At 43.9% G+C, this 71,523-nt stretch overlaps 2 protein-coding genes and 2 pseudogenes across 6 annotated transcripts in view; 2 read left to right on the top strand and 2 right to left on the bottom strand.

Moving 5' to 3' along the window:
• Positions 1–17,918: 17,918 nt before the first annotated feature.
• On the bottom strand, positions 17,919–28,749 carry LOC143679998 (CD48 antigen-like). 2 transcript variants are annotated; one of them, XM_077156546.1, is made up of 7 exons: positions 28,627–28,749; positions 28,162–28,240; positions 22,333–22,713; positions 21,608–21,904; positions 19,604–19,741; positions 19,321–19,411; positions 17,919–19,040 (listed from the first exon to the last, which is right to left on the bottom strand). In XM_077156546.1, exons 1-6 carry the CDS (start codon positions 28,714–28,716, stop codon positions 19,353–19,355), a joined length of 1,044 nt encoding a protein of 347 aa, XP_077012661.1. In that variant the 5' UTR covers positions 28,717–28,749; the 3' UTR covers positions 17,919–19,040; positions 19,321–19,352. The 2 variants fall into 2 exon arrangements, with proteins under 2 accessions (XP_077012661.1, XP_077012660.1); XM_077156545.1 differs by lacking the exons at positions 17,919–19,040; positions 19,321–19,411 and having other exon boundaries at positions 19,422–21,904.
• Positions 28,750–30,593: 1,844 nt separating this feature from the next.
• LOC143680144 (fructose-2,6-bisphosphatase TIGAR pseudogene) lies at positions 30,594–31,361 on the top strand (annotated as a pseudogene).
• Positions 31,362–62,328: 30,967 nt separating this feature from the next.
• LOC143680145 (fructose-2,6-bisphosphatase TIGAR pseudogene) lies at positions 62,329–63,093 on the bottom strand (annotated as a pseudogene).
• A 1,885-nt stretch (positions 63,094–64,978) lies between these two features.
• LOC143679999 (SLAM family member 8-like) overlaps positions 64,979–71,523 on the top strand; it is a 17,411-nt gene continuing 10,866 nt past the window's right edge. For 2 of the 4 annotated variants that reach the window (XM_077156547.1, XM_077156548.1), the window contains exons 1-2: positions 64,981–65,085; positions 65,472–65,550. In XM_077156547.1, the coding sequence (XP_077012662.1) occupies positions 64,996–65,085; positions 65,472–65,550 (169 nt within the window). In that variant the 5' untranslated portion in view covers positions 64,981–64,995. Of the gene's footprint in view, positions 65,086–65,166; positions 65,342–65,471; positions 65,551–71,523 lie in introns of those variants that run through there. The other 2 variants (XM_077156549.1, XM_077156550.1) reach the window with 2 other exon arrangements.

Here is a 71,523-nt window from a genome sequence, read left to right on the forward strand (position 1 = left end):
CAAGGAAGAGCACTTCCCTTTCTTTCCCTGCCCTTGGGGAGCAAAGATTTTTCTGCACACAAAGCTCTGGATCAACTGTATGTTATTAACCACTTCTGTTAAAGCTTCCAAAACAGTTTAATGGGCCTATACTCAGGATGTTGGTCCCCTTGGAATCTAGGAATTAGGAGAGCAATGAGCTCCCCCTATTCCAGAAAGAGAAACCGGCAACCAGACTGACCAAGCTGATAAAACTGTCCAGTCTGTGCTTGGGACAGAAATGTTAATGAAGTGCTAGGGGCAGGGCTGCCGTCTTTGGTTGGACGAAGAGAGAAAATAACTGTAATAATTTAGTCAATACAGCATATTTGGTTTAGAGCTCTGAGGAGACCAGAAATTGCACCTTTCGTTGGTGACAAGGCTGGAAGCCCAGGGCCTGGGCAGTCTTCGCTGCATTAAGGGAACCCTGTGATCAGGAAGGGGAAGCCCCTTCTGCCTCATTTGTAGAGAACTGGGGAGAGCCTGGAGTCGGCAGGGGAGTGGGATGGAGGCAGACAAAGAAGCCAGCTCGTGCGGTTGGAGGTGGTCGCAGACTGGTGTGCCTGGCCTTGAACCCAGAGCAGACCCGCAGCCTCTGCCCCTGTCCTGCCGAAAAAGAAGACGACCTACCATGTGGTGTCTAAACTAGATGAAGTTCCTCTGTCTGGGCCTCTTGAGCTTCCCCACTGAAAGGGGTAGGGGAGTGGACACTCCCCAGTCAGGGTTTGGGGCTCAGCCCCAAGCAGATCATCACAAAGGAGAGGTTGCTTGAAAGTCTCAGGATTAAACTTAAAACTTAAAACTTCTGGTGAATTTTACATTTCAATTCAGTGTTGGTTTTCATTTTTAACTGTTGAAAGTATTTACTAAGAGGACTGTGGGAAGATAGCAGAATAGGAAGCTCCAGGAATTCGTTCCTCCACCAGAACAACTACTAAACAGGCAGGAGATGTCTGAGTCAACTATTTTGAAACTCCGGAGTCTAGCAGAACACTGCGCAGCATCCAACGAAGAGCATGAGGAAGAGGCTGGTACATTGCAGCAAATACCCATCACATGCGCTCTCTACCCCATACCTACTGTCACCCACCCCCAACCTCAGGCAGACAGCAGTGAGGCACTTAACCCCAGCCCCTGGCACAGCTTGGGGGTTCCAGTGTGGGATAGCAAGATCTACTTCTCCAAGACCCAGGAGTGTACAGTGCAACTGCTGATTGCTGCTTTCGATTAGCTACTGCAGATCACTTGGCATCAGCTCTAAGAGTGACCACTGCTCCAAACCACTCTGGGCAAAAATGGCAGAGAAGACTCAAAGAGAATAGACTTCCTCAAAACAACTCAAAGTAGTTAAAGGTCTGTCTGCACTTACTGGGCAAATGCCAAATCAAGAAAACACAGCTTATAAGAGCCAAAGGAGAAGTTGCTGGCACCCTTCCTGAACCCTCCCTCAACCCCTTCTCAAGGCAATGTGGAGCTGGCCAGTCCTCCCTCTGTGGGCCCCTGGCTGTCTTCTGGCTGGGAAAGACTGACCTGGGAAGCTCCTCTCCAGCTCAGCAGCCCCCTCCCAGAGTTTTCCCTCCAGGCAAAAGCAGCCTGAGACAAAAGCAGTGTAAGAAACTACTGAATCAGATGATCTGGGGCAAAGGCTCACCTGCCTTAAGTCCAGCAGTGGACTACCTAGGAGTGGGATAAGGTCTGTTTCTTGGGGAGAAAAGAGGACACTCAAATTCCTGTAAACAAGGGAATACCTGAGGGGCAAGCACAACCCCAGGACAAGACACAGGTCTGGAAAAGTCAGGGGGGACCTGCACTTTGTATTTGCCCTGGTCTGATCTTCTTGATAGGAGGGCTGAACTCTGAAAGAGAACATCAGCCAATGCAGAGCCAATATCTAAAGTCTGAGATGGATTTTTTTATTTTTTTGTATTGGTTTTGTTAGTTCCAGGTAATCAAGAAAATCTCTGTCATATCACTAGTTGGATACAAACTCAAGAAACATACAGCTCAAATACGAAATCCATTTTATAGTTAACATTTTAAAATATTAAATGTTCAGTGTACCTCAAAAAATTAGAAGACAAATAAAGAAACAGTAATGAAGGCCCAACTTAAAGAAAGGGATAAAAATCAAGAAAACACGAATGAAGATGAGAAGACTGTGGATATACAGGACAAAAACTATTAAAAATTATCTTCAATATGGTCAAAGAGATGAAGAAAAATACAGGGAAAGAACTAAAGGATATCAGGAAAATGATGATGGAATGATGAGATGTTCCAGATGTGGTACCAATGCTTCAATATATCCTCTGGTACCTGGTTATACAGCTATCGATCTGACAGATGCTTTTTTCTCAATAGCTATTAGTAAGGACCACCAGAAGCAGTTTGCTTTCAGCTGGAAGGTCAGCAATATACTTTCACTGTCCTACCTCAGGGGTATATCAACTCTCTAGCCCTATGTCATAATCTTCTCCGCAGTGGCCTTCATCATTTCTCCCTCCCACAAGACATCACACTGGTCCATTATATTGATGATATCATGTTGATTGGACCTAATGAGCAAGAAGTAGCAACTACTCTAGATTTACTGGTAAGGCATTTGCATGTCAGAGGATGGGAGATAAATCCAACAAAAATACAGGAGCTTTCAACCTCAGTGAAATTTCTAGGTGTCCAGTGGTGTGGGACATGTCAAGATATCCCTTCTAAGGTGAAGGATAAGTTGCTGCATCTGGCCTCTCCTACAACCAAAAAAGAGGCACAATGCCTAGTTGGTCTCTTTGGATTTTGGCAACAACATATTCCTCATTTGGGTGTGCTACTCCAGCGCATTTATCGAGTGAACAGAAAAGCTGCTAATTTTGAGTGGGGACCTGAACAAGAGGAGGCTCTGCGGCAGGTTCAGGCTGCTGTACAAGCTGCTCTGCCACTTGGGCCATATGATCCAGCAGATCCAATGGTGCTGGAAGTGTTAGTGGCAAATAGAGAAGCTGTCTGGAACATTTGGCAGGCCCCTATTGGAGAATCACAACGCAGACCCTTAGGATTTTGGAGCAAAGCCTTACCATCTGCTGCAGATAGCTACTCTCCTTTTGAGAAACAGCTTTTGGCCTGCTATTGGGCCTTAGTTGAGACTGAATGCTTAACCATGGGCCACCAAGTTACTATGAGACCTGAGTTGCCTATCATGAGCTGGGTGTTGTCTGACCCAACAAGCCATAAAGTTGGGTGTGTGCAGCAGCACTCTATCATAAAAAGGAAATGTTATATACGAGTTAGGGCCAGAGCAGGTCCTGAAGGCACAAGTAAGTTACATGAAGAAGTGGCCCAAATGCCCATGGTCTCCACTCCTGCCACATTATCTTCTCTTTCCCAACCAGAGCTATGGCCTCTTGGGGAGTTCCTTAAAAATGAATTGACTGAGGAAGAGAAAACTCGGGCCTGGTTTACAGATGGTTCAGCATGATATGCAGGTACCACCCGAAAGTGGACAGCTGCAGCACTACACCCCTTTCTGGGGTGTCCTTGAAGGACAGTGGGCAGAACTTCAAGCAGTGCACCTGATGTTCATTTTGCTTGGAAGGAAAACTGGCCAGAGGTGCGTTTGTATACTGACTCATGGGCTGTTGCTAAAGGTTTGGCTGGATGGTCAGGGACTTGGAAAGATCATAATTGGAAAATTGTTGACAAAGAGGTCTGGGGAAGAAGTATGTGGATAGACCTTTCTGAGTGGGCTGAAAACATGAAGATATTTGTGTCCCATGTGAATGCACACCAGAGGGTGACTTCAGCAGAAGAAGGTTTTAATAATCAAGTGGATAAGATGACCTGTTTTGTGGATACCAGTCAGCCTCTTTCCCCAGCAACTCCTGTCATTGCCCAATGGGCTCATGAAAAAAGTGGTCATGGTGGTAGGGATGGAGGTTATTCACGGGCTGAGCAACATGGACTTCCACTCACCAAGGCTGACTTGGCTACAGCCACTGCTGAGTGCCCAATCTGCCAGCAGCAGAGACCTACACTCAGCCCCCAGTATGGCACCATTCCCCGAGGTGACAAGCCAGCTACACAGTGGCAGGTTGATTACATTGGACCATTCCCTTCATGGAAAGGGCAGTGATTTGTTCTAACTGGAAAAGACACATACTCTGGATAAGGGTTTGTTTTCCCTGCACGCAATGCTTCTGCCAAAACTGCCATCCGTGGGCTTACAGAATGCCTTATCCATCATCATGGTATTCCACACATCATTGCTTCTGATCAAGGAACACACTTCACAGCCAATGAAGTGCGGGAATGGGCACATGCTCATGGAATTCCTTGGTCCTACCATGTTCCCCATCATCCAGAAGTAGCTGGATTGATAGAATGGTGGAATGGCCTTTTGAAAACTCAATTACGGTGCCAACTAGGTGGCAATACCTTGAAAGGCTGGGGTAATGTTCTCCAGGAAGCTGTGTATGCTCTGAATCATTGTCTGGTGTATGGTGCTGTTTCTCCCATAGCCAGGATCCATGGGTCCAGGAACCAAGGGGTGGAAATGGGAGTGGTTCCACTCGCTATTACCCCTAGTGATCCACTAGGAAAATTTTTGCTTCCTGTCCCTGCACCCCTGAGCTCTGCTGGTCTACAGGTTTTAGTTCCAAAATGGGGAGTGCTTCTACCAGGAGAAACAACAATGATTCCATTGAGCTGGAATCTAAGACTGCCACCTGGTCACTTTGGGCTACTTAAGTTACTGGATCAACAAGCCAAGAAGGGGATTACATTATTGCCTGGGGTGATTGACCCTGACTATCGGCGGGGGGAAGTAGGACTGCAACTCCAAAATGGAGGTAAAGAAGAGTTTTCTTGGAATGTAGGAGATCCCCTTGGGCGTCCTTTAGTACTACCATGCCCTGTGATTAAAATTAATGGAAAACTGCAAAAACCCAATCCAGGCAGGACTACCAATGGCTCTGAAACTTCAGGAATGAAGGTTTGGGTCACCCCACCAGGCAAAGAACCACGGCCAGCTAAAGTGTTTGCTGAGGGTAAAGGGAATATGGAATGGGTAGTGGAAGAAGGTAGTGATAAATATGAACTTCGACCACATGATCAGCTATAGAAACGAGGACTGTAATGCTGTTTTGTTCATGTTATACTATTTAAGTTGTAAGATATCAAGTGTAATAATGAATATTACTCAAGGATTTGCACCTTATCCTGGAGAGATTTAATGCTTTTCCAGTTATATGCAGGACATTTGAGTATTGTTTGGTGAAAGAAAAAATGGGTGTTTTTATTGTTTTTAATTTAGAAATTAGGTATGGTTTAAGGTGGTATGTATAGCTGCCAAGTTCACAAGGGTTGCATGTCATGGTCAGGTTCATGTGTCAACTTGTCCAGGTGGTGGTACCTGTTTGTCTGGTTTGGCAAGTGCTGGCCTTTGTGTTGCGATGAGGACATTTCATAGAATTAGATCATGATCATGTCAGCTGCATCCACAGCTGATTCCACTTGTAATCAGGCAAAGGGGAGTGTCTTCTGCAATGAGTGATGCTTAATCTAATCACTGGAAGCCTTTTAAAGAGGATTCAGAAGAGACAGGCTCTCTTCCTGCTTTGGCTGGTGAGCTTCTCCTGTGGAGTTCGTCCAGACCCTCCATCGGAATTGTCAGCTTCACAGCCTGCCCTATGGAGTTTGGACTCTGCGTTTCCCTGGTCACGTGAGACACTTTAATAAATTTTATATTTGTGAGTGTTCCCTGTTGATTCTGTTTCTCTAGAGAACCCTAACTAATACAACATGTTTTTGTAGCTCTAAGAGCTCTTGCTGCCTTCCCTCTCTTTTTAGGTTTTGTTTCAACTTTCTCCCAGCTGTAGCTCACCATCCAGCTTCAGAGGCAGATCCTCCCGGAGAAGCTTCAAGGCTGAGATTTCATCTTTGTTCCATGGTTCTGTTTTCCAGGAAGCTGGGATTCCTGGCAGGCTAGGTCCTTTAGTCCCTTGCTAGCCAGAAATCATTGCTCTGGGAAACCACTCAAATTACCTGCTTCCCCTTTCCAAGGATGACTCAGCAAATGAAATTCCAGGAACTGCTTAGGGTCATGGTGAGAACAGACAACAGTCCTGGAGGGTATGACCTGATGGGAGGGCAGGGAGAGGGTGGAGGGACCCCTTGGGTTGCTTCGCACTGGTGGCGGTGGCAAGGGTGGGGATGGCAGGGCGGGATGCGGCTAGGGTAAGCACTGGGATGGGAGAGAGGAAACCGGGTCCCAGGTCTGGTTCTGCCTGGTTCTACCCAGGCAAGTTCACTTCCCCCATGAGCCTGAGCCTCTGCCACGTGAGGGGCTGGACCAGAGCACCTCTGCCCCTCCCAGCCAGGACAGTCTGTGATTCCTTGCCTCCACCCTGACACAAGTCTCCTGTGGCTACTTTAGGACCTCTGCTCTGTCCCTTTCATCCTATTCTTTCCCATTCTTGTGGCTTGACAAGGACAAGCTGTTGAGCCTGTTTGGGGTAACTCCAAAGGGGAGACCCCCTGTACACACCGTGTCCCACCTTCCTCGGCCCCCTGAGGGAAAGAAGGAATCCCTCTCTTCAAGCCTGGCCCTTGGCGTGGAGCCATGCCCTCTGTTTACCCTACCTCTGCTCCTGGGGCTTAGCGCCAGTGCCATCAGCCATCTACTCAGGACTCACCTTCTGCCTTACAGTGTCTGCGGAAACTGGGCGAGCAGACCGGACCCAGGAAATCATGTTACAGCTGTGCCCTTTAGCAGAGCTAAACTATGACCCACCTTCGCTGGAGCTTTTCAGTGCCTGTCTCTTGAAGCTGGCCCTCAGCTGGGTCTAGCTTCTTTCTCACGGACTCTCAGGCATGGCTCCTCTCTTAGACGCTGGAATTACCAGTGAAAACCCCTTAGGAAGGTGCCATGTTGGAGGCTGAAATACCAGTTCTCTGGAAGTCCACCTGTCATGTTCTCCCCTGCACCCCCGTTGGAATAAGCAGCTGTTTCTTTGACTCCCAGGTTAAATAGAGGAATTATGGTCAGTATTTCTGTTAGATAGATAGATAGATGATAGATAGATAGATAGATAGATAGATAGATGATAGATAACATTAGATTTGTAATGAATGTGATAACTGGCTATAGTTTTTAAAGGATACTTTAAAGAAAGAAAGGTAAAATCAGGACTGGAACAAATTTAAAATGAACATATGCCAAACTTCTTATTTCACTCACCAATTAACAAGGGAATCATAGAATGATAAAACCAGTTCAAGGGGAAATTCAAAGAACACACACACAGGATAACAGGCATGCTGAAAAGAATTTACAAACAGTTGCAAAACTAGCCAATATTCACAAAACAATAATTACTTGTATTCCACCAGATAAAATTTACTTGGATTTAAAGAAAAGAATAATTTGTATTATCAGTAATGCAAATCAGTGAAATTACATAAATGTAAAATAGCTGAAGCACTGCAAGGCACTGGCGCCCACGGAAATGGATAACCAGAAATGGTGCTCTCGACGACATTCTCAGTAATATATTTTGCTCATTTCAAAGTCTTGCACAATTTTTCCAAATAGAGTGAATGGAGAGTCACTCTTTCGGTATTTAAAATCCTTTGAAAATTATTTCAAGGGTGAGATGAAGTGGCAAAGAAGATGTGCCAGTTTGAATCTGTTGTGTATACCAGAAAGCCAAGTTCTTTATTCCTATTCCATATTGCTGGGAAAAGAAAGCAACCCTCATTATTGTAGAAGTCCTTATTGCTGTGTAACAGATGACTCCACATCTTAGTTTAGGCTTAAAACAATAATATTCATTATTTCACAGCTCCTGCTGGTCAGGAATCCAGTGTGGTTTAGTTGGGGCCTCTGGCTCAAGGTCTCTCAAAGTCCACAGTCAAGGTATTGGCCAAGGCTGACGTCACCCCAGGCTCGGTGGGGAAGGATCTGCTTTCAGACTCACCCACATGGTTTTTGGCACAACGCAGCTCCTCCTGGACTCTCCGGTTCCTCGTGGGCTATTGGCTGGAGGCTGCCCTCAGTTCCTCCCCCTGTGGGCTTCTCCATAGGACAGTTGCCCAGCGGGAGCTAGAGAGAGTGAAGGAGAGAAAGGGTGACTGAGAGCACAAGCAGGATGCCAGTCACCGTCCTTTATGGTCCCATTTGCAGTGACCCCATCACTGTGGCTGTATTCCACTCATTGAAGCAGGTCACCAGGTAGAGCCACACTCCAGAGGAGTCCCTCAGGGTTGTGACTTCAAGGAGGCACCCATCATTGGGAGCCATTTAGGGGTTGCCTGCTTCAGCCATGCAGTTGGTGTGGACCATGAACTGTGTTAGGTGCCGAAAGGGTGTTGGGATATTTTATCTCATTTAATTCATACTGTCACGAGGCCCATAAAAAAGTGGAGTCAGCCAGCTTGAGTAATCTGTTCAAGATCACACTCTCCTGGTATCAGGATTTGATTCCAGATTTGCTGCAAATTCATTGTGCTAGGCTGCTTTCCCAGAATCAAAGGTGTATATCAGATGGATTAATTTAAAAAGTGGGTTCTGTGGTTCTCTCATTTGCTCTTGATGAGTGAATACTCATGTTTCCTATTTCCAATGCCCTAGGTGTCTGGAGCACTGGGACCAAAAGCTCTGGAGCTCTGGGTTCTGGCACATGGAATTCTGAAGGCCACTGTTGTCTGAGGCGGATCCGGGGAGGTTCTGTCTTGTTTCATGTGATACCAAAGCCCGGAGCTGAGCCGGAGGAAGTCTCGTGGGCCTACGGTCCTGAGTCAGGCTACAGGGAGATGCTGCGTGTCAGAGAGGGGCAGACTTCCAACCTGGGTCAGTCTCCAGGACAAGGACAAGCAGAGGCTCCACGTGCCCCATGTGGCGTCCCTGAGGATTGAGAAACTGACCCTCACGGACAGTGGGCAATACCGGGCTCGAAGTACCTTCACTGGAGGAAGCGGATTCCCCCAGGTGTCCATCTCACTGTGTGTGGTAAGGGTGCCACACTGCTCCTCTACTGGCTCCTCAGTGCAGACGGCGTGCTCACACACATGAACATGCACACAAACACACAGATTTCGCCTTGCTGCAATATCCTGTCTTTCCTGCAAGAAGCTGAGTATTCTTGGTCTTCCTCTTTGCATTTCTTCTCTGTCAAATCCTATTAACATCACCTAACACAGAAATGGCTGACAGGACTTCTGGCAGTGATGGAAATGCTCTGTCTATGCTGACCAATGCACTCACCACTAGCTCATGTGGTTAATGAGGAATGAATTTTTACTTTTTAATCTCTTTATTTTATTTAACTTTAATTTTTAATTCTACTGGATTTAAATTAATTTAAATTTAAACAACCACTGATCATCCCACCTCAACATCACTGAATAGAATTGGCTTCAATTTTTTCTTGAGATCTATGGGGCCCCATACCTCCCCTTAAAGCCAAACCTCATTCTTGGGATCTTCCTACATGGAAAAACGATTCAGAAATCACAAGCATAAGAGAAAAGCAATGGCCAAACTCATGCATTTCCCTTTGAACCCACAAGTAAACTGCAGCAGCTAGAAAACACCCTGCAAACCAACGAAATTACTAATCCCTGCTTTGGGGTAAAATGAGAAGAAAGGCAGGAGATGTTGCAAGAACTCACTTCCCATCTAGTTAGATGATTAAGCCACTCTCTGTCATTAATATGGCAAACTTTTATTCATTTTTTCCTTGTAACTTTTTTATAGCATTCTTTTACAGCAAAAATATTATAATTTTTTTGTGTGTGCATATTACTAAACCCCTACCTTTGTTATTTCCTGGTTTTGGAAAATATGCTTAGAAAGGTATTCCCCCCTCATTATTATAAAAATATTAATGTATTTTTCTTCTACATTTTCAATTCTTTTATTTTGTGATAGAAATTTTCATTCTAAGGGGTCTTAACTATAAACTCAAAACATTCATTCCTGTGCTCCATCCCCAGAAATTCTTATTCATTAGATTAGGGTGGGACCTGACCGCAAGTGTTTGGAAATTACTGTATAAAAGATTGAGATGCTCATTCATGAATAAGAGCTTTTATCCATCTGGAATATATAATTGCACAAGTTGTGAAAATAATACAGATTTTGATGTAATTGATTGTTCAAATGGAAATGAGGTATATAGAGAGGAAGTAAGAGGCTCTTCAGGTAACTGACAACCCTTGTCTGGAATAAGGTAGCTGGAGGTAACCAGGCTTCCTGCTTCCATCGCTGATGCTGGGTCACTTCCTGCTCCAGTGACTTTTGGATGCTCATAATCCTACTGTGTCCCTTAGTGTAATACTCGGTGAGGTCCGCTCCAGACAGGCAAGGACTCCCGAGGCTATGACTCCTTAGGTTTACTCACACGGCCACTTCCCCAGAGGGCAAGTCTGCAGATAATTTTTGAAATATTATCTGCTTATAACTACATATATTTACCATCAATACTTATTTAAACTTACCGTCTTTTATCTATTTCTTTGCTCAAAATTTCTCCGTCCTACTCTCTTCTGCCTTCTCTTTCTTTAAAATGTTTTGTTCTTGCATTATGGGCTTCTTTATCTCTTTGAACAGTTTACACATAGCTCTCTGAAATTCCCTTGCAGATATCTGTTAAGTGATCCCAAAATGCCTTCTATTTGTGACTCTTCCTCTCTGTTGTCTCCCTCTATGGTAGGTAGTTTCATGTGTCACCTTGGCCAGGTGATGAAGCCCTGCTGTTTGTTCTATTGCTGTGGACTCAAATCATCAGTAGTGGGATTCATCTATGGCTGATTACATTTGTGATTGGCTAAGGGGAGTGCCTTCCACCATGAGTGAGTTTTCATTTAATTAGCTGGAGCCTTAAAAGGGAGGGGTCAGAAGAGAGCTCAGCAGCTCAGCACACCTCATCTCAGCACTCGCAGCTCAGCCCAGATGTTTGGAGATGCAGAAAGGAATTGCCCCAGGGAAGGTCATTGGAACCCAGAAGCCAGGAAGGAAGGCTGGCAGACATCCCCATGTGCCTTACCATTGACAGAGAACCTGGGATGAAAGCTAGCTGCCTTTCCTCTGAAGAACTATACATATTTAACTAAATAAATCCCCTTATTAAAAGCCAATCCATCTCTCGTGGGTTGCAGTCTAGCAGCTTTAGCAAACTAAAACCTAGTCTCTTATTTCCTTTTCTGACATGTTGGTAGTAATTATTTTCTACAGGAATCCACACTTATGCCCTGAGCTGTGATAAGTGTCCTTATGTGTTTACCTCTGCTAGTGTCCTATAGGTGTCACCTATTTTTAAGGTAGTTTCTGGGCTCGGGGTCCCAACATGTAGTGAAAACTCACACCCACGCTCATACACAGGGAAGGTTAGGACTCCAATTTCTCACAGATTCCACCCATGGTACAGGGCAGGCAGCAGCCTATAACCTCCCAAGCTGGTTTCTCAGGCAAGAAGACAAAAACTTTCTAACCTTATAATCACCCCAGGCCCTTATCTAGCTTCGTTCAGTACCCCAACAAGCACAGGGCCACAGCCAAGATGTCCTCCCCACTTAGGTACATATAACATTGATCTCTATAGTGTAGAGCTGGCTCTGATAACTCCTTGGCCCAACAGAACTTCAGACTCCATGTGCTGGTTTGAAAGGATGTATGTCCCCTAGAAAAGCCATGTTTTAATCTAAATCCCATTTTGTAAAGGCAGAATAATCCCTGTTCAGTACTGTATGTAATTAGCTTATCTCCCTGGAGATGTAACCCAATCAAGAGTGGTTGTTACGATGGATTAGGGGAGATGTGTCTCCACCCATTTGGGTGGGTCTTGATTTGTTTTCTGGAGTCCTATAAAAGAGGAAACATTTTGGAGAATAAGAGATTCAGAGAGAGCAGAGCAGAACGACATAGCCACGAGAGGCAGAGTCCACCTGCCAGCGACCTTTGGAGATGAAGAAGGAAAATGTCTCCCAGGGAGCTTCATGAAACAGGAAGCCAGGAGAAGAAGCTAGCAGATGACACCGTGTTTGCCATGTGCCCTTCTAGATGGGACAGGAACCCTGACCATGTTCAACCATACGCTTTTCCAGATGAGAGAGAAACTGTGACTGTGTTTGCCATGTGCCTTCTCACTTGAGAGAGAAGCCCTGAACTTCATCAGCTTTCTTGAACCAAGGTATCTTTCCCTGGATGCCTTAGATTAGACATTTCTACAGACTTGTTTTAATTGGGACCTTTTCTCAGCCTTGGAACTATAAACTAGCAACTGATTAAATTCCCCTTTTTAAAAGCCATTCTATTTCTGTTTCTGGTATATTGAATTCCGGCAGCTAGCAAACTAGAACACCCCACTTATCATTGTGGCTCTGAGTTCCCTCCTGTTTCTGTAATAAGGAGGTTTCCTGAACCTCAGTTATATATTTTAAATATATTTTTTTATCAAGCATTGCTATTTGGTCAGAATGTGAAGTGAGGCTTCCTGAATCAGTGCAAGTGCCTTCTTGTCTGGAAGCTTCCAAATAATTTTTTTCATTCCTATAATCCTTGTTGCCCAAAGCCTCCAGTACTTGGGGATGAGTCAGCCAGTGCTTCAGGCAGAAGCTAGAATCCAGCTGAGAATGTGAAACTCAGTGTTCATTGCTTGACTTCTAAAATAGTCAAAAGTCCTGTTTTGTTGATAGAAAAATAAACAACTGTGTGTTCCAAAAACAAAGATTGTAGACTCAGAGAATAGAGTTCCTTCAACAACTCACAAATTTAAAAGATGCCAGGTAGACATGAGAATCATTTTGCACCAAATGACTTTTTTCCCAATTCCTGGAGTTAAGTAAGCATGAAAGAAGTGTGTTAACACTGAGACTTTGACGAAGATTTGGAAGAACTTTGATCCCGCCGTTCCGTGAAGCCTCAACATAGCAGGTTCTGGGTCCTGAGTGGGGGTTAGCCAGGGGGCAGAGGCTCCAGCAAGGTTGAGAGGGAGTGCAAATTAGAGGGGCTCTGGGTCTGCTTACAATTTATTTGGGAGGCACACCTCCTCCCCAGGAGTCCTGTCAAGTAGAAAGTGAGGTGTAGAGTGTTGAGGCAGAAAGGCGGCCATTAGATGTGCCACAGTTCTCTCAACCTGTGCAGGCTGTTGGGAAGATTTAGTAGCACTTATGGGCTGTTCCTTAGGGGAAACAAAGCACTGGAAGGGGCCACGGTCAGAGCAAGAAGGGCTGAGAGTGCCCTACAGCAGACTGTGGCCGGAACCATGGACATAGTTGCCCACGCTTGTCCAAGACAAGCAGAACGCATCACATCAACGGCAGGTGCTGCCGAGGCAGAGAGTAATACCCAAAGACCAGGATGAAATTCCCTGGTATTGACCCACGGGGTCTATAGAGAATAGCAAAAAGATGGGAAGACACCCTTCCACTCCATGAGGACGTGGGGGAGAGAAGATGAGCAAAGAGGATGGAAGGTTGGAGATGGCAGGAAAGGACTTCCCCGACTAGAACGGTTGTCCTTATCAAGCAGTTAGGTTCTCTGGGCTTGATAGTGCTTAAGCAGCTCTTTCTCTCCCATTTTCATATGTCCTCTGGAGACCCCTCCTCTCCCATGCTGCGGATCTCTTACCTGCCTTGTCATAGGTAATGTACGTTCAGAACAGCCACTTACCTCTTTCTTTTTGGCTCCTGATTCTTGGGTGATCCACTTCCACATAGACTCTCTCTCAGGGTTTTCTTGTCCCTCCAGATGACCCTGTTGACAAAGTTTTTTTAAAAAGGTTCCCCCGGGCAGGCCGTGGTGGCTCAGCAGCAGAGTTCTCGCCTACCATGCCAAGACCCGGATTCAATTCCCAGACCCTGCCCATGTGAAAAAATAAAGGTCTTCCAACTACTTCATGGAAAAAATGTACATGTGAGGTATCATTAGCAATGCAATTTCTTCCCTGTCGCCCCTACTCAGTTACCATAGTCTGTTTAACGAGTATCTCCGCTTTTGGGTTTCTCATGTGTGAGTAAGAATCTGAATTCAGAACCACTACATCCCTAAGCTGCAGAGCACACACGTCAAGCTCTCAGAATGGTCCCACTGAGTCCCTTTCACCAGTCTTAAAGAGAGGGCAGGCACCCATGGGGGCAGGGAATGCTCACAGAACTGCTCTCTCCAAATGAATTTCTTTCCCTTAATCCCCAAATCCGAGCTTTTTCATATTTTCAGTATGGGTGAAGGCTTAAGAGTTGCAAGACCAGTTTTCAGAACCTCCTTTGCAATCCTGCACATACAAGATATTTGCCCAAGAGGTCTGATTATGTCTTCAGGTGCTATGGGAGTTGTGAAGGATCTGATGATGCGTGCTGAGGGCAGGCTGAGATGAATCAGTTGTAGGGTGGTGCAGCCAGGAAGTACGGGCAGTAGAGAGACTTGAGACACTCTGGCTGCCTTCTCTTCTCTAAAACTAGGATTCTGTATCACTTTCCACTTTTATAACTTTAGGTACACTGTTTCACCTCTCTAAGTCTGTTCTTTGGCTGAGAAATGCCCTGCCTTCCCAACCAGGTACTCTAAAACTAAATGAAATAACGGATGAGTACTGTGCTTTACAAATGCAATAATAATTTTTTTGTCCCCTGCTATCCCAGAGCCTGTCCCCTACCCCCAGATCCTGGCCAAACCACCATCCATCACCACAAGCTGGTGCAATGTCACCCTGGAGTGCACAGTCACGGGGGTACAGAGGACTTGAACATGACTAGGGAGGGTAAGAGCCTCCCCAGAGGCTGGAGCTGAGAGGGACATGGGGACCTGTCACCAACACCTCCACTCTATCTGTGAGCCTGCCCCTGAGCCAGCCCACGGCCAGCATCACCTGTGTGATCAGCAACTCCGTGGACCAGAAAAATGCCACCTTAGACCTGAAGGAAGTCTGCTGGACTCAAAAAAGTGTCCAGCAAGGTAAGTATACCAACCTCTGGGAGACCCTCCTTTCCTGGGGAGAGGGTGGTATTTGCCCTCCCTAGGTAATGTGAGATCCCAAACTCCCCAGCACCGAGGACAAAGCCAGGTGGGGAGACCCAGAGACAGCAAAGGTTGGCATGTGCCCCAGAGTACTAATGGGAGATGGAAGAAAGAGTATTCAGGCTTTTCGGAAGAGAAAAAACAGTCATGCCAGGGACAGATGTTTATGTCTGCTTTGCTCTGAATCCCATTTGAAGGGCCACTGAGTGCGTGACGGATCATGTTTGCAATGAGTGACCTCAAGAGAGAAACTAGTATCCGAGAAGGAAGCTTTGGGGAAGCAGCTTTTGACTCATAATATTAGAGGAGAAGTTTCTATAATCAGTGTTATCCAAAAAAATGGAATAGACTGTTTAGACTGCTTTGGGTCATGGTGAGTCCCGGTTGCGGGCACAGTGTAAGCACAGGCACAGCCATCTGTAGGGGCTGTTAGAAAGCACAGGATAGGGTGGGACTCCGTGGTGAGTTTTCTTCCAACATGGACTCTCTTAGACTCTAGGAAACTCTCTTTGGCAATATGGCATAGGGTCACTCTGAGCCCCCAAATCCTGGTTTCCCCAGAGCTCTAAAGTGGGCTGAAGTCCTGTCACGGAGCCTGCCTCTACAGGAGCATGGCCAGCCCCACCATTCCATCACCCTGCCCCGTTTCTGACCCAACAGGGACTAGAACCATGTTCTTACTTACATTACCATGGATGATGCTGACAAAAAGGCTTCTCCTTCTCGGGCTCCTTGGAAAGCTAGGAATCAACCGACCAAGAAAAAGTTTCCAGCAAAAAAAGAAGGGAAAACGAGAGGTGCCCAAGCAGCCTTGATGACCAAACTGTGACTTCATTTTTTCTTAGTGCTTTGTTAGATTTTCCTAATCATACATGAACTTTTCTATTTCCTACTAAGTTTTGATACATGTTTGTTAGCACAGAAATGATCTATTCTGCAAAGGTTTAAAGGAATTCACTGATAATAGGATTGGCCCTTGAAGGAGAAAATAAGTATGTTTCTCAATAATTTCTGTGTTGGTTTCTTGAGGATTAGACATTCACATATAAATTGATTTTAGTAGTTTATATTTTTCCAGAAATTGTCATGAAGTTTTTTTAGTGAATAGACTTTAATTACACATTACATTCTGTTAGAGTTTTTGTGTATGGGCTTTTAAATTTTATTTTATTTTACTCTTCTTAAATATGAAAGGATCTTGCTGAAAGGCCAAGAGATAAGTTGGATAAAAATTCTAACTGTAGGAGCTCTGGGCCTCCTTGGCCCAATTCGCAGCTTTTCTCTTTGGACCTGTTGGCGAGAGCAGTTTGGAGACTCAGCTCCTTCCTCCACACACTCTACTAAGACTTGAAAATGAGGGAAATATGGGTCTTTTTAAATTCACAGCAGAGGTATGTGATATCAATAAATAGAGATTCCAGCTAAAAGCCAAGGCAAAACTTACACCTTTATCTGTCAAAATAGCAGGAGAACCTGCTCCCCAGGCATGTCAATCCTTCTGTGGAAAAAGGAGCACTCAAACTCTCAAAGGCAGGTGTGAAGCCACACTAGAAGCACATGCTTACCTGTCCTGATTCCTGCTCACCAGGCAGCCCCACTGATACCTGAGCTTCTCCCCAGGTGGTCTGGCTTTAGGAAGAGGTTGTCCTGGCCAGGCTAACAGGGGTACCTAGTCCATTGACAAGTGTTCTTCTCACTGTAAATTAATAAATATGCCTTCTGGCTTTGTCTAACAGTCTTATGACATTTGCTGTCAAGATTGTGCATCAACTGCTCCTTTTATCTACCTTGTCAACAGACGAGTAAAACGTATGGAATAAAGATAAATAATAGGCGGAACAAATGTTAAAATAAATTTAGGTTGAAATGCTAGTGATGAATGAAAGGGAGGGGTAAGGGGTATGGTATGTACGCATTTTTTTCTGTTGTCCTTTTATTTCTTTTTCTGAATTGATGCAAATGTTCTAAGAAATGATCATGATGATGAATATGCAACTATGTGATGATATTGTGAATTACTGATTATATATGTAGAATGGAATGATGATAAGAATGTTTGCATTTGTTTGTTGTTATATTTTTAAAAAAATTTAAAAATTAATAAAAAAAAAGACTGTGTATCACCAAGTCAAAGCCAATTCTGGGCAATGGATGCGGTGGAGCGTCTGAGCTCTGAGGGTCAGATTCTGAAACATGGTGAATACATCAAAATGATGCCCATCTCTGAGGCTGCAGCATTCTTTCATTTCTTCACTCAACCAGAATTTACTGGGCTCTGCCTCAAGGACACACCAAGGACTCCCTTAGGAGACAAACTGTCAAACTCTCCTTCCCCACTTGAATTTTATGAAGAGTCCATACAGACCAAAAGTTTCAGTACTCAATCCCGTACAGGCGTCAGAATCAACTAAGTTTTTTAAAAAATACAATGCCCAGAGTGAGTATGGGGACCAAGCATCTGTGGTTTTCAAAGGTCTGTGGGTGATCTAAGGGACAGCAGGGTAGGCAGCAGTTCACGGAGTTGTCCATTTAACCAGGTAAGACCCAAGTGTTCACTTGCCTTTTCTACATGAACAGATCGAGATATTTAGGAATGATTTTGCGAAAGACCCTGAACTCAATAGAATACAATAGAAAGTGAAAGAGGGAACATGAGAATAAATACTTTAACTGGTTCCCAAGATAATAAGCTTCCTGTTTGGCATATATATGGCTTTATCTTCCTGAAACAGAGCTATGATCCTGTCACTGCCCTGCTCAAAATAATAACAGATACTTTTTTTTCCCCTGGTAAGAGTTATAAAAAAATCTGATGACACAGAAGAAGAAATAGACCCAGAAGATAATCACAGTTAATTATTTGGCATATCAGCTTATAAACTCATATTCTGACACGTGGATAGAGCATAATTTATTTAACTGGTATAATGTCGTGGGCAAGAGCATGAGTTTTATAATCCAACTTCAAGGTGTGAATCCTACATCTGCCACTCGGGCAGATTCACTAACTTATCAGTGTTGTACTTTCTGGAAATAATAGCTACTACTAGGATTTACAGCTTTCTCATTGAATCCTCATTTTTTATTCCCCACTACGTGCCCCTCTCCCAGGCAGGGGAATAGCTGAGGTTGGTTTTCTAAGAAGTCAGCCCACAACTTTGGGCTCCCTAGGTCATTCTCTGGGAATCAGAACATAAAGGAATGGCCTGGTATACTACAAATTCCTCTTTCCACTCCATAGGAAAGTAGGTTTGGGGTTCACGGCTGAGGCTTAGATCCAGGTTAGAACAGGAGGCAAAGAAAGGAGGCTGTAGTCTAGAGCTGTAATGTGCACTATACACCCTCCCCCCCGCCCAACACACACTGACACACACTGTGCACCAGCCCCATGGGGAGCCCACACAAGGTCTGCAGACGAAGCCTCAGTCCAATCCCTTTATGGACTCCCACCCACCTGTGCTGCTTTCATCGATCCCTGCACAGCCTACAGCACCCATGTGCTAAGTCTATCCTCCGTGGCACGGCCAACATCTCCACGCAGTCCCTGTGCCCGGGCTCGGGTTCTCAGTCACACACCAGGGACACGGATGGAAGAGGCAGTGGGAATTTGCCCCCTGCACACGCAGCCACAGGTCCTCTTTAGGGAAGTTTCTGGAGGACATGGTTTCGGGACCCATGTCAATGGCAGAGGAAGAGAACTCAGCCAACAAGGGTGAGGATCCTGAGTGTGCGAGCAGCTTGGGGAAGGCTGGAAGCAAAAGGAGGCGAACTGAAGAAGGAACAGGGCTGCGTGTGCCAGGGAGCTGAGGTCACGGGGTCAGGGGAGACAGACCATGGGCAGCTGGAGCCGGGCCAGAGCCGAAAGAGACAGATGTCTACAGGGCATCAGGCTCTGTGTGGAGGTGCCAGATTCTCCTGCTTTCTCCGATCAAATCATGTACGTGGCCTGGCCTGGGTTATGGATCTCACTGTAGACAGTAGTGGTAGGCTCTTCTCCCAGATGTTGCTCACCGAACCTCTAGGAAAGCAAGACAGAGGGTTCCTGAAGCAGCTGAGGGACAGCGTGGCACCAGGAGATCCACATAGAACCAATGGCTGCAGCCATGCACTCCCAAAGTGCCCAGCACCGTGCTGGCCCCAACTGCAAATTCCCTTCGTGATTCCCTGTGATTATCCAGAAAGAGGTGAGGAGGCAGTGGAGCCAGAAATGGAAGATGCTCGAGTTCGGGAATTCTAGTGCCAGACAGTGAGTGGTACAGGACTGCCCAGGCTGGCCACCCAGCGCTCCTGGCTCTCACCTTGTCCTTGCCCTCCGGAGACCCCTGCCGGCTCAGCTCTGCATAGTGGATGCCACCACCATTATCCTTTCGTCCATGTGCAAACCTGCACCTGAGACACAGAGTTTCTGTAACTGAGGAAACCTGCCTCCCTCCCCCACTGCCATGAACTCCAAGGCCACGACCTCACCCACCACCCCCTCTGCAGGGCCCACTCCCTGTGCAGCACGAGGCGGGAGAAAGGGGACCGAGGGTCTGGTGGGAGACGGAGGTGTCTGGGCCCAGAAGGAGACGGGCAACCTGCCTCTTCCAGGCTCCAGCTTCTTCTTCTTCCTTCGTGTCTTCCAGAGGCACAGTCCAGCACCCAGGGTCAACAGCACAGCCCCAAAGACTCTAAAGAGGCTTCCCATGTGGCTAGCAGTGGTCAGTCCATGCGACTCTGCTTTTCTCACACACGGAGTGAACAGAGGTTAGGGCGAGAGAGAATCTGAGATGTCAGGGGAGACTGAGAAAAAGCAGGCGGGAAAGTCAGGAGGGGCCTGGCGCAGAGACTACGGAAGAGTCCAACATGGCAGGTGACCAGGCTCCACGGTGTCAGGGACACTGAGATGAACAAGATACGGCCCACGTCCTCAAGGGTCCGTCACCCAGGAGGGGAGACGGACACACCAAAAAGACCATCTGTCAGAGAGAAGACTCACCTCTACAAGAGAGGCTTCTACCCTGCGCAGAGTACTTACGGAGGGCTTCCCGGAGGAAGTGACATAGAGGCTGAGTCTTTTTTTTTCCTTTCTTTCTTTCCTATTTTCTTCTGTAATATTTTATTGATAAACAACACACAACACAAACATTCTTAACATTCAAGCATTCCACACACGGTGTACAATCAATGGCTCACAATATCATCACACAGTTGTATATTCATCACCATGATCATTTTTTAGAACATTTGCATCACACTAGAAAAAGAAATAAAAAGAAAAAAGAATAAACCCTTACATACCATACCCCTTACCGTTTCCTCTCATTGACCACTAGTATTTCCATCTACCCAAAATATTTTATCTATATTCCCCCTTTTTTTCTATACCCCTTACCCTTTCCTTTCACTGATCACTAGTATTTCAATCTCTTCAATCTGTTTTCACATTTGTTCCCCTATTATTTATTTATTTTTAATCCATATGTTTTACTCATCTGTCCATACCGTAGATAAAAGGAGCATCAGACACAAGGTTTTCACAGTCACACAGTCACAATGTGAAAGCTGTATCATTATATATTCATGACATAGAAGCTGAGTCTTACAGGAGGGAACAGGAATTTTTGAGATACTCAGGGTGAATGAAGCATTCCAGGAGTGAGGAACCCCATGTTCAGGAAATAGCTGCTTCAAAGCACCAGCCCCCTGGGGTTGTCAGCAGCCCATTGCAGGCGGGGGAGGGGGCAGGCAGTGGGCAGGGGCAGGGCAGGCTGGAGTCTGTGTCCAGAGGGTGTTGTGTGTGATGCTGTGTGATAACCTTCATCTGAGATTCCGGAAAGGAGGCGGGCAAGGCAGAGGCAGGAAGTAGGGTTTTAGATGATGCTCTGACACCATCAGATCACTCCCGCAGCAAGTGAAGGATGGATAGCAGAGGGTGTGCTCACACACAAAGACACAATCTCATCCCTTCAGTCAATGAAACACTAAAGAAACTTTGGTCACAAGCTGGGCTTGACATAGGAATACAAAAGAGACCAGGGTCTGGTCCCTGTCCCTGAGCTGATCCAGTCTGCAGGAGGAGACAAGGGATCACATCATCAGGACTCAGGTCAGGAGTGGTAGAGGGAGGCCCAGCAGGGCCCGAGGCCCCGAGATGAGGCACAATGGACGGCTCCCTAAAGGTGCCCAGACCTGAGGGCAGGGCCAGCTGCACCCTTCGCAGGCCCTGGTGCAAAATGAAAAGGGCAGAGAAGCCTCTAAACCCCGACCCTGGCAGGAAGTCACTGACAGACAGACTGACGTAGCCCACACAGACAAATGGCACAATCGGGTTTGCTTTTCAAAATGTGCACTCTGGGCACACATGGAGGGCAGACGGGGTGGGGGCAGGATGCAAGGTAGGGAGAGCTGCTGGAAAGGGCAGACGGGACAGATCTGAGAGACATTTAAAAGCAGAAATGATCTGGACATGCCGCCCAGAGCCCTGCATGAGGTCACCAGGTGGGAGGTGGTACGTAATGAACATGATGGGAGAAAAATCCTGGACCCCCTGGAACTGTCCTCTCTGAGCTCTGACTCCCCTCACCCCTGGCAGGTCACACTCACCATGGATACAGACGTCCTGCAGAGCTAAGCTGGCATTTTTCTGGTCCACGGAGTTGCTGATCACACAGGTGATGCTGGCATTGGGCTGGCTGAGGGGCAGGCTCACAGATAGAGTGGAGGTGTTGCTGACAGGTCCCCATGTCCCTCTCAGCTCCACCCCTCCAGGGAGGTCCTTGCCCTCCCAGGTCACATTCAAGTCCTCTGTGGCCCCCGTGACTGGGCACTCCAGGGTCACATTGCACCAGTTTGCGGTGATGGACAGTGGCTTGGCCTGCATCTGGGGTTGGGGGACAGGCTCTGGGGTAGCAGGGGACAAAAGAATGAGCAATGTCTCATGCATGTGGGACCTAGCACACATCACACCTTCACATCCAGTGTCCCACTGAGACCCCAGAAACCTATAAGGAAAACAGAGCCATTTTACAGATAAAGAAACTATGTCTTAGAAATGTAAGAAATGTGCCCAAAGCTAAAACAGTACGAAAGGAAGCCAATGCATTGACCCTTACATGATTTCACTAGATGGAGCAAGTCTTTAAAAGTTCCCACATCAAAATAAATACTGGACATTAGATGCCACCAATCTCCCACCGCTTAGTATTTCTAATAAATTAGGAGAAAATAGAGTCTGCAGATTGGTGGCTGGGTGGTATCTTGCAAACGGGGAATAATTACTCTTAGAGGTAAAAGTAGGCAGTAAGTGGGGTGAGATGGGTGCTACTTACCACACACAGTGAGATGGAACACCTGGGTAAATCCTTTTCCTCCAGTGTAGGTACTTCGAGCCCGGTATTGCCCACTGTCCGTGAGGGTCAGTTTCTCAATCCTCAGGGATGTCATGTTGGGCACGTGGACCCTCTGCTTGTCCTTGTCTTGGAGACTGACCCAGGTTGGACCGTCAGCCCCTCTTTTGAAACACAGCAATACCGTGAAGTCTGACTCAGGACCAAAGACCCACGAGACTTCATCCAGCTCATCGTCTAGCTTTGGTATCACATGAAACAAGACGGAACCTCCCCGGATCTGCTTCAGGAAACTGTGGCCTTCAGAATTCCAAGTGCCAGAACCCAGAGCTCCAGAGCTTTTGGTCCCAGTGCTCCGGACACCTAGGGCATTGGAAATAGGAAACATGAGTATTCACTCATCAAGAGCAAATGAGAGAACCACAGAACCCACTTTTTAAATTAATCCATCTGATACCAACCTTTGATTCTGGGAAAGCAGCCTAGTACAATGAATTTGCAGCAAATCTGGAATCAAATCCTGATACTAGGAGAGTGTGATCTTGAACAGATTACTCAAGCTGGCTGACTCCACTTTCCTTATGGGCCTCGTGACAGCATGAATTAAATGAGATAAAGTAGCCCAACAGCCTTTCGGCACCTAACACAGTTCCTGGTCCACACCAACTGCATGGCTGCAGCAGGCAACCCCTAAATGGCTCCCAATGATGGGTGTCTACTTGAAGTCACAACCCTGCGGGACTCCCCTGGAGTGTGGCTCTACCTGGTGACCTGCTTCAATGAGTGGAATACAGCCACAGTGATGGGGTCACTGCAAATGGGACCATAAAGGACGGTGACTGGCGTCCTGCTTGTGCTCTCTCAGTCATCCTCTCTCTCCTTCACTCTCTCTAGCTCCCGCTGGGAAACTGTCCTATGGAGAAGCCCACAGGGGGAGGAACGGAGGGCAGCCTCCAGCCAACAGCCCACGAGGAACTGGAGAGCCCAGGAGGAGCTGAGTTGTGCCAAAAACCATGTGGGTGAGTCTGAAAGCAGATCCTTCCCCACTGAGCCTGGGGTGAGGTCAGCCTTGGCCAATACCTTGACTGTGGACTTTGAGAGACCTTGAGCCAGAGGCCCCAACTAAACCACACTGGATTCCTGACCAGCAGGAGCTGTGAAATAATGAATATTATTGTTTTAAGCCTAAACTAAGATGTGGAGTCATCTGTTACACAGCAAAAAGGACCTCTACAATAATGAGGGTTGCTTTCCCTTCCCTTTCCTTCTAGGCAGTGTGTTAGTGAGGATGGGCTGCGTTCTGCTGTGGTAACAACTACAAACAGCAGTGGCTGAGAAGTGCCACCTCCATGTCCCCACGAGAGACAGTGGGGAGAGACTCGTCACGCATGGGTGGAGGCTGCTCCACTTGTAGCTGCTCCACAGGGAGCCCCCGGCCCCTTCACAGCCTCCTCAGCCAGAGGCTCGCACAGGAAGTTTTCACTGCACGTGTACTGCAGTAGCATAATCTCTGCTCATTATTTCTTTGGCCAGAACTAGTCACAAGGGCTTGCCTAATTGACAGGGATTAGGAAGTGAAGGCTGGGGCTGGGGAACAATGGAGTATTTGGCGAGCAGCTGTTGTCCTGCCACCCAGAGTGCAATTCCCTAAGGAGTCTAGAGAGGGCGCCCACCAGTCTTCCTCATCTCTATAGAGCTATGACCAGTGGGCTCAGTTGAGCCCTTCTCTGCCCATCTCCACCACCGCGGCAGCACCTGCACAGGCACCGTCCCCAGGGAAGCAGAAGACCCTCTGTCCTCCCTCTGGACCAGGGACAGGATGGAACTAGACCAGGGGACGCTACCACAGAATGACCTCATTCTTGAAAGGAAGCACCTGTTCCTTTCAGCAGGTCAGGGCCCACCTGGGATGGCCACTGCCACCAGCCCTCTCTCCAAAACTGTCCCTTCTTCCTCTCATCAGGCCCCACTCTCCTGTGGTACTTTAAATCCATTTCCTGCTCTGACTACAAACAGAATAACTCAGAGCATTATTCACATATAAAAATATTTCAGAGAGTTTCCTCTGCAGTCACGTAGTCATCTTCTCTGGGCCAGGAGTCCATCCCGGACCCCCAGTTCCCCGCAGGGGATTCGGCATCCAGGGCTCAGCCCCTTCTCAGCCTCAGGGCTCCTCCTTTCTGCCCTTCTTTCACATCTCACACCCCTCCAACTACCCTGTCCAGGAAACATCAGGGTCTTCTCCACGCTGTCCTGCAAGGCATGCACCTGTGACGCAGGACAGACACACTGACAGGGCCCATGGAAGGTGACTGAGAGAAAAGCCCATGAGGCTGTCCTGCAAGTTTCTCTAAAAAGCAAGGACCCAATGCCATGGCCCAGCCAGTGCAGGGTCCCATGCTCAGTTTGCAGCAGGAGGAGGTGGCTGAAGTCCACCCTGTCCCTCCTCAACTCTACAGACCACAGGCTCCCGCACGTCTCAGGATTACTTAGATCTTGAGGAACCTGAGTCCAGACCAGCCTGTCCGAGGTCTAAGTGCTGTCCAAGGGGGCCAGGGGACAGCCACTGCGGGGCAGATGCTGACACTGGGATCTTGTTGTAACAGGTGCCAGCAGGGCACCAGTCACACTGTCACTTGAACAGAAATGACAACTTGGACACTGTAATCTCCATTGAAAGAGTGAGGAGATCACTTTTCAACAACTCTGTGTGGCTTTTCAATTCGCTCTTATTTTGAACAGGTAATACATTCACATGGCTTTAAAAGGAGAATGATATATAGGAGCAAAAATTAAATTTCTCTCCTATCTCTGACTCCTATTTCCTGTTCTTTTCCCTAATCCAGTTCCTTTCCCTAGAGGCAGATACTGTCATTTGTTGCTTCTGTCTTTCCAGAGATAATTTATACACTCAAAGGCACATGTCTGTATGAGCGTGCAAGCACACACACTGTGTGTGCTGGTCTGCTCCAGGCTTTTCCGTTCACAATAAACGGCGGTGCCCATTCTGGATCAGTCCGTGTAAACCCATCTCCCTCCTTGGACGGCTGCATGTATCTCACTGTGGGGCTCGAGTCTGGTTTACTTCTGCCGGATGTTGTAAGTTGTTTCTTCCACTACAAATCATGCTGCTCTAAAGAGTCTTGTATTTGAGACATGGCACAACAATGTATATCTTGTTAAGTTAAATTTTCTGGATGGAGCTTATGAGTGGAAGGGCATGTACGTGGTGAGGGTAAATCCAATTCAAAAGGAAGAAAGAACCTCCCTGGTGCAAAAAGGAAAGAGATGTTGTTCTAGTTTGCTAGCTGCCGGAATGCAACACACCAGAGACAGATTGGCTTTTAATAAAAGGGGATTTATTTAGTTGGTTCTTCAGAGGAAATGCAGCTAACTTTCCACTGAGGTTCTTTCTTGCATGGAAGGCACAGGATGGTCTCTGCTGGTCTTCTCTCCAGGCCCCTGGGTTCCGACAACTTTCCCCGGGGTGACTTCTTTCCGCATCTCCAAAAGCCTGGGCTGAGATGCAGGTGCTGAGATGAGGAATGCCGAGCTGCTTGGCTCTGCTACGTTGTGCTCTCTCATTTAAGCACCAGCCAACTAAGTCAAATGTCACTCATTGCAGCAGACATGCCTCCTAGCCGACTGCAGATGTAATTGGCAACAGATGAGGTTCACCTACCGTTGGCTTATGTCCGCAGCAACAAGACTAGGTATGCTCACCTGGCCAAGTTGACAACTGAATCTAACTAACACGGATGTCTTCCCCCATCCCTTTTCTTTTAGCACTTACAAGTTAAGAAAACGTAAGTTCTTTCTCTGTCTCCTTTGAAATGTAAGTAAATCTTTTCTTTAAAGCCTTAATAAGCCAAGGAAGGAAGCCATTTCTTTGAAATGTAATCAAATGTAGAGCCTGGATTTCTATTTCTTGAGAAGAGACTAACATAACTTCAGCATGCCTCCTACTTGTAAATCTACTTCAGTCCAAAAGATACAGGAAATTATCTTAAGAACTTGTATGTAATCGGTTGTATTTGCTTAGCTACAAAAAAAAAAAGGTGTGCTTTCTCTCTGTCTCTGCAATCCCATTTGCAGATTTCTGTGATGCATCACACTCTGGTATAAAATTTATTCAAGAACAAAATTGTTTTTCTTTCTCTTATCCCTTTGTGCAGAGGTTTTCTGGGTTGGGTGAAGATTCTGTCAGACGGTCAGAACACTTGCTTGCTTACATTTCCCTAAGCTCCCTCCTTTGCACCTATTCAGTGGAGCTCCTTTCCACGTGCAGTTTAGGTGCTGCCTGATTTATAAATCGTATCTGCTCAAAAACACTCCCAGAATTAATATTTGGCCTGATGTATTTTTTAACAGTTCAAAGTTGTGCCTCATCCGACAGGTAACTACTGTTAATAATGATCATCCTTCCAGACTTTATCTGTGTACCACAAATACTCTACACCCGTGTAAGCAGGGCAGGGTCATTTGTGCACCAAAATCTCATGGAAGTTCTGGGAAATGAGCCAGACCTTCTTTGCCACTTCATTGCGCCCTCGGAAAAATTTTTAAAGGACTTTAAAGACTAAAGGAATGTCTCTCTATTCACTTTTTTCAATAAGAAAAAAAGTTAGAATAGGCATAACCCAAATAGCCCTAAAGATTGTGAGAAGGAGGATATAACAGAAGAGTTAGGATTTAACAAATGAGTATGATTGCTAAATCACTATCTCAATATTTCCTTTTAGTCTCCAATGCCTCTGAGTAGCTAGAAGGAAAAACCTGAAATTGTGGGACTGTAACCCATACCATACTTTGAAATCTGTTCTATAACTACTTGTTAAAATGTACTTTGAAATTTATTGCTTTTTTGTATATATGTTATATTTCACAATAAAAAAATTTCCCTCCACCCTCATTCCCCAGTCTCAGCATTCTCCTATAAGTCCTGTGAGCAAACTTTTATGTATTCTTTCCTATGAAAATTGTTTCTTTTAAAATTTGGAGTCTAATGGTACCTTCTTATCTCATCACGTTTACTTCGTGGAAAGCACACCCGTTAAACTGGTATATGCGTTCTCTAAAGGCTCCGTAATATTGCATGGCACAGACACTTCCTATCTTATGCAACCATTCTTGGATTGATGCGGCAAATCCTCCTCACCTCCTGGTTTTCTCCCAGTGCTGCAATACCCTTTCCTCTGGTGTCTCTAGGGCCCAAGCAGCATTTGGGGGTGACAGTGGAAGGAACTCACTGGGATGACAAGGGCATGCCTCTAGAGCATTATTTCATCGTGTTCTACCCATTACTTGACTCACTTAATCAATTTTCAACATTTTTATTTGAAAACTAACACTGAAGGGGGGATGCAAATTCACAGGCAATGTAAGATGAACCTGAGACTTCCAAGCAACCCCTCCTACGTGATGAGCTGCTTGAGGCCGAGCCTGAACCCTAGCCCGGAGGGCAGTCCCTCTCCTTTCTCAAGGGAGTTTTGTCTAGCTTGGACACCCGAGTTCCATGTCGGGCCCCGCCCCAGGGATGCCCGGTCCCTCTGCCTCCAGGAGCTGCCTTCTCGGTCTGTCTCAGCCCCTCTCCCCAGGCTGCCCAGGCACTGGGTTGCCACCTTTGCCACCAACTAAAGGCTGTTCTGTTCTTTCCGTCCCCCTATCCCATCCCTCCCAGGCTCTTACCATACACACTGCTTTTTGCTAAATTACCAGAATCGTTTTCTCTATTTTGTTCAAGTTGGTCAGAGGGGCCCTGCCCCCCCAGATCCCTAATGGCCCTCCCCTCCCAGAGTGCAGATGACTCACCGAGGACGAGGCTGAGGAATGTCAGGAGCCAGGACATCCAGCAGGGGTGAGAGTCTTCTGAGCCGGGCCCCATAGCAGGCTGCAGCAGAGAGCACATCTGAGGGGGAAGCAGTAAGCAAAGAGGAAAAGCCCAAGCCCCAGGATCATTTCACAAAGCTTCCCCCACCCCCAAGGCGGGGCCAAGCCTGGAAATAGTAGATCGTAATCACCCTAATGGCCAGTTGCAGGGAAAGAGCCCCGTCAGTCTAAACAAAACAATTCAGCTGTTTCATCTAATCCCCCACATTATGGAAGGCACTTAAAAAGTTACTGTAGAATAATTGTACAGAAACATCACTTTTTTTATGTGCCTGACACACACTGAACTGACCCCACTCTGGTCTTATGCACACACGACTCCCGTTAGCCTCTTCCTGAGATAGCCCCCAGGCAGCCCTACAGACCAATGCGAGCTCAATGTCAGACCTGGACGTCACTCACGGAAATGCTGCAGTATGCTGCTTCTGATTTTGGGGTTTGTCTCCTGTCGCTACCCCTATTTAATGAGTCAAACATTCCTTCTGATTTTTCACAAACTTCAAGTCTAATTGCCTAAGTAAAAAGCATAGGCACAAGAACAAAGCTCTTTGTGGGAAATACTATTTCCCCATATGGCCAATGCAAATATTGGCATTTGCCTTTTGCTGACAGCTGCATGGTTCCTCAGTTACCATTAATCCTGGTCACGCCCCCCCAGAGGCAAAGGTTAGAGAACAGCAAGCCTAGTCTCAGCCACCTGCTGCAGCTCAGCCCCTGGCCTGTCCCCAGAACTGATGCTCCCACCACAACCCCTGAGAATCCTGCCTCCCTTTGCCCTGTAGCGCCTCATCGCATTGTTGGGAATCCCTCTGGGGTGGGGGTGGGGGCAGCTGGAGCGCCTGAGGGCATAGCTAGGAGGGAGGATTGGCCTCATCTCCTTTGTGTTTTTCTAATTTGGCTTCCTTCTCTCTATTGTTAAAGATCTTAAAGGCTGTTTTGAATAAGTCTTTTTGAGGGGTTTGAGGGCCATCCTCTAGTTTTTGTAACTTTTCCCTGATACCCAGATAAGATTGTGTGAAAAGATGAGTGTGTGGTACCTTCCGCTAGAGCTGGATTCAGGGTTTAAATTAGTGTATTTGAGGAGAGACTCCATCAATCTATTTGTGAATGCAGCTGAATTTTCATCAGGTGTTTGTGTAATTTCTTTAAGTTTATTATAATTAGCTGCCTTAAGGGCAGCCTTTTTCATGTCTTCTATTAGGCAGGTTAAAAAGTGGCCGTGCAGTTTCCTAATATAACATACATGGAGAGTTTAATTGAACACAATAAGTACATGGAACTTTGAAAAGGAGATGAGATTTTGTAGGTTTGACCAAAGGATGCCCTGATAAAACCATAGTGATTTGAACAGTGAATAAAAAGTATTTGCAAAGTCCCCCTGGGGGAATGGTGAGAAAGGGGGAAAATTCAACTTCCCATTTGGAGAATTTCTGATATTCTTGCAAGCAATGGGGACAACCAAAGCAATAGGCTGAGCCCGTAGTTTTGGGGATTGTTCATATGAAACATCCCATCAAAGGATAGATTAAGCCTACTTAAAATTAGGCCTAAGAGTCACCCCCAGAGAACCTCTTTTGTTGCTCAGATGTTGCCTCTCTCTTCAGCCAACAATAAGCAAACTCACTGCCCTCCCCCTCTCTACATGGGACATGACTCTCAGGGGTATAAACCTCCCTGACAACATTGGACAGAAATCCTAGAATGAGCTGGGACTCAGCATCAAGGGATCGAGAAAACCTTCTCAACCAAAAGGGGGAAGGAAGAAATGAGACAAAATAAAGGGTCAGTGGCTGGGAGATTCCAAACAGAGTCGAGAGGTTATCCTGGAGGTTATTAGTACACATTTTATAGATATCCCCTTTTTAGTTTAAAGTGTATTAGAGAGACTACAGGAAAGTGCCTGAAACTGTAGAGCTGTGTTTCAGTAGCCATGTTTCTTTAAGATAATTGTATAATGATATAGCTTTCGTATGTGACTGTGTGACTGTGAAAACCTTGTGTCTGATGCTCCATTTATCTATGGTATGGACAGATGAGTAAAACATACGGATTAAAAATAAATAAATAATAGGGGAACAAATGTTAAAATTAAACATATATACATTGGGTAGATGGAGATATTAGTAGTCAATAAGAGGGAGGGGTAAATGGTATTGTGTATATGAGTTTTTTCTTTTTATTTCTGTTTTCTGGAGTGATGCAAATGCTCTAAAAAAAGATATGGTGATGAATATATAACTATGTGATGACACCGTGAGCCATTGATTTATACCATGTATGGAATATTTGTATATTAAGAATGTATGTGCTTGTACATTGTTTTAGCGATAAAAATTAAAAAATAAAAAGTGGCCATGCAGGTGTGCAGAGCAGAGAGGAGGGGGACGTGGGCACCCACGCATGCCACCGCCCTGTGGTCCTCACTGTACCTCCCTCCAGACACCAAGAAGGTGACAGGCTGCCCTCTGACTGTATCCGACAGACAAGGAACAGATGAGCTTCTTTCAGAAACTGGATTTAAACAAGCAGCTGCCATTGGGATACATCTTAAAAACGTCAAGGTTACTCATGCTTTCTCCAGCAATCTCACAAGGACCAAGCAGACCATGCGCGAGATTCTGGAGATGAGCCGATTTTGCAGTAATATGACTGTAAAGTATGATTCGAGACTTCAAGAAAGGGTGAAAATGCCTGGAAAAGACTTTTTTAAATATCTTTGTCAACTCATCCTGAAAGAAGCAAATCAGAAAGAACAGTTCTCACAAGGCGCACCAGGCAACTCTCTGGAAACTTCTTTAGCAGAAATATTTCCTTTAGCGAAGAACCTTGGATTCAAATTGAATTCAAACGGCAGTCCTCAAGGATTAGCAGCCAGTGTCTGAGTTGTGAGTCATGGAGCGCATAGGAGAAGCCTATTTGATTATCTCCTGACTGACCTTAAGTGTTCCCTACCAGCAACTGTGAGTAAACCTGAGACTGTACCAGTCACTCTCAATTCGGGGGTTAGTCTCTTTATCATAAACTTGGAGGAAGGAAAAGAAGTTAAACCAGCAATTTGGTGTGTTTGTATGAACCTAAAGGAACATTTAAACTGAGTGACTGAAAGTCACCACCAAGTCTAAACCTACATCAGTATCTAACAGTTTGAGCCTCTGAGGGAGGAAGCACTTTGGCTTTATTTATTTCCGTCCTCTGCTACTGCTGATTTGCAAACAGTTAAAAAAACTTTCTATTGTACAGCAGGTTATAAAGTTCAAATGCAACCGTAGCCACATAAAACACTAATGGAAAACCACTTAGAAAGGACTTATTTGTTTGAGTACAGTTGATATTTTCCAGGATAATTTTTTCACCAGCTCAGTTCCTTCTTTTCTTTTTTTTTCCACCCAGGATGAAGGAACTCAGTGTTTTAAAATGGGGGATTAATAACCTTCTTACTGTGTTTCTTTTCTGTTTTCTTCTGTTGATATTTTTCTTTACTGTCTGAAAATCTAGCCTATTTTATTGGCTCTTGGTAAGATACTGTAATGCTTTTCACTATCTCAACCAGCGTTTTTGGAGAAGAAATGGTTTATTCTGTCATTCCCACTGCACATTTCTAGTAACATGTTCTTTAAATTAAAAATTATCACTGTCATGGGCAGGCCATGGTGGCTCAGCAGGCAGAGTTCTTGCCTGCAATGCCAGAGACCCGGGTTTGATTTCTGGAGCCAGCCCATGCAAAAAAAAAAAAAAAAGATTATCACCGTCATAAATTTATGTAAAGTGACACTACAGTGTTTGCTTTTGTTTTTGTTGTATAGAGAGCAACTGTTGGAATTTGTTTTTGCAGGTATAGAATGTGGATGTGTGGAGATTATGATTTGAGGATGCTCTGGGGTTGAACTGAAGTTAAGGCATTATTTGATTTAAAGAAATTAAAGAAGCAGTCTGAGTAGAAGTTAAAGGAGTAACTCTTCTAAATGATTAGTCTAAATTAGTCTGTTTTGCAAAGGCAAACCAGTGGAAGCCAAGAAAGCAAAAAAAAGAAAGAAAAAAAAAGTGTAAGAGAATAGAGGTGAAATATCCACTTGCCTCTTGTCTAACCTGGAAGCTGATGAATTTGCAGTTTAAGGGAGAGTGTAAAGAAATTGAGCACTTAATAGTACACTATACATAATTTCAGAATAAAAGAAGAGGCACCATTGAAAAGAGAGAAAAAAGATTCGGTTGCTACTTCTTTCCACCCGATGGTACTGGAGAAAAGCTATCTTGATTTAATTAATCTTGTTAAGTGCTGCAGTGGTGGTGGAGGTGGGAGGGAAGGGCTCAGGAGGAGGCACTGAGGCAGTTGAGCCCACTGGTCACAGTTCTGTAGAGATGAGGAAGACTGGTGGGCGCCCTCTCTAGACTCCTTAGGGAATTGCACTCTGGGTGGCAGGGACAACAGCTGCTCACCAAATAGTCCATTGCTCCCCAGCCCCAGCCTTCACTTCCTAATCCCTGTCAGTTAGGCAAGCCCTTGTGACTAGTTCTGGCCAAAGAAATAGGAACAGTGGTTATGCCGCTGCTGGACACGTGCAGTGAAAACTTCCTGTGCGCGCCTCTGGCTGAGGAGGCTGTGAGGGAACCGGGGGATCCCTGTGGAGCAGCTACAAGGTGAGGCAGCCTCCACCCATGCGTGACGAGCCTCTCCCCACTGTCTCTCGTGGGACATGGAGGTGGTACTTCTCAGCCACTGCTGTTTGTAGTTGTTACCACAGCAGAACGTACCTCATCCTCACTAACACACTGCCTAGAAGGAAAGGGAAGGGAAAGCAACCCTCATTATTGTAGAAGTCCTTTTTGCTGTGTAACAGATGACTCCACATCTTAGTTTAGGCTTAAAACAATAATATTCATTATTTCACAGCTCCTGCTGGTCAGAAATCCAGGGTGGTTTAGTTGGGGCTCTGGCTCAAGGTCAATCAAAGTCCACAGTCAAGGTATTGGCCAAGGTTTATGTCACCCCAAGCACAGTGGGGAAGGATCTGCTTTCAGACTCACCCATGTGGTTTTTGGCACAACTCAGCTCCTCCCGGGCTCTCCAGTTCCTCGTGGGCTGTTGGCTGGAGGCTGCCCTCAGTTCCTCCCCCTGTGGGCTTCTCCATAGAACTGTTGTCCAGCGGGAGCTAGAGAGAGTGAAGGAGAGAGAGGGTGACTGAGAGAGCACAAGCAGGATGCCAGTCACCGTCCTTTATGGTCCCATTTGCAGTGACCCCATCACTGTGGCTGTATTCCACTCATTGAAGCAGGTCACCAGGTAGAGCCACACTCTGGGGGAGTCCCTCAGGGTTGTGACTTCAAGGAGGCACCCATCATTGGGAGCTATTTAGGGGTTGCCTGCTGCAGCCATGCAGTTGGTGTGGACCAGAAACTGTGTTAGGTGCCGAAAGGCTGTTGGGCTACTTTATCTCATTTAATTCATACTGTCACGAGGCCCATAAGGAAAGTGGAGTCAGCCAGCTTGAGTAATCTGTTCAAGATCACACTCTCCTAGTATCAAGATTTGATTCCAGATTTGCTGCAAATTCATTGTACTAGGCTGCTTTCCCAGAATCAAAGGTTGGTATCGGATGGATTAATTTAAAAAGTGGGTTCTGTGGTTCTCTCATTTGTTCTTGATGAGTGAATACTCATGTTTCCTATTTCCAATGCCCTAGGTGTCCGGAGCACTGGGACCAAAAGCTCTAGAGCTCTGGGTTCTGGCACTTGGAATTCTGAAGGCCCCAGTTTCCTGAAGCAGATCCAGGGAGGTTCCGTCTTGTTTCATGTGATACCAAAGCCAGGAACTGAGCTGGAGGAAGTCTCGTGGGACTTTGGTCCTGAGTCAGACTCCAGGGAGATGCTGCGTGTCAGAAGAGGGGCAGACCTTCCAACCTGGGTCAGTCTCCAGGACAAGTACAAGCAGAGGGTCCATGTGCCCAACATGACATCCCTGAGGATTGAGAAATTGACCCTCAATGACAGTGGGCAATACCGGGCTCGAAGTACCTTCCCTGGAGGAAAAGGATTTACCCAGGTGTTCCATCTCACTGTGTGTGGTAAGTGGCATCCATCTCACCCCACTTACTGCCTACCTTTACCTCTAAGAGTAATTATTCCCTATTTGCAAGATACCACCCAGCCACTGTCCCGACCCGCACGACAGTCAACGGGGTCCGCCACCTGCTGAGGGAAGAATGGCTATGGGACAGAGAGACGCAAGAAGGACAGCAAGACAGGATTCTGATCAAGCTGCAAATTTTATTAAGCAAGCCGGGTGCATATATACCGACCTGGGGAGGGAGGTAGGGTATGTGGAGCATTATGATAGGAGGGAGTTCGCGCCTGCGGGAAGGGCTGGTTAGATGATTGGTGGGGAGTTCGCGCCGGCGGGAAGGTCCCGGCGGGAACCTATTTCCATGAAGAACCTTGTTGTACTATGTAGATGCCATTGCATCAGCCGGGGTGGCCATGTTGGCTCAATCGCCATCTTAGGTTAGCCTCTGGTCCCCAACAAGCCACCAATCTGCAGACTCTATTTTCTCCTAATTTATTAGAAATACTAAGAGGTGGGAGATTGGTGGCATCTAATGTCCAGTATTTATTTTGATGTGGGGACTTTTAAAGACTTGCTCCATCTAGTGAAATCATGTAAGGTTCAATGCATTGGCTTCCTTTTGTACCGTTTTAGCTTTGGGCTCATTTGTTACATTTCTAAGTCATAATTTCTTTATCTGTAGAATGCTTCTGTCTTCCTTATAGGTTTCTGGGGTCTCAGTGGGACACTGGATGTGAAGGTGTGATGTGTGCTAGGTCCCACATGCATGAGACATTGCTCATTCTTTTGTCCCCTGCTACCCCAGAGCCTGTCCCCCAACCCCAGATGCAGGCCAAGCCACTGTCCATCACCGCAAACTGGTGCAATGTCACCCTGGAGTGCCCAGTCACGGGAGCCACAGAGGACTTGAATGTGACCTGGGAGGGCAAGGACCTCCCTGGAGGGGTGGAGCTGAGAGGGACATGGGGACCTGTCAGCAACACCTCCACTCTATCTGTGAGCCTGCCCCTCAGTCAGCCCAATGCCAGCATCATCTGTGTGGTCAGCAACTCCCTTTTAAAAGCCATTCTGTTTCCGGTATATTGCATTCCGAGAGCTAGCAAATTAGAATACAGGGTGTCTTGGTTCCCTCCCCACTCAGCTAGGCGACCTCATCTTTGACTTTAGACAAAGGTTTAAAGGAGGATCTTGCAAAGCATTCAGAGAGGACTCTTCTCCCTCTTGGGTCTTCCCAGGTTCCTTCCTTCTCCATGCAAGGTGTGACCTAAATGTCAACATTCTCATTCTGAAACCCCTTTGCATTATTATTCATAATCTCATTCAATAGGGTTTGCATGAATTTTTCACTTAGACCTTCAACAATTCTGTGAGGCAGAAATCCCCATTTTCAGATGGAAAAACTAAAATTCAGAGATGTTAAGTACCTCATGCAAGTTCTCCTAAGTAATAAGTGGGTGAGGCATGATTTGGGCCACATCTGTGTATTCTCTTTTGCAAAGCATTTTGTGGGTCACAAAAGATGGTAATTTGAACACACGCTTCTCAGAAGAGGAATTACAAATTGCTAAAAGGCACATGAAAAGATGCTCAACTTCCCTGGCTATTAGGGAAATACAAATCAAAACCACAATGAGATGATATCTCACACCCACCAGAATGGCTATTATTGAAAAAAACAATAAACAACAAGTACTGGAGAAGATATGGAGAAAGAGGCACACTTATCCACTGTCGGGAATGTCAAATGGTACAACCGCTGTGGAAGACAGTTTGGTTGTCCCTCAGGAAGCTAAGTATAGAATTGCGGTATGATCCGGTAATTCCATTGCTAGGTCCCTACTCAGAGGACAAAAGGGCAAGGACAAAAGTGGACATTTGCACATTGATGTTTATAGCAGCATTATTTACAATTGCTAAGAGTTTGAAACAGCCCAAATGTCCATCAACAGAAGAGTAGCTAGACAAGCTGTGGTCTATACATACGATGGAATATTAGGCAGTTGTAGGACAGAATGAAGTTATGAAGTATGTAACAACATGGATGGGCCTTGAGGACCTTATGCTGAGTGAGATTAGCCAAAAACAAAAGGACAAATACTGTATGGTCTCACTGATATGAACCAACATTATGAGCAAACTTGGACAATTTCAGTTAAGAACAGAGGTCATCAGGAGATAGAAATAGGGTAGAGATTGGGAAAATGGAGCTGAAGAGATACAGATTGTGCAATAGGACAGATTGTCAAACTTCCAAGAGAGATAGCATATTACTACCTGACTGTAGCAAAATAATGTAAGTACACTGAATGAAGCTGAAAGTGAAAATGATGAAGGAGGCCTGGGGGGCACATATGAAACCAAAAGGAAAGATAGACAATAGAGATTGACATGGGACAATTTAGGAATGCCTAGAGTGTACAATGATAGTGACTAAATGTACAAATTAAAAAATGTTTCTACATGAGGAAGAACAAAGGAATGTCACAATTGCAGGGTGTTGAGAATAGATGGTCATTCATATTTTAAAACTTCAACTTCTGTGTGAGACTAAAGCAAGAAATGTTTATTGGTACAAAATTTAAAAGTAATAATAATCATATGGGAAAAAAGGCAAACTTTTTAGGTCAAATGGTAAAGTTAAAGATCCGTATTGACTGAAGTTCATTAGATATGACTTTGAGATTGGGAACTAAGAATAATTAATTAAATATAATACATATACTTCTAATTTTCTTGTACTCAGGCTGAATATAATGGCTAAAACCATTAGTTTAATGATATAACTAAGATAAAACAGTTGCCTACTCTAAAGAAGGTTCTAAAACTTACTTTTAAAAGAAAGGTAATATAATACTATCGTGTGTGAGAAATGGAGAAAGGCAAATTAAAAATTCTTATCATCTTACACAGGCAATAACAGTTTTTCATTTTATTTCCATTCTTTGTTGATAGGCAAAAATAGCTTACATAGTTATGATCAAGTGGTACAATTTTATATCCTGTATGTGCTTTTCCTATCTAGTTTTTCTGTAGGACATCATTGTAGATTGTATCATTGTTCCTGTTACTTCATCCCTCCCTATAACCATGCCCTTTGCAGTTCCTAACATTAGGGCCAGAGTATAGTTTCCAACCAGCTCGATGTGGCTTCATTCACATGACTTGATTTGGCCAATGAAATAGTTGCAGAACATTTGAGACAGACTTTCATTATCGAGCTTGCTCTCTCGGGTTTCAGCCATTGCCATGAGAAGAACATGCTCTGAATAGCCCCTAGTCTCTGAGGAGTGAAAGACACGGGTTGCAGATCGAATTCAATTCCTGGCCTAGAGTTAAGCTCAACTGAGCCCATTTAGATCAGCTGAACACCAACTGAGCTGCAACTGTACAAGTGAGACACAAATGCTTATTATTGTATGACTGAGATTTCAAGGCTGTTTGTTTCACAGCAGTAGCTGACCTCCAGGAATTTCTCCACGTTGCAGCATAGTCTTCAAAATCGTTATTTTTAATGGTTGTAGAATATCGTATCCAGTGTATCTGCACTTTCAATAACCAGTCCCCTAACTCTTGGGTCATTAGCAATTTTACACTATAAAAAATTAAGCCAGGGGTGGGGGAGCCGGGTGCAAGATTGGATCAGTAGTAGACTTCTCACCTGCCATACAGGGGACCTGGGTTCGATTCCCAGCCCATGCACTTCCCAAAAAACAAATAAGCAAAGAAAGGAAGAAAGCAAACAAACAAAAAATTCGTCGAAGGGTGCTGCAATAACGGGATACTCACATGGAAAAAGAATGAAATGTGACTCCGAAAAGAAAAAAGGATGATAATTTCCCTAATTTTGGCAATTCTCCCTTATCCCAGACACCCAAACCAGTCACCATGTTGCATTGGGTTTTCTTTCAAACCATGCCCCACCTTCCCCTCACCCCCTATTCTCCCATACTCCCCCTTTTATCTAGCCCTCATTTTATCAGTCATGCCTGGACTATTTCTGCACTCTTCCTATAGCCTTTTCTGTCTTTACACACTTGTTTTCTTACAAACCATTCTGATGAAATTCCTGAAAACCACAGGTGCTAAGTCCAGGCTTACGCCCTCAATTTAAGCCAGGTCAAACAGAGTCATTATCAAGAACTTTGTAAACTGAGAAAGGAAAGCCGTCTCTCTTTGGATGACTGGACCTTAAGATGTCAAAATGAGACTGTTGGTGGCCACACTTCCTACCACATGCACCTGAGAAGCAGGGCAGCTGGTCTGCAGAGGGAAACAATGAATCAGTCTCACAGAAATGAGAGGAGAAAAGAATATGTGAAGGGCACTTGAATTCCTGGTTGCAGATATACCTGTGGGCTGACCATATTCCCTAAAATAATCCAACATGGCTGGAAAAAAACAGTGTCATGCTGACTTTAAATTCATGACCTCATTTGGGCCCTTGATGCTGAGCTACAATCTTTATGATAAACATCCCTGGGCCATTCCCCCTCCCACTTTCCTAGATGACCATATTTGATCTTTTCATCTCTCCTTGAATCCCAGTGTCTCTTCCCTATCCTCATTTTCAGCAGATTACTTTCCCTCTTATTACACTGACCATATAGACCATATAGAAGCAATCAAAGAACTTCCAGAATCCTTCACCACACCCACCCTCCTCCCTGTATCTGAAACTGTACATTTGCCTTTGTACATTTCCGTGTGACTATGAACATTTTTTTGCTCCTATTGCCTGGTGCTTCTCTTGAGAACCGGATTCTATCCTGAATTGCCTACTCAGTGATATCACATGGCAAGTTCTTCCTTGCATTATTTAGAACAAACAAAGAAACCCTTACTGGACTGTTTTTAATTTTATATTTAAATAAAATAATTTATTTTGATTTCTCCCATTAAAAAAGTGCTAGGAATTTACAGTACTCCCATTTTTTCTGCTCTCCTTCAAAGAAGAATTCTTTGCACTACCTACATTTTATTTCCAACCTCCCTTTCCCTTTTTCTTTTTAAAAATCACATACTACAAAATTCACCATTTTAAAGTCTGCAATTCAATGGTTTTGACACATTAAGAAAGCTGTGCAACCTTTACGATCATTCCACCATGAACCACCTGTGCACCCACAAGTGTATATGCTTTTGTTTTCAATTCTCTTGGGCATATACCTAGGAATAAAATTGCCAAGTCATACGGTAACTCTATGTTTAATCTTTTGAGGAACTGCCAAACTTTTTCCACAGCGGCTGCACCATTTTACATCCCCACCAGCAATCTACGAGGGTCTAATTTCTTTGTGTTCTCACCAACATTTGCTATTATTCTTAAAAAAAAACTACAGCAAACCTAGTGGGTGTGAGATAGCATCCTGTAGTGTTGATTTGTATTTCTCTAATGAATAATGATGTCGAACGTCTTTTCATTGTTATTGGGCATTTGCATATCTTCAGTGAAGGCCCTTTCTTTCTTGCATCTTCTCTCATACATTGCCCCCACTACTTCACTGAGAACGGCTCTTGTCAAGGTAATTAGGGACCTACATCTTGCTAAATCCAGTGGTCAGTTACCAGCCTTCATCTTCCTTGATGTCTCAGCAGCAGTTGATATGTTGATTATCTCTTTCTGGAAAGAGTCTTCCCTTACATTCAGCACTGACAATTCCTCTAGTCCTGCTCAGGGGCTGCCCCTTCGTCTCCTTTACTGATTACTTTCTCATCTCTCCGACCTATAAACTCTCAAATATCCCAGGGCTCCATTCTCAGACGATCTCTCTTCACCATCTATACTCATCCCCTCTCTGATATTGTAGGCAGAATAATGGTGACACCCTAATCCCCACAGCCTGTGAATACATTGTCTTATTAGGCAAAAGAGACTGCGGATGTGATGAGGTTAAGGATCTTGAGATGAAATTATTCTGGATTACTGGGGGGAGCCCGATCTATTATGTAAGAACTTAAAGGTGGAAGAAGAGGGAGAAGAGTGAGTCCGAGATGAGATCTGAGAAGGTCCCAGCCCCCTTGTTGCTTTGAAGATGGAGGAAGTGGGCTACAAGCCAAGGAGCGTGGTGAGCTCTAGAAGCTGGGAGAGGACCTCGGTTTACAGCTCGTAGGAAAACCAGGACTTCAGTTCTGCAACTGCCCAGAACCAACAACCCAGATGAGCAGGAAACAGACTCTTCCCTGGCACCTCCGGAAAGGAAAGCTGCCTACCAACACCTTGACTGTGGGCCAGTGAGATGTATGCCACTGCTGCCAGCAGTAAAGCAAGGTAATATTTTTGTGTCATTAAGCTAAATTTGTGGTAATGTGTTATGGAGACAACATAAAACTGCTACAGATGTCATACTGACTCATGGCTTTAAACATATTGGCTATTTTCATACTTCTCACTCTTACAGCAAATACTGATATGTTTGCATTCAATATTTATTCACATGTGTTTATATATTTATTAAATATATATATTCATAATATAATGGCCTCTCCGCCAGCTCCATCATCCCTCATCTAGACTATTGCAGTGGCCTCACAGCCTCTCTGCTTCTGTTTTTACCTAAAACAGCATCTGGAGTGATCCTTTCAAAATGTGAGTTGTCTCATGACACACCCTATGTCAAAACTCCCACGTGGCTCCCGTGTTATTGGAGTAAACAACTCATCTGTCTGACTTCATGGTCCACACATCCCTCCTGCTTGTGAACTGACTGACTCTCTCTCATTGACCCTGACTCCAGCCCATTGCTGGTTCCCTCTCTCTAGTTCCTTCTCTCTATCCCCCACCCTCAAATGATTTAATGTTCAAACAATACCCAAACACGCAGTGCTCCACAAGAGGTCTAGACACATGGGGAGGAGGGCATATGAACTCCTTCTTGGGGCCCTGAGGGTGACCAGTGCATAAGCTGCCTGGATGTGGAGTCCACATAAGAAGTCTCTGACCATGATCTCTCCCTCTCTCTCTTTCTCTCTCTCATTTTAAGCCTGTGAGCACAAACTGTGAATTTTATTAACTGCAAGTATTGCAAACTAGGTACACATTTTTTTTTCTCTCTCAAGATCTTTAACTGCCAAAATTACCTTTACAGATTACAAATATTGTAAAATGTGTTCGATTAATAATTTATTAAATTTACCTGTCAGTTGATACATTCTGTATGGAGCTTTTGAAATTATATTTTGAGAGTTTATTTACAATCATTGAAAGCAGATGTTTCTGTAAAGCTTATAAGTAATGACAGGCTCCTTCACCTCAGAACATACATATATTTCAAGATTAAATTGAAGCCCATTTTCTTCAAAAGTAATTTTCTACTACTTTTTCACAAAAATGTAAAAACGACTGAGCATTCATAGTTTTTACAATATTGAACCCAAACCAAGATTTTTCAACACATGCAATTTCTTTCCAAAATACTTTGAAGATATTATGGAATAATATGATGTTAAACCAATAGTTTCATCACCACAAAGTATTTTACATTTAAGAAATATTGTGCAGTATTTACTTTGAACCCTGAATTTTATGCTAGATTTCAATTGTCTATATGCTATGTAAACACACCAGATTCAATGCAAGTCATTTATATTTATACAGTAGACTGACATATGTGACCAGTTATCATATCCACTATCACACGGTAATTGCAGAAATGGCAAAAGGCAATCTTTATGAAAGACAAAGAATCTTTAATAATCACCCCTTCTTCCTTCCTTCCTTCTTTTCTCCATTTAATGGAGAAAAACATGTCATTTCACAAAGACATTTGTGTCACTTTTACTTAAGATAGTCTTTTACATTGTTGCTTTCTTTTCTGAAACATTGAATTTATTAAAAGGCACCAAGATAATACTCCTAATTATTTTTCTATTTGTGCCCCTTTTTAGGTTCCTCTAGAATAATTTTCTTCAGACAAATGTGACTCTAAGAACATAAGGAACCAGAATGAATGATAGAACAAGCAATATGAAACTTGTCCCACTCAAAAGGTACAAGTATACATACATACATTAATAAGTTCCTTTAACTTTTCATTTAGGACAAGAAGTAAGAAAACCTTTCTGAATTTGAACAAAAATAGAGCACATTTATCAACAGTAGAAAAACTCATAACCTTATAATACCAATGTATTTAGTCTTAATAACACATAGCCAAAATCATTAGAAATTCGTATTCTGACGTTTTGATGCATTATTTGGAAATAACATGATAGATGCATACCGTTAACGCAGCATTTATTTCACAGTAACAAAACAGATAAATGCCATTACAAAGACAGATTTACTATATTTCGGCTTTGACTAAATTTTAGAGATATATCTTTAAGGATAAAAAAGCCAAACCAAATTCCCCTTAAAGTAGAATTCTTTATATCTCTCATCCATTATTAATACTTGTTATGCTCTGTCATGGTCAGGGACAGGTGTCAACTTGGCCAAGTTGTGGTACCTGTTCATCTGATTGGGCAAGCGCTGGCCTGTCTGTTGCAATGAGGACATTTCATAGGATTAGGTCATGATCACGTTAGCTACATCCACAGCTGATTCCATTTGTAATCAGCCAAAGGGGAGTGTCTTCTGCAATTAGTGATGCTAAATGCAATCATGGGAAGCCTTTTAAGGAGGACTCAGAGGAGACAGGTTGCATTCCTGCTTTGGCTGGTGAGCCTCTCCTGTGGAGTTCATCCAGGCCATCCATTGGAGTCATCGGCTTCGCAGCCTGCCCTGTGGATTTTGGACTCTGCATTCCTACGGTCACGTGAGACACTTTCATAAATTTTATATTTGCAAGTGTTCCCTGTTGATTCTGTTTCTCTAGAGAACCCTAACTAATACATGCTCATACAATCTAAAACATTTAGAAACATCTGAACTCTAGAAACTTTGTCCAGTTAACCTTTTTTGGCCCTAACATCTTTTAAATTCCCTTTAGAGAATCACTTTCATGGTTTCAGTCCATCCGTCCAATAAGGATGGAGCAATTCTATTTCTTTTCTTCTTCTTTGGAGGTCTGTCCTCGGAGCTTCTGTCCAACTTGAGGAGCTGGACCCTGAGTCTGAATCAGAGGCAGAGGAAGGGCTTGTGGTGGAAGCTGGAGGTGACAGATGAGAAGAACTTTCATCAGTGTCACTGTCCTCTGAGGAGGATGCGGAGATGTTTCTTCACTTTATGATGAAAAATCAGCGGCTGAACTGTCACTGTTGTTGCTACCAGAATTGGTTACACTCATTCCTTTTTTCCTGGGTGTTTTTTCTACATTAGTTTCTCCAATGTTCTGTTGTAATAATAATCATTTTTCGTTTTCATTCAAAGCTTTCTTTAGTTCTGCTGTTCTTGAAGGCCAATGTAGGTATTTTCTTTTCCATGTGCATTCATAAGTCCAGTGTCTGAATGCTGAACATTTCTGACCTTCTGTATGTTGTTTATTTGCTTCCCACCTCTTCTCTGCTCACCCAGCCCATAACTTTGGTTGGTGGTGAATATTTGAATTGTGCTGGGAGGAGAAGGCAGTCTAAGTCCACCCGGGCTCAACAGTCTCCTACACATGGTTCAGGGTGTGGAATTCAATCCAGTCTAGACCAGTGAGAGGCAATCAACTTGAAGCTGAGAGGGTATAAAGACCCCCAGATAATGCAGCCACCTCAAGACCAAAGGAGAGAGTCTGTCCAAGTCTGGGGTCACCCAAAAGAGCAAATGCCTGTCTGCAGGCTATATGTGGATGCCTGGGGGCCACCATCGTAGCGCAGCTCTGACCATAATGTTTCTCTCTCTCTTTTATTTTTCTTAGAACATTTTCATCTATTCAGAAAAAGAAATTAAAACAAAACAGAAAGAAATTCATGCATACCATACCCCTCATCCGTCCCCCTCACTGATCACCAGGTTTCAATCTAAATTTATTTTAACATTTGTTCTGCCTATTATCCATCTTTATTCCAAATGTTTTTCTCATCTGTTGATAAAGTAGATAAAAGGAACATCAGACACAAGGTTTTCACAATCACACAGTCACATTGTGAAAGCTGTATCATTATACTATCATCTTCAAGAAACATGGCTACTGGAACACAGCTATACCCTTTCAGGCAGTTCCCTCCAGCCTCTCCACTAACATCTTGACTAACAAGGTGATATCTATTTAATGTGTAAGAATAACCTCCAGGATAACCTCTTGACTCTGTTTGGAATCTCTCAGCCATTGACACTTTATTTTGTCTCATTTCACTCTTCCCCCTTTTGGTCGAGAAGGTTTTTTCAATCCCTTGATGCTGAGTCTCAGCTCATTCCTTCTCTCTCTCTTTTAAAAAATATTTTTATTGAGAAATCTTCACACACATACAATCCATCCAAAATTTACAATCAATGGCTCAAACTATCATCACATAGCTGGGATTTATCACAATCAATGGCTCAAACTATCATCGCATAGCTGGGATTTATCACTGTGATCATTTTTGGAACATTTGCATCATTCCAGAAAAAGAAATAAAAAGAAAAAAACTCATACAAACTGTCCTCCTTCCCCCTCCCTCCCATTGACCACTAGTATTTCAATCCACCCAATTTTTTATCCTTTATCTCCCCTATTATTGATTTATTTTTAATTCATTATTATTATTTTTTTACTTATCTGTCCAAACCCTGGGCAATGGGAGCATCAGACTCAAGATTTTCACAATTACATGATCACACTGTAAAAGCTATATAGTTATACAATTGTCTTCAAGAATCAAGGCTACGGGAATACATAAGATTATGTCTTGACTCTGTTTGCAATCTCTTAGTTACTGAAAGTTTGTTTTGTCTCATTTCTGTCTTCTCCCTTTTGGTCAAGAAGGCTTTCTCCATCCTATGATACTGGTGTGACCATAATCTCTTAACTGGAATACTGCAGAGGAATTTTGGAAGAGAGAGCAGACTGGAATCCAGGTGACTTGAGCACAGTGGGACAGGCAGCTGTGATGGGGGTGACCCCTGAGCTCTCCAAAGTTCAGACTTTGCCCCTGAATTAGCTGTGTGATACAGGTCAAATAACCCCTCTAAGTCTCAGATTTCACATCCATAAAGTGGGTTAATAATCTGTGATCCAACTGTCTTGAGTGTTTGGTTGAGGGCAGTCATGCAGATTCAGCCTTCAGGAAATTCTCCTTGGGCAGCTGAGGGGAAAGTTTGGTGGGGAGAAGAAGGCATTGCCCAGTGGGTAGAAATATGTATTAGGCCTGGAGGACATGGCCTCTTCCCCCATCATGTGACCAACCCCTGGCAAATAATTCAAAATGCTTCTCCCACCCCAGCCCATGATGTTTTACCCTCCACCAGCTGCACTCCATTACGCAACCCCCACCCTCTGGCAGCTGCACTCATGGGATAAACTCCCCTGATTCAATATCTTCCCTCTGACAGTTATAACACTGCATGACTAAGGCAGTGCTTATATTTTAATCTTCACCTATGGAGGGCTGCCAACTCCAAACTTAGCCCCCTGCTTGTAAAAGCCAGCCAATGAAACTTACCTAATCCCTGCCCCCAACTACCTACCCCCCAACGTGTAAAAACCCTATCCCCTGCCACCCATTTCGTTGCAGACCCTCTTCTCTTGAACACTGTCCAGGTTTCAGAAAGAAATAAAACCTTTGCCTGAACTCCTTTGTTCCTGCCTCATTCCAAGTGAGATTGTCTTTCAGTTGGTGCCAAAACCCGGGATCTGGAGTGAGATGACCCCCCCCCCCCCCAGGCCCCAACCTTGCAACCTAGGAAGCAATGGGCAGCGGCAGTTCATCCTGGGCTTACTCCTGGATCCTGGTTGGTGGGTCCTGGGTGCAGTCCCTCTCTGGGTGGCCACGATGCAAAGGACTCCTCAACTCCCTCTGCCTTGCAACTGGGGACGTGGCATCAGCAACTCGTCCTGGGCTTACTCCACCATCCTCGTTGTCCAGTCATGAACAAAGTCCCTAAGAATCCACCCAAAATCATCCTGCAAACGCCACCTTCGATGACAGCCACACTGCTCATAAAGGAACTGGAAACTTCACCCAAGCCCACCGGAACAAAAACCTGAGTCCACCTTGCCTACTCCTGTCAACATAAAAAAACCTCTATCTGCTAAGTGGACTCTTGCTTTTTGCAAAAGCCCTGGTACCAGGCACGCATGCAGCTCCAGTAACCCCTCATGATGAGGGTGTGCCTATCCTGCAGATTGAAACCGGAATGCCGGCTTCCCTTGAAGAGACCACCCTAATCTGTCTGGTTCCTTCTGAGTTTGGAGACGGCCAACTCTGAGGACACCTTTTCTCCTCCTACTTTGGCGGCATGGGCATGGAGCACTCCCTTCCATCAATGACCTTCTCATGCAATACAGAACACTAGGCTGCCAAGGTCAAATTCGATCTAAGCATCTCATATGTTATTGTAATACTGCCTGGCCCAATATAATCTAGATAAGAACAGACAATGGCCAGAAAACAGGAGCTTTAATTACAAAACACGTGAGACCTTGACAATTTAATATAATGTACTGGAGAAATGGGGCGAAGCACCATATGTTCAGGCTTTCTTTTCCCTTGCCTCTCGTCCCTCTCTCTCTGCATTTCCTGCTCAACCTGCCGCATGCCCCTAGTCCACACCCCCCACTGCACACCCTCCGCCCTGCACCACCGACACCCATTGGACACGGGACACAAGTCACAGCGGGTGAGTTAAGGACTCTTCTGCTGGAGGATCCTGCTCTTTCTCACTGTCTCCTTTCTCCATTGTCCAGGACAACCCACTGAAAATACTAGTGCTGGGTCAGTGTCCCTCCCTGTCCCCGAGGGCCACAGTGGGCCAGACACTTGCTTTTCTTGGGAAAAGAAAAGCGATGGGAAAGACCTTTTGGCTCTGGAGACACCCAGTTCTGAGCATGGTCTCCCATTTCTTGGAAGATTTCTGACTGATTTGGGGGTGCCTGTCTCACTCAGAACCTCCCTCACCTTAAGTTTCCTTAGTTTCCCTCATGCCACCTAAAACGGGGAACTCAGTTTTGGACACACACCCCCAAACCACAACTTTAGGCTGTCATCTCCAAACCTTAAAACTCTGTACCCAGAGGGAGACATCAGACCTCGAGAGCTCATTTTCTATTCAACCTCTGTGTGGTCGCGATACAAAATGGATAATGAAAGTCCATGGCCAGGAAACAGCACTTTCGCGTTACAAATTCTCCGAGGTTTAGAGAACTGCATCAGCACAGGGGAAAGTGGGTTGACATTACATTAAGCCTTCTATTACCTTCATAACCTTCCCTGTCTTTGCCAATCCTGGTCCTCTTACCAAATTCTTCTCTTACATCAAAAACCCTCTCAAAAACCTCCTTCTCCTCTCTCCTAAATCCTCTGAAAATACTAACTTTAATCCATCGGATTCTGCTTCTCCCGTACCTCCTTCCTACATTCCTCTGAGATGTCTCCCGACTCTTCCTCCACGCCCACTCCCCCCCCCCCCCCCCTCGTCTTCGACTCCACCTTCCGCCCTTCCTCATACCACTGCCAGGCCTACGTCCTCCCCCTTCCCGGGGCTCCCATTACAGAACCTCATCCCAACCCCCCACCTCTTGACTCTGTAAGGACACGGGCTCCTCTCTCACCCCTCAGGGAAGAAGCAGGAGCTGAAGGAATCAAGTACATGTTCCTTTCTCACCCTTTTTTTTTTTTTATTAATTAAAAAAAGAATTAACAAAACAATTAGAAATCATTCCAATCTACATGTACAATCAGTAATTCTTAATAACATCACATAGTTGCATATTCATCATTTCTTAGTACATTTGCATTGATTTAGAAAAAGAAATAAAAAGACAACAGAATAAGAATTAAAACAATAATAGAAAGAAAAAAAAACAAAAACAAAAAACCTATACCTCACATGCAGCTTCATTCAGTGTTTTAACATAATTGCATTACAATTGGGTAGTATTGTGCTGTCCATTTCTGAGTTTTTATATCCAGTCCCGTTGTACAGTCTGTATCCCTTCAGCTCCAATTATCCCTTCTCTTTTTTTTTTTTTTTAATTAACGGAAAAAAAGAAATTAACCCAACATTTAGAGATCATACCATTCTAGACATGCAATCATTAATTCTTAACATCATCACATAGGTGCATGATCATCATTTCTTAGTACATTTGCATTGGTTTAGAAGAACTAGCAACATAACCGAAAAAGATAGAGAATGTTAATATAGAGAAAAAAATAAAAGTAATAATAGTAAAATCAAATCAAAACAAAACAAAACAAAACAAAAACCTATAGCTCAGATGCAGCTTCATTCAGTGTTTTAACATGATTACTTTACAATTAGGTATTATTGTGCTGTCCATTTTTTTTTTTTTTTTTTTTTTTTTTTTTTTCATTTTCTTGTTTTTATTGTATTCTGTTTCTCCGTTTTTGTTACATGGGCTGGGGTCGGGAATCGAACCGAGGTCCTCCGGCATAGCAGGCAAGCACTTTGCCCGCTGAGCCACCGCGGCCCGCCCTGTGCTGTCCATTTTTGAGTTTTTGTATCTAGTCCTGTTGCACAGTCTGTATCCCTTCAGCTTCAATTACCCATTGTCTTACCCTGTTTCTAACTCCTGCTGAACTCTGTTACCAATGACATATTTCAAGTTTATTCTCGAATGTCCGTTCACATCAGTGGGACCATACAGTATTTGTCCTTTAGTTTTTGGCTGGATTCACTCAGCATAATATTCTCTAGGTCCATCCATGTTATTACATGGTTCATAAGTTTATCTTGTCTTAAAGCTGCATAATATTCCATCGTATGTATATACCACAGTTTGTTTAGCCACTCTTCTGTTGATGGAGATTTTGGCTGTTTCCATCTCTTTGCAATTGTAAATAATGCTGCTATAAACATTGGTGTGCAAATGTCCGTTTGTGTCTTTGCCCTTAAGTCCTTTGAGTAGATACCTAGCAATGGTATTGCTGGGTCGTATGGCAATTCTATATTCAGCTTTTTGAGGAACCGCCAAACTGCCTTCCACAGTGGTTGCACCCTTTGACATTCCCACCAACAGTGGGTAAGTGTGCCTCTTTCTCCGCATCCTCTCCAGCACTTGTCATTATCTGTTTTGTTGATAATGGCCATTCTGGTGGGTGTGAAATGATATCTCATTGTGGTTTTGATTTGCATTTCTCTAATGGCCAGGGACATTGAGCATCTCTTCATGTGCCTCTTGGCCATCCGTATTTCCTCTTCTGAGAGGTGTCTGTTCAAGTCTTTTTCCCATTTTGTAATTGGGTTGGCCGTCTTTTTGTTGTTGAGATGAACAATCTCTTTATAAATTCTGGATACTAGACCTTTATCTGATATATCATTTCCAAATATTGTCTCCCATTGTGAAGGCTGTCTTTCTACTTTCTTGATGAAGTTCTTTGATGCACAAAAGTGTTTAATTTTGAGGAGTTCCCATTTATTTATTTCCTTCTTCAGTGCTCTTGCTTTAGGTTTAAGGTCCATAAAACCGCTTCCAGTTGTAAGATCCATAAGATATCTCCCAACATTTTCCTCTAACTGTTTTATGGTCTTAGACCTAATGTTTAGATCTTTGATCCATTTTGAGTTAACTTTTGTATAGGGTGTGAGAGATGGGTCTTCTTTCATTCTTTTGCATATGGATATCCAGTTCTCTAGGCACCATTTATTGAAGAGACTGCTCTGTCCCAGGTGAGTTGGCTTGACTCCCTTATCAAAGATCAAATGTCCATAGATGAGAGGGTCTATATCTGAGCACTCTATTCGATTCCATTGGTCGATATATCTATCTTTATGCCAATACCATGCTGTTTTGACCACTGTGGCTTCATAATATGCCTTAAAGTCAGGCAGCGCGAGACCTCCAGCTTCGTTTTTTTTCCTCAAGATGTTTTTAGCAATTCGGGGCACCTTGCCCTTCCAGATAAATTTGCTTATTGGTTTTTCTATTTCTGAAAAATAAGTTGTTGGGATTTTGATTGGTATTGCATTGAATCTGTAAATCAATTTAGGTAGGATTGACATCTTAACTATATTTAGTCTTCCAATCCATGAACACGGTATGCCCTTCCATCTATTTAGGTCTTCTGTGATTTCTTTTAACAGTTTTTTGTAGTTTTCTTTATATAAGTTTTTTGTCTCTTTAGTTAAATTTATTCCTAGGTATTTTATTCTTTTAGTTGCAATTGTAAATGGGATTCGTTTCTTGATTTCCCCTTTCAGCTTGTTCATTACTAGTGTATAGAAATGCTACAGATTTTTGAATGTTGATCTTGTAACCTGCTACTTTGCTGTACTCATTTATTAGCTCTAGTAGTTTTGTTGTGGATTTTTCCTGGTTTTCGACGTATAGTATCATATCGTCTGCAAACAGTGATAGTTTTACTTCTTCCTTTCCAATTTTGATGCCTTGTATTTCTTTTTCTTGTCTAATTGCTCTGGCTAGAACCTCCAACACAATGTTGAATAATAGTGGTGATAGTGGACATCCTTGTCTTGTTCCTGATCTTAGGGGGAAAGTTTTCAATTTTTCCCCATTGAGGATGATATTAGCTGTGGGTTTTTCATATATTCCCTCTATCATTTTAAGGAAGTTCCCTTGTATTCCTATCTTTTGAAGTGTTTTCAACAGGAAAGGATGTTGAATCTTGTCGAATGCCTTCTCTGCATCAATTGAGATGATCATGTGATTCTTCTGCTTTGATTTGTTGATATGGTGTATTACATTAATTGATTTTCTTATGTTGAACCATCCTTGCATACCTGGGATGAATCCTACTTGGTCATGATGTATAATTCTTTTAATGTGTTGTTGGATACGATTTGCTAGAATTTTATTGAGGATTTTTGCATCTGTATTCATTAGAGAGATTGGTCTGTAGTTTTCTTTTTTTGTAATATCTTTGCCTGGTTTTGGTATGAGGGTGATGTTGGCTTCATAGAATGAATTAGGTAGTTTTCCCTCCACTTCGATTTTTTTGAAGAGTTTGAAGAGAATTGGTACTAATTCTTTCTGGAACGTTTGGTAGAATTCACATGTGAAGCCATCTGGTCCTGGACTTTTCTTTTTAGGAAGCTTTTGAATGACTAATTCAATTTCTTTACTTGTGATTGGTTTGTTGAGGTCATCTATGTCTTCTTGAGTCAAAGTTGGTTGTTCATGTCTTTCCAGGAACCCGTCCATTTCCTCTAAATTGTTGTATTTATTAGCGTAAAGTTGTTCATAGTATCCTGTTATTACCTCCTTTATTTCTGTGAGGTCAGTAGTTATGTCTCCTCTTCCATTTCTGATCTTATTTATTTGCATCCTCTCTCTTCTTCTTTTTGTCAATCTTGATAAGGGCCCATCAATCTTATTGATTTTCTCATAGAACCAACTTCTGGTCTTATTGATTTTCTCTACTGTTTTCATATTTTCAATTTCATTTATTTCTGCTCTGATCTTTGTTATTTCTTTCCTTTTGCTTGCTTTGGGATTAGTTTGCTGTTCTTTCTCCAGTTCTTCCAATTGAACAGTTAATTCCTGCATTTTTGCCTTTTCTTCTTTTCTGATATAGGCATTTAGGGCAATAAATTTCCCTCTTAGCACTGCCTTTGCTGCATCCCATAAGTTTTGATATGTTGTGTTTTCATTTTCATTTGCCTCGAGGTATTTACTAATTTCTCTTGCAATTTCTTCCTTGACCCACTCGTTGTTTAAGAGTGTGTTGTTGAGCCTCCAGGTATTTGTGAATTTTCTGGCATTCTGCCTTTTATTGATTTCCAACTTCATTCCTTTATGATCCGAGAAAGTGTTGTGTATGATTTCAATCTTTTTAAATTTGTTAAGACTTGCTTTGTGACCCAGCATATGGTCTATCTTTGAGAATGATCCATGAGCACTTGAGAAAAAGGTGTATCCTGCTGTTGTGGGATGTAATGTCCTATAAATGTCTGTTAAGTCTAGCTCATTTATAGTAATATTCAGATTCTCTATTTCTTTATTGATCCTCTGTCTAGATGTTCTGTCCATTGATGAGAGTGGGGAATTGAAGTCTCCAACTATTATGGTATTTGTGTCTATTTCCCTTTTCAGTGTTTGCAGTGTATTCCTCACGTATTTTGGGGCATTCTGGTTCGGTGCATAAATATTTATGATTGTTATGTCTTCTTGTTTAATTGTTCCTTTTATTAGTATATAGTGTCCTTCTTTGTCTCTTTTAACTGTTTTACATTTGAAGTCTAACTTGTTGGATATTAGTATAGCCACTCCTGCTATTTTCTGGTTGTTATTTGCATGAAATATCTTTTCCCAACCTTTCACTTTCAACCTATGTTTATCTTTGGGTCTAAGATGTGTTTCCTGTAGACAGCATATAGAAGGATCCTGTTTTTTAATCCATTCTGCTAATCTATGTCTTTTGATTGGGGAATTCAGTCCATTAACATTTAGTGTTATTACTGTTTGGATAATATTTTCCTCTGCCATTTTGCCTTTTGTATTATATATATATCATATCTGACTTTCCTTCTTTCTACACTCTTCTCCATACCTCTCTCTTCTGTCTTTTTGGTTCTGACTCTAGTGCTCCCTTTAGTATTTCTTGCAGAGCTGGTCTCTTGGTCACAAATTCTCTCAGTGACTTTTTGTCTGAGAATGTTTTAATTTCTCCCTCATTTTTGAAGGACAATTTTGCTGGATATAGGAGTCTTGGTTGGCAGTTTTTCTCTTTTTGTAATTTAAATATATCATCCCACTGTCTTCTAGCCTCCATGGTTTCTGCTGAGAAATCTACACATAGTCTTATTGGGTTTCCCTTGTATGTGATGGATTGTTTTTCTCTCGCTGCTTTCAAGATCCTTTCTTTCTCTTTGACCTCTGACATTCTAACTAGTAAGTGTCTTGGAGAACGCCTATTTGGGTCTAATCTCTTTGGGGTGCGCTGCACTTCTTGGATCTGTAATTTTAGGTCTTTCATAAGAGTTGGGAAATTTTCAGTGAAAATTTCTTCCATTAGTTTTTCTCCTCCTTTTCCCTTCTCTTCTCCTTCTGGGACACCCACAACACGTATATTTGTGCGGTTCATATTGTCCTTGAGTTCCCTGATACCCTGTTCAAATTTTTCCATTCTTTTCCCGATAGTTTCTGTTTCTTTTTGGAATTCAGATGTTCCATCCTCCAAATCACTAATTCTATCTTCTGTCTCTTTGAATCTATCATTGTAGGTATCCATTGTTTTTTCTATCTTTTCTACTTTGTCCTTCACTTCCATAAGTTCTGTGATTTGCTTTTTCAGTTTTTCTATTTCTTCTTTATGTTCAGCCCATGTCTTCTTCATGTCCTCCCTCAATTTATCGATTTCGTTTTTGAAGAGGTTTTCCATTTCTGTTCGTATATTTAGCATTAGTTGTCTCAGCTCCTGTATCTCATTTGAACTATTGGTTTGTTCCTTTGACTGGGCCATATTTTCAATTATTTGAGCGTGATCCGTTATCTTCTGTTGGCGTCTGCGCATTTAGACAGATTTCCCTGGGTATTGGATCCAAAAGTTTGGAAGATTTTTCTGTGAAATCTCTGGGTTCTGTTTTTTCTTATCCTGCCCAGTAGGTGGCGCTCGTGGCACACGTTTGTCTGCGGGTCCCACCAGTAAAAGGTGCTGTGGGACCTTAAACTTTGGAAAACTCTCGCCGTCCTGGGGGTTCGCTAGCCGAAGCGGCTTGAGCCGGCCCGCGGTCCGAACGCAGGGAGGGTTGCTGGTCGCCGCAGCCAGGGAAAGAGCCCGTCCGAATTTCCTAGTCGGCCCTGGGCAACAAGCGTGGCGGGAGGGCGCCAGCGGCAGCGGCCTGCCCGAGAAAGTGCACGTTCCCCGGGAGTCACGGGTTTGGAAGGGGCCTCCCCCACCCGTCACCGTTCTCCGCGGCCTGGGGGTTTCCGATCCAATTCTCTCAGTTGGTCCGGGGGCTCTGCGTGGTGTGGGCGCCAGCCGCCTTGGTTTCAGGGGACCGCCTCTCCCATTCTCCCAGCCGGCCTGGGAAGGGGGAAGGGAGTAACTCCGGCCGCTTGCCGCCCCGCCTGGTGAAGCCCGCGCGCCTCAGCGATCTCACCCGAGCTGCTTCTCTCAGCCAGCCAGCCGTTCCAGGATGGGGTACGCTGTCTTTTTTTATTTCTGTTGTGGCTTTGGGTGCTTTCTGTATCGTTTCTACTCCCCTAGTAGGTGTCCTGGAGAAGAAACTAAGATCCGCGCGTCTTACTAAGCCGCCATCTTCCAGGAAGTCCCTTTCTCACCCTTTGATTGGAGTCAAATAGACAACCGACTTAGGGTCATTCTCTGAAAACCCTGCCACATGCATTAAATGAATTCAACACCTCACCCACTCCGATGACGTCACCTATCAGGACACATTTATCATCATTTCCTCCTCTACTACTCCAGAAGACAAAAGCCACATTTTGGCTGCTGCTACCACTTTTGGGGAATTTGTGCAACACCAAAGGTCCCAGAGGGTACCCAATGGGCCCTGCAGCAGTTCCAGCCACTACCACACCCTGAAATTGCCAAGCAGACCCCCTTGACCCTGCCTGCCTGGCCACTTTTTTTTTCTTTTTATTGTATAGTATAACACATATACAAAGCAAAGAAGTAAAAAAAAAAAAACAAAAAACAATAGGTTTCAAAGCACTGTTCAACAAACAGTTACAGGACAGATGCCAGAGTTTGTCGCTGGCTACCATACGATCCTCTGAGATTTTTCCTTGTAGTGCTCCAGAATATACAGGCTAGGAGGAGTAAATATTTTTTTATCATTGCAACTGACTTTTTTCATGAAATATAACATATATACAAGAAAGCAATAAATTTCAAAGCACAGCACCACAATTAGTTGTAGATCATATTTTAGAGACTGATGTGGGTTACAATTTCACAATTTTAGGTTTTGACTTCTAGCTGCTCTAAGATACCAGAGACCAGAAGATATCAATTTAATGATTCAGCATTCATATTTATTTGTTAAATCTTATCTTCTCTGTATAACTCCACCATCACCTTTTATCTTTCCATCACTCATTTAGGGGTGCTTGGTCCATGGCCTTTCTAACTTTTTTATGTTGAAAGGGTCTGTCAATAATATGGGGAGGGGCTGGAAATAGTTGATGTTCCGGAGAGGCTGGCCCCTCTGCATTTTGGGACTTATCTGGTCCAGGGACCCATCTGGAGGTTGTAGGTTTCTGGAAAGTTATGGTAGTGCCTGGAACCCTTCTGGAATCTTGTATATTGCCCTAGGTGTTTTTTAGAGTTGGCTGGAATGTACCCAGTTGGGGATAGGCAGGTTATGATAGGATGCAAGGTCTACCTGAAGCTTGTGTAAGAGAAACCTCCAGAGCAGTCTCTCAACTCTATCTGAACTCTCCCTGCCACTAATACTTTATTAGTTACACTTCCTTTCCTTGTTTTGGTTAGGATGGAATCATTGATCTCACGGTTCCAGGTCTGAATTCATCCCTGGGAGTCATCTCCTACGTCGCCAGGGAGACTTTCAACCCTTCATATCATGTACCCCGTAGGGTGAAGGGCAATGATTTCACTTGTGGAGTTGGGCTTAGAGAGAGCGAGGCCACATCTGAGCAACAAAAGAGTCCTCCAGACTATAGCCTACTCTATACGTAGGCTAAGCTAGTCTACCACCTACATAAGCTTCACAAGAGTAAGCTTCAGGATCAAGGGCTTGGTGCATAGCCTCTTTTTCTTTTCTTTTTAAATTATGTATATATATATATATATATATTTTTTTTTTTGCATGGACTTTTTTTTTTTACTGGTCAAGGGGACATTGTGTCTCAATGTTCTATGTCTTCATAGGAAAAGAAAAGCAAATACAACAAATGTTAAGAGTTATGACTTCTGAATGGTGGGGATGTGGATATATGCTATTATTTGTCCTTTTCTGTTATTTTTTCAGATATTCACTCACTTCTTTTAGTGCTCAAAAAGATGTTCTGTTTCAATACTGGTGACAAACTGGACACATTGAGAAACTGTTCAATGCTGGACTTTGCATATGATGTAAACGATGTTCAAAATAAATGTTGACTATATGTGACATTAGCCTTACCTGACAACTTAAGTATTAACCCTCTTAAGACTAGACTCACAGCATTCATTAATATGATAACTTAAAAGCAAACCACATGTGTATTAGTTAGGGTTCTCTAGAGAAACAGAATCAACATGAAACACTCGCAAACATAAAATTTATTAAAGTGTCTCACATGACGGTGGGAATGCAGACTCCAAAATCCACAGGGCCGGCTGTGAAGCCGATGACTCTGATGGAGGGTCTGGATGAACTCCACAGGAGAGGCTCACCAGCTGAAGCAGGAATGGAACTGGTCCCTTCTGAATCCTCCTTAAAAGGCTTTCCGTGATTAGATTAAGCATCACTCATTGCAGAAGACACTCTCCGTGGCTGACTACAAATGGAATCAGCTGTGGATGCAGCTGATGTGATCATGGTGTAATTCTATGAAATGTCCTCATTGCAACAGACAGGCCAGCACTTGCCCAACCAGACAAACAGGTACCACAACGTGGCCAAGTTGACACATGTCCCTGACCATGACAGTCCACCCCTTGTCAACTTGGCAGCTATATATATCACCTTAAACCATACCTAATTTCCAAATGAAAATGATAAAACACACATTTTTTTCTTTTACCTGACAATACTCAACTGTTCTTCAAATACTGGAAACATATTAAATCTCTCAAGAATAGGATACAAATCCTTGGGCAACATTCATTCTTAAACTTGATATCTTACAACTTAAATGGTATAACATGAACAAAGCAGCATTATAGTCCTCGTTTCTGTAACTGATCACGTGGTCATCCATTCCATATTCCCTTTACCCTCAGCAAGTACTTCAGCTGGCCGTGGTTCTTTGCCTGTGGAGTGACCCAAACCTTCATTCCTGACATTTCAGAGCCATTGGTAGTCCTGCTTTGATTTGGTTGTTGCAGTTTGCTATTGATTTTAATCACATAGCATGGTAGCACTAAAAGACGCCCTAGGGGATCTCCTATATTCCAGGAAAACTCTTCTGTACCTCCATTATGTAGTTGCAGTCTTACTTCCCCTTGATAGTCAGGGTCAATCACCCCAGACAATAATGTAATCCACTTCTTGGCTTGTTGAGGACAGATTTGGTCTGTTCTAGAAGGATACCTCACCTAAGCATGTGTGTCAGGATAGTTAATACTACCTGCCAAAGAATTAAGACTTACTGATGAGTTGTGGGGTTGAAGAAGAGATGTCAGGAATGGCAGTATGGAAGGCAGCATTATCGATGGGAAGAACTGGTTTGGGTGTTCAGTCTTGAACATATTGAGTGTAAAATGCCTTTATGACATTCTAGGGGAGATGTCAGGTAGACAGTTAGGCCTACAGATTTAGAGCTCTTGAGAGAAGTCTGAACTGAAGATAAGAATCTGCGAGTTATTTATATATGGGTGAATTTTTCAATAAATGGAAAAGTTAAGTTAAAGGTTAAGTTAAAGGTTTAAACATTCAAAAAAAAAGAAAAGGCATGGCCTTATGTGATGGTCAACTTGGCCAGGTGATGGTGCCCAGTTGTCCAGTCAAGCAAACACTGGCCTATATGTTGCTGTGAGGACATTTCATGGACTTAAATTATGAATATATTGGTTGCATCCATCTATATCTGCAGTCAGCTAAGGGGAGTGTTTTCTGCAATCATCTGAAGGCTTTTAAGGAGAATTCAGAGGACAGACTCTCTCTTTCTGCTTCAGCCAGCCTCTCCTGGGAAGTTCATTGACCACCATTGTTGGAGCTGCCAGCTCGCATTCTACCCTACAGATTTTGGACTCTTACATCCCCATGGTTGTGTGAGACACCTTCATAAACCTCATATTTCCAGATAGTTCCTCTTGCTTCTGTTTCTCTAGAGAATCCTGACTAATATATCTTATTTCACAACTTGTGCAATTATATATTTCAGATGGATAAAGGCTCCTATTCATGAATGAGCATCTCAATCTTTTCTAGAGTGATTTCCAAACACTTGTGCTCAGGTCCCACCTTAATCTACTGAATAAGAATTTCTGGGGATGGAGAATAGGAATGAATGCTTTGAGTTTATAGTTAAGACCCCTTAGAATGAAAATTTCTATCACAAAATAAAAGAATTGAAAATGTAGAAGAAAAATAGATTAATATATTTATAATAATGAGGGGGAATACCTTTCTAAGCATATCTTCCAAAACCAGGAAATAACAAAGGTAGGGGTTTAGTAGATATGCACACGAAAAAATTATAATATTTTTGCTGTAAAAGAATGCTATAAAAAAGTTAAAAGGAAAAAATGAATAAATGCTTGCCATATTAATGACGGAGAGTGGCTTAATCATCTAAACTAGATGGGAAGTGAGGCTCTTGCAACATTTCCTGCCTTTCTTCTCATCTTACCCCAAAGGAAGGACTAGTAATTTCATTGGTTTGCAGGGTGTTTTCTAGCTGCTGCAGTTTACTTGTGGGTTCAGAGGGAAATGCATGAGTTTGGCTATTGGTTTTCTCTTATGCTTGCGATTTCTGAGTCCCTTTTCCATGTAGGAAGATCCCAAGAATGAGGTTTGGCTTTAAGGGAGGAATGGGGCCCCATAGATCTCAAGAAAAACTTGAAGCCAATTCCATTCAGTGATGTTGAGGTGGGATGATCAGTGGTTGTTTAAATTTAAATTAATTTAAATCCAGTAGAATTAAAAATTAAAGTTAAATAAAATAAAGAGATTAAAAAGTAGAAATTCATTCCTCATTAACCACATGAGCTAGTGGTGAGTGCATTGGTCAGCATAGACAGAGCATTTCCATCACTGCCAGGAGTCCTGTCAGCCATTTCTGTGTTAGGTGATGTTAATAGGATTTGACAGAGAAGAAATGCAAAGAGGAAGACCAGGAATACTCAGCTTCTTGCAGGAAAGACAGGATATTGCAGCAAGGCGAAATCTGTGTGTTTGTGTGCGTGTTCATGTGTGTGAGCACGCCGCCTGCACTGAGGAGCCAGTGGAGGAGCAGTGTGGCACCCTAACCACACACAGTGAGATGGACACCTGGGGGAATCCTCTTCCTCCAGTGAAGGTACTTCAAGCCCGGTATTGCCCACTGTCCGTGAGGGTCAGTTTCTCAATCCTCAGGGATGCCACATGGGGCACGTGGAGCTTCTGCTTGTCCTTGTCCTGGAGACTGACCCAGGTTGGAAGGTCTGCCCCTCTCTGACACGCAGCATCTCCCTGAAGTCTGACTCAGGACCGAAGGCCCACGAGACTTCCTCCAGCTCAGTTCCTGGCTTTGGTACACATGAAACAAGACGGAACCTCCCCGGATCTGCCTCAGACAACAGTGGCCTTCAGAATTCCATGTGCCAGATCCCAGAGCTCTAGAGCTTTTGGTGCCAGTGCTCCGGACACCTAGGGCATTGGAAATAGGAAACATGAGTATTTAGTCATCAAGAACAAATGAGAGAACCACAGAACCCACTTTTTAAATTAATCCATTGGATATACACCTTTGATTCTGGGAAAGCAGCCTAGTACAATGAATTTGCAGCAAATCTGGAATCAAATCCTGTTACTAGGAGCGTGTGACCTTGAACCGATTACTTAAACTGGCTGACTCCACTTTCCTATGGGCCTCATGGCAGTATGAATTAAATGAGATAAAATATCCCAACAGCCTTTCGGCACCTAACACAGTTCCTGGTCCACACCAACTGCATGGCTGCAGCAGGCAACCCCTAAATGGCTCCCAATGATGGGTGCCTCCTCGAAGTCACAACCCTGCGGGACTCCCCCAGAGTGTGGCTCTACCTGGTGACCTGCTTCAATGAGTCGAATACAGCCACAGTGATGGGGTCACTGCAAATGGGGCCCTAAAGGACGGTGACTGGCGTCCTGCTTGTGCTCTCTCAGTCACCCTCTCTCTCCTTCACTCTCTCTAGCTCCCGCTGGACAACAGTCCTATGGAGAAGCCCACAGGGGGAGGAACGGAGGGCAGCCTCCAGCCAACAGCCCACGAGGAACCGGAGAGCCCAGGAGGAGCTGCGTTGTGCCAAAAATAATGTGGGTGAGTCTGAAAGCAGATACTTCCCCACTGAGCCTGGGGTGACGTCAGCCTTGGCCAATACCTTGACAGTGGACTTTGAGAGACCTTGAGCCAGAGGCCCCAACTAAACCACCCTGGATTCCTGACCAGCAGGAGCTGTGAAATAATGAATATTATTGTTTTAAGCCTAAACTAAGATGTGGAGTCATCTGTTACACAGCATTAAGGACTCCTACAATGAGGGTTGCTTTCCCTTCCCCTTCCTTCTAGGCAGTGTGTTAGTGAGGATGGGCTGCGTTCTGCTGTGGTAACAACTACAAACAGCAGTGGCTGAGAAGTGCCACCTCCATGTCCCATGAGAGACAGTGGGGAGAGGCTCGTCACGCATGGGTGGAGGCTGCTCCACTTGTAGCTGCCCCACAGGGAGCCCCCGAAACCCTCACAGCCTCCTCAGCCAGAGGCGCGTACAGGAAGTTTTCACTGCACGTGTCCAGCAGTAGCATAATCTCTGCTCATATTTCCTTGGCCAGAACTAGTCACAAGGGCTTGCCTAATTGACAGGGATTAGGAAGTGAAGGCTGGGGCTGGGGAGCAATGGACTATTTGGTGAGCTGCTGTTGTCCCTGCCACCCAGAGTGCAATTCCCTAAGGAGTCTAGAGAGGGCGCCACCAGTCTTCCTCATCTCTACAGAGCTTTGTGAGGCTCAGCTGCCTCAGTGCCTCCTCCTGAGCCCTCCTGCCCACCTCTACCACCCGTGCAGCACTTAACAACATTAAGTTAATTGAGATAGATTTTCTCCAGCACCATCTGGTGGAAAAAAGTAGCAACTGAATCTTTTTTCTCTCTTTTCAATGGTGCCTCTTCTTTTATTCTGAGGTTATGTATAGTGTACTGTTAAGTGCTCAATTTATTTACACTCTCCCTTAAACTGCAAATCCATCAGCTACAGATTAGATAAGAGGCAAGTGGATATTTCACGTCCATCTCTTAACACTTTTTTTTCCTTTCTTGGCTTTCACTGCTTTGCCTTCTGCAAAACAGACTAATTTAGACTAATTGTTTAGAAGAGTTGCTCCTTAAACTTCTACTCAGACTGCTTCTTTAATTTCTTTAAATCAAATAATGCCTTAACTTCAGTTCCACCCCAGAGCATCCTCAAATCATAATCTCTACTCATCCACATTCCATACCTGCTAAAAACAAATTCCAACATTGCTCTCTATACAACAAAAACAAAAGCAAAAACTGTAGTGTCACTTTCCATAAATTTATAACGGTGATAACCTTTTTTTTTTTTTTTTTGCATGGGCTGCCTCCAGAAATCAAACCCGGGTCTCTGGCATTGCAGGCAAGAACTCTGCCTGCTGAGCCTCCGTGGCCTGCCCATGACGGTGACAATTTTTAATTTAAAGGACAACACTTCTTAAAAAAAAACATGTTACTACACATGTGCAGTGGGAATGACAGAATAAACCATTTCTTCTCCCAAAAATACTGGTTGAGATAGTGAAAAGCATTACAGTATCTTACCAAGAGCCAATAAAATAGGCTAGATTTTCAGACAGTAAAGAAAAATATCAACAGAAGAAAACAGGAAAGAAACACAGTAAGAAGGTTATTAATCCCCCATTTTATAACACTGAGTTCCTTCATCCTGGGTGGAAAAAAAAGAAAAGATGGAACTGAGCTGGGTGAAAAAATTATGCTGGAAAATGCCAACTGTACTCAAACAAATAAGTCCTTTCTAAGTGGTTTTCCATTAGTGTTTTATGTGGCTATGATTGCATTTGAACTTTATAACCTGCTGTACAATAGAAAGTTTTTTTAACTGTTTGCAAATCAGCAGTAGCAGAGGACGGAAATAAATAAAGCCAAAGTGCTTCCTCCCTCAGAGGCTCAAACTGTTAGATACTGATGTAGGTTTAGACTTGGTGACTTTCAGTCACTCAGTTTAAATGTTCCTTTAGGTTCATACAAACACACCAAATTGCTGGTTTAACTTCTTTTCCTTCCTCCAAGTTTATGATAAAGAGACTAACCCCCGAATTGAGAGTGACAGGTACAGTCTCAGGTTTACTCACAGTTGCTGGTAGGGAACACTTAAGGTCAGTCAGGAGATAATCAAATAGGCTTCTCCTATGCGCTCCATGACTCACAACTCAGACACTGACTGCTAATCCTTGAGGACTGCCGTTTGAATTCAATTTGAATCCAAGGTTCTTCGCTAAAGGAAATATTTCTGCTAAAGAAGTTTCCAGAGAGTTGCCTGGTGCGCCTTGTGAGAACTGTTCTTTCTGATTTGCTTCTTTCAGGATGAGTTGACAAAAATACTAAAAAAAAGTCTTTTCCAGGCATTTTCACCCTTCCTCGGAGTCTCGAATCATACTTCACGGTCACATTACTGCAAAACTTGCTTTTCTCCAAAATCTTGTGTATGGTCTGCTTGGTCCTTGTGAGATTGCTGGAGAAAGCATGAGTAACCTTGACGTTTTTAAGATGTATCCCAATGGCAGCTGCTTGTTTAAATCCAGTTTCTGAAAGAAGCTCATCTGTACTTGTCTGTCGGATACAGTCAGAGGGCAGCCTGTCACCTTCTTGGTGTCTGGAGGGAGGTACAGTGAGGACCACAGGGCGGTGGCATGCGTGGGTGCCCACGTCCCCCTCCTCTCTGCTCTGCACACCTGCATGGCCACTTCTTCTTTTTTTTTTTTTTTTAATTTTTATTGCTAAAACAATGTACACGCACATACATTCTTAATATACAAACATTCCATACATGGTATAAAATCAGTGGCTCACAATGTCATCACATAGTTGTATATTCATCACCATGATCATTTTTTAGAACATTTGCATCACTCCAGAAAAAAGAAATAAAAAGAAAAAAGAAAAAATGCATACATACCATACCGTTTATCCCTCCCTCTTATTGACTGCTAGTATTTATATCTACCCAATATATATATTTTTTAATTTTAACACTGTTCCCCTATTATGTATTTATTTTTAATCCATATGTTTTACTCATCTGTCCAAACTGTAGATAAAATGAGCATCAGAATAAGGTTTTCACAATCACACAGTCATATTACGTAAGCTATATCATTCATTACACAATCATCTTCAGGAAATATGGCTACTGGAACACAGCTCTACAGTTTCAGACACTTTTCTCTCACCTCACTAATACACTTTAAACTAAAAAGGGGATATCTATAAAATGTGTACTAATAACCTCCAGGGTAACATCTAGACTCTTTTTGGAATCTCTCAGCCACTGACACTTTATTTTGTCGCATTACTCTCTTCCCCCTTTTGGTCTAGAAGGTTTTCTCAATCCCTTGATGCTGAGCCCCAGCTCATTCTAGGATTTCTGTCCAATGTTGCCAGGGAGGTTTACACCCCTGGGAGTCATGTACCAGGTAGAGAGGGGGAGGGCGGCGAGTTTGCTTGTCTTGTTGACTGAGAGAGAGAGGCCACATCTGAGCAATAAAAGAGGTTCTCTGAGGGTGACTCTTAGACCTAATTTTAAGTAGGCTTTATCTATCCTTTGTGGGGATGTTTCATATGAACAAACCCCAAGACTAAGGGCTCAGCCTATTGATTTGGTTGTCCCCACTGCTTGCAAGAATGTCAGGAATTCTCCAAATGGGAAGTTGAATTTCCCCCCTTTCTCACCATTCCCCCAAGGGGACTTTGCAAATACTTTTTTATACGTTGTTCAAATCACTCTGGATTTATCAGAGCATCACTGTGTGCAAACCTGCAAAATCTCATCTCCTTTTCAAAGTTCCATGTACTTATGGTGTTCAATTAATCTGTCTATATAAGTTATATTAGGAAACTGCATGACCACTTTTTAACCTGCTTAATAGAAGACATGAAAAAGGCTGCCCTTAAGGCAGTTAATTATAATAAACTTAAAGAAATTTCACAAAAATCTGATGAAAATCCAGCTGCATTCATGAATAGATTGATGGAGTCTCTCCTCAAATACTAAGTTAAAGGCTGAATCCGGCTCTAGCGGAAGGTACCACACACTCACCTCTTCACACAATCTTATCTGGCATTAGGGAAAAGTTACAAAAACTAGAGGATGGCCCTCAAACCCCTCAAAAAGACTTATTCAAAACAGCCTTTAAGATCTTTGACAATAGAGAGAAGGAAGCCAAATTAGAAAAACACAAAGGAGATGAGGCCAATCCTCCCTCCTAGCTATGCCCTCAGGCGCTCCAGCTGCCCCCACCCCCACCCCAGAGGGATTCCCAACAATGTGATGAGGTGCTACAGGGCAAAGGGAGGCAGGATTCTCAGGGGTTGTGGTGGGAGCATCAGTTCTGGGGACAGGCCAGGGGCTGAGCTGCAGCAGGTGGCTGAGACTAGGCTTGCTGTTCTCTAACCTTTGCCTCTGGGGGGGCGTGACCAGGATTAATGGTAACTGAGGAACCATGCAGCTGTCAGCAAAAGGCAAATGCCAATATTTGCATTGGCCATATGGGGAAATAGTATTTCCCACAAAGAGCTTTGTTCTTGTGCCTATGCTTTTTACTTAGGCAATTAGACTTGAAGTTTGTGAAAAATCAGAAGGAATGTTTGACTCATTAAATAGGGGTAGCGACAGGAGACAAACCCCAAAATCAGAAGCAGCATACTGCAGCATTTCCGTGAGTGACGTCCAGGTCTGACATTGAGCTCGCATTGGTCTGTAGGGCTGCCTGGGGGCTATCTCAGGAAGAGGCTAACGGGAGTCGTGTGTGCATAAGACCAGAGTGGGGTCAGTTCAGTGTGTGTCAGGCACATAAAAAAAGTGATGTTTCTGTACAATTATTCTACAGTAACTTTTTAAGTGCCTTCCATAATGTGGGGGATTAGATGAAACAGCTGAATTGTTTTGTTTAGACTGATGGGGCTCTTTTCCTGCAACTGGCCATTACGGTGATTACGATCTACTATTTCCAGGCTTGGCCCCGCCTTGGGGGTGGGGGAAGCTTTGTGAAATGATCCTGGGGCTTGGGCTTTTCCTCTTTGCTTACTGCTTCCCCCTCAGATGTGCTCTCTGCTGCAGCCTGCTATGGGGCCCGGCTCAGAAGACTCTCACCCCTGCTGGATGTCCTGGCTCCTGACATTCCTCAGCCTCGTCCTCGGTGAGTCATCTGCACTCTGGGAGGGGAGGGCCATTAGGGATCTGGGGGGGCAGGGCCCCTCTGACCACGCTGAACAAAAAAAAGGAAATCATTACGGTAATTTAGCAAAAAGCAGTGTGTATGGTAAGAGCCTGGGAGGGATGGGATAGGGGGACGGAAAGAACAGAACAGCCTTTAGTTGGTGGCAAAGGTGGCAACCCAGTGTCTGGGCAGCCTGGAGAGAGGGGCTGAGACAGACCGAGAAGGCAGCTCCTGGAGGCAGAGGGACCGGGCGTCCCTGGGAAGGAACCCGACATGGAACTCGGGTGTCCAAGCTAGACGAAGCTCCCTTGAGAAAGGAGAGGAACTGCCCTCCGGGCTAGGGTTCGGGCTCAGCCTCAAGCAGCTCATCACGTAGGAGGGGTTGCTTGGAAGTCTCAGGTTTATCTTACTTACATTGCCTGTGAATTTGCATCCCCCCTTCAGTGTTAGTTTTCAAATAAAAATGTTAAAAATTGTCTAAGGAAGTGAAGTAATGGGTAGAACACGATGAAATAAATGCTCTAGAGGGATGCCCTTGTCATCCCAGTGAGTTGCTTCCACTGTCACCCCCAAATGCTGCTTGGGCCCTGGAGACACCAGAGGAAAGGGTATTGCAGCACTGGGAGAAAACCAGGAGGCGAGGAGGATTTGCCACATCAACCCGAGAATGGTTGCATAAGATAGGAAGTGTCTGTGCCATGCAATGTTACGGAGCCTTTAGAGAACGCATGTACCACTTTAACGGGTGGGCTTTCCACGAAGTAAACGTGATGAGAAAAGAAGGTACCATTGGACTCCAAATTTTAAAAGAAACCATTTTCATGGGAAAGAATACATAAAAGATTGCTAATAGGACTCATAGGAGGATGATGAGACAGGAATAAGGGCGGAGGGGAATGGAGAGAAAAGGAGAAGAAAGGAAGGATGGGGATTTCAGCAAAAACAGGATCTGAGAAAAAAAAAGACTGTTGTCAAGAAGCCCATATAATATCATATTTATGAATTTATGGAAGATTATATGTCTATATGTATAAAGATATTAAATAAAATGTAATGAAAATAAGAGGAGCTAGTGAAGTGTGAATTCTGGTGAAAGCTTTGAAAGCTTTTATTGTTTTGTATATACATAAATTAAATATTAATAAAATTTCATGTATATATTTAAATATCCCAGCCACTATATGAACTTGCCTGGAATTTTATGAGTGTTAATGGATTACAGAGCACTTTTAAAAAACTCCATTATTTACTGTAAGCATATGAAGGCTCCAGGGAGTGAATTCCCAGATCATGCATGAAACCAGATGTTCCTTTGATAATGGTAATAGTGACCAGTATATTGAGTATCTGCTATAGGTCAGGCAGGGGTCACGTCTCACCTAATCTCCTTTTGACATTTTTTTAATTGTGAAATATATCACATATACAAAAAAGCAATAATTTTCAAAGTACATTTTAACAAGTAGTTATAGAACAGATTTCAAAGATTAAAAAACAATTTTAGGTTTTTCGTTCTAGCTGTTCTGAGACACTGGAGACTAAAAGGAAATATCAATGTAATGATTAAGCAATCATACTCATTTGCGAAATCCTAACTCCTCTGTTATAACTCCTCCTTCTCACAATCTTTAGGGCTATTTGGGTTATGCCCATTCTAACTTTTTTCTTATTGAAAAAGGGTGTCAACAGTATGGAATAGGGGAATGGAACTGGTTGATGTTCTTGGAGAGGCTGGCCCCTCTGGGTTTTAGGATGTTTCTGGCCTAGGAACCATCCAAAAGTTTGTAGGTTTCTGAAAAGTAAACTCAGTTTGTGCAACATTTGTAGGATCTCAAGTAGAGCCCTGGGTGTTCTTTGTGATTAATGCAAATGATGTTGGTTGGGGTATCACAAACTGTAGAAATTAGCAATACCTAGCTGAAGCTTGCATAAGAGCAGCCTCCAGAATAGCCTCTTGACTCCTTCTGACCTCGCTCAGACACTGATACCTTATTTTGTTACATTTCTTTTCCCCCTTTGGAAGGATGGCATGTTGATCCCATGATGCCAGGGCCAGGCTTATCCCTGGGAGTTGCCAAGGAGAGAGACTCACACCCCTGGACGTCATGTCCTGCAAGCAGGGGAGGGTAATGATTTTCCCTGCGGAGCTGGGCTTAGAGAGGGAGAGGCCACATCTGAGCAACAAAAGAGGTTACAGAGCACTTTTGTTTTATTTATTTTTTTGCATGGGCAGGCACCGGGAACCGAACCCAGGTCTCCAGCATGGCAGACAAGAATTCTGCCTCTGAGCATCCACCCCACCGCCCTACAGAGCATTTTTTAAACAGGACATCTTGAATTAACAATGAGCCTTGCTGTAGCAACCTGGGATTAGACCCTTTTTAACTAAATAACTTGCCATCTACAGTAAAATGGTAGACTGCCTTCTCTTCTCCAATTCCATTTAACTGCAAAAATATGTTAAATACTATTGAGTTTTCTCCACAGGCTTTGGGGTTGGAAGACTCAAAATTAAAAAAAGAAAGAAAGAAGGAAGGAAAGATAAGAAAGGAAGGAAAGAAGAGTGAGTGGCAGGGAGGGAGGAAGGAAGGAAGAGACTGCCATTGGAAGGAGCATCGCCCTAAAGTGCTCTGTGGCCTTGTGCGGAAACCTAAAAGGATGCTTTTTTTTTTCTTTCTGGATTGTCCCCTGTGAAAGCACATTCTTGTCTTGGGGAGAGGGGTGGGTATTGGTGTGGGTGGTGCTGAAGTATTTGGATTCATTATTCTCAAAATGTTATACCCTTTCCTGGATATGCATTTGGATGGGTCGTATGGAAGTAAAGGTGAGAATCCTGAGGGTGGGATCAATTCATACTGTCATTTCCTGGAGAAAGCAGCAGTGAGAGAGGTCTGTGTGCTGAGGGCCGCCCTCCCCGTGACAGTAACAGCCTGTTCCTGAGTGTCACCTGTGTGCCGGCCGGGGCGGGGGAGACGGGCCTCTGCCTCTGTGCGCTGCGGACAGAGCTATGGAGACACAAAGAGTTTGGATTAGATAAAATAATTTTGTAACTCAGTCTTGTGAAATTGCTTGCATCCTGCCTTTCTACTGTGTCTGCTCTTCCTCTTCCTTTTTTTTCTTTTTCTTCTCCTTTTTCATAATTAACATCTTTTTGTAGCTCTCAGAGCTCTTGCTGCCTTCTTTCCCTTTTTAGGTTTTGTTTCAGCTTTCTCCCAGCTGTAGTTTGTCATCCAGCTTCGCAGGCAGATCCTCCTGGAGCAGCTTCAGGCTGAGACTTCATCTCTGTTCCCTGGTTCCCCTCGCTAGTCAGAAATCATTGCTCTGGGAAACCACTCAAATTTTCTGCTTCCCTTTCCAGGGATGGTTCAGCAAGTGGAATTCCTGGAACTGCTCAGGTTATGGTGAGAACAGACAGCAGTCCTGGAGGGCATGACATGCTGGGAGGGCAGGGAGAGGGTGGAGGGACCCCTTGGGTTGCTTCGTGCTGGTGGCGGTGGCAGGGGTGGGGGTGGGTGGGGGATGGGAGAGAGGAAACCGGGTCCCAGGTCTGATTCTGCCTGGCACTACCCGGGCAAGTTCACTTCACATGAGCCTGAGCCTCTGCCACGTGAGGGGCTGGACCAGAGCACCTCGGCCCCTCCCAGCCAGGACAGTCTGTGATTCCTTGTCTCCACCCAGACACAAGTCACCTGTGGCTGCTTCAGGACCTCTGCTCTGTCCCTTTCATCCTATTCTTTCCCATTTCTGTCGCTTGACACGGATGAGCTGATGAGCCTGTTTGGGGCACCTTCAAAGGGGAGACCCCCTGTACTCACCGTGTCCCACCTTCCTCGGCCCCCCGAGAGAAAGAAGCCATCCCTCTCTTCCAGCCTGGCCCTTGGCATGGAGCCATGCCCTCTGATTTCCCTGCCTCTGCTCCTGGGGCTTGGTGCCAGTGCCATCAACCATCTACTCAGGACTCACCTTCTGCCTTACAGTGTCTGCAGAAACTGGGCGAGCAGACCAGACTCAGGAAATCATGTTACAGCTGTGCCCTTTAGCAGAGCTAAACTAGGACCCACCTTCACTGGAGCTTTGCAGTGCCTGTCTCTTGCAGCTGGCCCCCAGCTGGGTCGAGCTTCTTTCTCATGGACTCTCAGGCATGGTTCCTCTCTTAGACGCTGGAATTACCAGTGAAAATCCCTTAGGGAGGTGCCATGTTGGAGGCTGAAATACTGTTTCTCAGTAAGTCCAACTGTCATAGGGGCACCCACACCAACCACGCACGCCCCCGTTGGAATCAGTAGCTGTTTCTTTGATCCTCAGATTAAATAGAGGACTTACAGTTAGTGTTTCTGTTTATATATATAGGTAACATTAGATTAGTAATGAATGTGTTAACTGCCTATGGCATTAAAGGATACTTTTTTTTTTAATGGTAAAATCATGACTGGGATGAATTTAAAATGAACATGTCCCCAATTTTTAATTTCACTGACTAATTAAAGAGGAAACAAGTAGGATAATACAACAAGTTCGATGGGAAATTCAAAGAACACACAGGATATCAGGCATGCTGAAAAGAATTTACAAATAGATGCAAGACTTGCCAGTATCCACAGAACAATAATTAATTATATCCCACAAGACAAAATGTATTTGTATTTTTAAAGAAAAGAATAATTTGTATCATCAGCAATGCAAATTGGCTAAATTACTATGATTGTGAAATAGCTCACACAGTGGAAGGCACTGGCGCCTGTAGAAGTGGGGCGTGAAATGGTGCTCTGGGCAGCATGCTCAGTAATTGTTTTGCTCATTTCAATATCTTTCATAATTTATCCTGATAGAGTGAATGGAGAGACACTCCTTTAGTCTTTAAAGTCCTTTAAAAGTTATTCCAAGGGTGAGATGAAGTGGCAAAGAAGGTCTGGCTCATTTCCCAGATCTTCCATGAGTTTTTGATGCACAAATGACCCTGCCCTGCTTACACGGGTGTAGAGTATTTGTGGTACACAGATAAAGTCTGGAAGGATGAACATCATTAACAGTAGTTACCTGTGGGTTGAGGCACAACTTTGAACTGTTAAAAAATACATCTGGCCTGTTCCTTTTATCTACCTTGTCGACACATGAGTAGAACATACGAAACAAAAACAAATAATAGGGGAACAAATGTTAAAATAAATTTAGTTTGAAATGCTAGTGATCAATGAAAAGGAGGGTTAAGGGGTAGGGTACGCATAATTTTTTTGGTTTGTTTTCGTTTTATTTCTTTTTCTGTTGTCTTTTTATTTCTTTTTATGAATTGATGCAAATGTTCTCAGAATGATCATGATGATGAATATGCCAAAAAAAACCTACTGCTTTCCTATTTCTTTGCTTTGTATATATCTTATACTATACAATAAAAAAAGTTTAAAGGAAAATATATCAGGCCAAATTCTGGGAGTTTTTTTGAGCAGATACGATTCATGATTCAGGCAGCCTCTAAACTGCACGTGGAAAGGAGCTTCACTGCATAGGTGCAAAGGAGGGAGCTTAGGGAAATGTAAGCAAGCAAGTGTTCTGACCGTCTCACAGAATCTTCACCCATCCCAGAAAACCCCTGCACAAAGGGATAAGAGAAAAACAGTTTTGTCCTTGAATAAATTTTATACCAGAGTGTGATGCATCATAGACAATCTGCTAAAGGGATTGCAAAGACAGAAAATACAACTTATTTTCTTTATGTAGCTAAGCAAACACAACCCGTTACATGCATGTTCTTAAGATAATTTCCTGTATCTTTTGGACTGAAGTAGATTTACAAGTAGGAGGCGTTCTGAAGTTATGTTAGTCTCTTCTCAGGAAACAGAAATCCAGGCTCTACATTTGATTACATTTCAAAGAAATGGCTTCCTTCCTTGGCTTATTTAGGCTTTAAAGAAAAGATTTACTTACAGTTCAAAGGAGACGAAAAAGAACTTACAT

Source organism: Tamandua tetradactyla, chromosome 4, assembly GCF_023851605.1.
Source record: "Tamandua tetradactyla isolate mTamTet1 chromosome 4, mTamTet1.pri, whole genome shotgun sequence".
NCBI lineage: Eukaryota > Metazoa > Chordata > Mammalia > Pilosa > Myrmecophagidae > Tamandua > Tamandua tetradactyla.

Bases quoted from the DNA above. Each gene is read 5' to 3' on its own strand.
- LOC143679998 (XM_077156545.1), bottom strand. From the start codon at position 28,716: ATGTTTGACTCATTAAATAGGGGTAGCGACAGGAGACAAACCCCAAAA. The intron at 28,241-28,626 runs GTCTGACATTGA...TCTCTGCTGCAG, and splicing joins TTTCCGTGAGTGACGTCCAG to CCTGCTATGGGGCCCGGCTC. The intron at 22,714-28,161 runs GTGAGTCATCTG...CCAATGCCCTAG, and splicing joins ATTCCTCAGCCTCGTCCTCG to GTGTCCGGAGCACTGGGACC.